Source organism: Mirounga angustirostris, unplaced genomic scaffold (assembly GCF_029215605.1).
Source record: "Mirounga angustirostris isolate CCGP_5_RB_7025 unplaced genomic scaffold, mMirAng1.0.hap1 SCAF_6, whole genome shotgun sequence".
In the NCBI taxonomy this organism is placed as follows: Eukaryota; Metazoa; Chordata; class Mammalia; order Carnivora; family Phocidae; genus Mirounga; species Mirounga angustirostris.
Window position 1 is genome coordinate 10,869,858 of NW_026991714.1, and position 72,089 is coordinate 10,941,946.

At 44.3% G+C, this 72,089-nt stretch overlaps 1 protein-coding gene across 1 annotated transcript; it reads left to right on the forward strand.

Annotated features, from left to right (window-relative positions):
* Positions 1-12,528: 12,528 nt before the first annotated feature.
* DUSP10 (dual specificity phosphatase 10) lies at positions 12,529-53,183 on the forward strand. Its single transcript, XM_045876853.3, has 4 exons — positions 12,529-13,446; positions 15,623-16,476; positions 47,973-48,344; positions 51,895-53,183. The coding sequence occupies exons 2-4, from the start codon at positions 15,666-15,668 to the stop codon at positions 52,158-52,160; spliced, it is 1,449 nt and encodes a 482-aa protein (XP_045732809.1). The 5' UTR covers positions 12,529-13,446; positions 15,623-15,665; the 3' UTR covers positions 52,161-53,183.
* Positions 53,184-72,089: the final 18,906 nt, after the last annotated feature.

Below are 72,089 nucleotides of genomic sequence, written 5' to 3' on the forward strand. Positions count from 1 at the left end.
TTCAGTTGAACCAAACAGCGTGCTTAGCAATGTTGTTTATTTGCATTTGGACACAAAGCTCTTTCTCTGAATTTAGACCAGCAACAAACAGTGTGTGGTCCGGCACTGGTCCACAGACCAGATTTCGAGAAGCCTGGGTCTGGTTTGTAAGTTCAGGAGAGTCTGGGCTGGAAGTCCAGGCAGAACACCAGCATATGATGCCCTCCTCACTCTCCCAGAGTGTCCTGCCTCCTTCTTCACTTCTTAAATGGTCCTTCTCTCCACTCAACATAGAACTGAATGTGTATCACATTCCTTACTCATCTCAGAAGCCAAGGTACCCCCTTACTTTCTAACGCTGCCGATTGCCCCTGTTCTGCCCACCCATTCACCCATCCTCCTTCTGCCTGGGCTTGGGGGTCATAGCTGCTCTCTTCCTCTCTTGTACTGTCTACACCTCATTTCAACCAGCAACTCAGCTCAGCCTCTACTGTGCTCGAGTCTCCTGCTCTAAAACAAACAGAAAGCCCCCTGGTGCTAGTGCTTCGTCCATGGAGCTCTTGGCTCCCTCCTTTTCTTAATCACCAAACCTCCTGAAAGAGGAGTCCTTGACATCGTGTCCACTTCCTCACCTCCATGGCCCCTTGGCCTCCACTGCCCTGCTTCTCCGCAACCTGGTCCCCATTGTCCTCTTTCTTCTCTCCGACTGCACTTCCACAAACTCTTCTCCATCCACAGGTGCCTAGCAGATATGATCAGTGTTTTCTTTTCCAGAGGGATTACTGAAAATGTGTTCCTGGGTAAGTTGCGTCAACTCTGGCTTCTAGCATCTTCTGCAAATGAGGAGGTTTGTGCTAGGACTCTTGCAAGGGGTCTGTTGCAGGTATAGTTTGATCCCAGAAATGTTTGTTGAATGCTTCTTATGTGCCAAGAATTGATTTAGGACATGTCAAGAAGTTTGAGTGGAGGCTGTTGCAATGTGACAACAGCCTAACCAGTTACTGCAAACGCTTTGGGGATGAGGCAGTGTGCTCTCCTGGGCTCTTCAGAGACACAGAACCAACAGGACATATTTAGATATATCAAAGAGGAGATTTATATAGGAATTGGCTCATAGGCTTATGGAGGCTGAGCAGTCCCACAAAGTGCAAGCTGGAGACCCAGGAAAGCTGGTGATAGAATATAATTCAGTTCAAGTTCCAAAGCCTGAGAACCCACCTTGTAGTGGGGTGGGGAGGTAGGGGAGTGGTCATGGGTGTAAGTCCTGGAGTCTGAGGCCAGAGAACGGGAAGCTCTAACGTCCACGAGCAGGGGAAGAGAGAAATTAGCTCTTTTTCACCTCTTGATTCCATTTGGATCCTCAATGGACTGGATGACACCCTCCCCTGAGGGCGAGGGCTATCTTCTTTCCTATTTGCTGATTCAAATGCTAATCTCTTCTGGAAACATCGGTCACAAACCACACCCTGAAATAATGTTATCAACTATTCGGGCGTCCCACGTCCCAGTGAAGTTGACACATAAACTTACCCATCACAGGGCAGCAAATAAATAAGCCAACAAATAAATAGGATCCGGGCTACTTGTTCTTATTTAGCCAGGCACCTACTCTGTGTTGGGCATAAGGCTACCTGCACCAATGTCATCACTCTTTCTAATCCTCACAGACCCCGGAAGCGGGTGCTTTTATTCCCGTTCCAAACACCAAACCGAGGCTCAGAAGGGATAAGGAAGCACATGAAAACAAGAGATGCTGGAATTGTATTTTGTGGTCTATTTATTCATGTGCTTTCTGGCTTAATGCCTGTTTTCTCTTCTAAACTTTAAGCTCTTTAGGGCAGAGAAGGTGTTACTTTTGTTCACCACCGAATCCCTAGCACCTAAAAGACTGGCCCAGAGTGGCTTATTCAATTAACTAATTAATCCCGTGATCAAATTAAACTCCAGCGTCTCTTGGTTCTAAAGCCCATGCTATTTTTGCTAAGGACTTTGTCCCTTACAAAGGCTCTACGTATGTCACAGACTTTGGGAGGAACACGAGAGCCCCATTAATGAATTTTTCAGAGGGTTTCTATGTCATTTTGGGCTAGGTCTTGCCAGAGAGCACACACCCTGACTGAAGGACCCAAGATGGCCAAGCAGTCAGATGACCAACCCATCTTTGAAAGGGGTGGGGCAAGGGATGCAGCGATACGCACCACAGCGTCAGTTCTGAGACCCACGGAGATGGATTAAGGGGTGGATTCGGGGGAGCCTGGGCTCAGTTTGTTGAATGTCCAACTCTTGATTTTGGCTCGGGTTGTGGACTTGGGGTCCTGAGATGGAGCCTCCTGTTGGACTCCCACGCTGAGGGTGGAGACTGCTTGGGATTCTCTCTCTCTCTTTCTTTCTGCACCCCCCACCCCCACTCACACACATTCTCTCTCTCAAAAAACAAAAAGAGATGAATTCAGTGCCTGGTGAAAAGGAACCATAAGGGTAGGGAATCCATTCCCTTACAGAAACGTCTAGGCTCTGTTGATCTGAGGCAGAACTCTCCAAAAGACACTTAACGTAAGCCACAAATGCAAACAATCTATGTTAACTGACAATATTCTAGTAACTCCATTTAAAAAAAGTCATTGCAAGTGAAGAAAGTGAAAGTAATTGTAATGTATTTTATTTCAGCCCATATATTTTTTTTTTAAGATTTTATTTATTTATTTGACAGAGAGAGACATAGTGAGAGCAGGAACACAAGCAGGGGGAGTAGGAGAGGGAGAAGCAGGCTTCCCGCAGAGCAGGGAGCCCAATATGGGACTCGATCCCAGGACCCTGGGATCACGACCTAAGCCGAAGGCAGACGCTTAACGACTGAGCCACCCAGGCACCCAATTTCACCCCATATTTTTTTTTTTAAGATTTTTATTTATTTATTTGAGAGAGAGAGAGAGCCAGAGCAAGAGAGAGCATGAGCTGGGGGAGAGGCAGAGGGAGAGGGAGAAGCAGGCTTCCCGCTGAGCAGGGAGCCCGAGGTGGGGCTTGCTCCCAGGACCCCGAGATCATGACCTGAACCGAAGGCAGACGCTTAACCAACTGAGCCACCCAGGCACCCCTAACCCCATATTTCTAAAATGTTATTTCAACATGTAATCAAGATTAAATTATTAATGAGATATTTTGTTCTTTTCTTCCTACTGAATCTTCAAAACCTGGTATGTATTTTACACTTAGAGTCAATGTTAATGCAGATTAGCCCCAATTCAAATGCTCAAAGAGAAACACGTGGCTGATGGCTACTGAATTGGATGGTCTGGGTCCAGATGTGTGATCTGTGGACCAGCTCCATCAAAATCACGGGGAAGTGCATTAGGAAATGTAGAATCTTGGGTCCCATCTCCACCCTACTGAATCAGAGCAGGGACTAAGGCATTTTTATAAGATACCCCGGTAATCTATGTGAACCTAGAGTTGGAGTTGCTCTGGTCTAGAGAACAGGCTTCTGGTATGCTAGAAACTGGGGAGGATGAAGCAGAGTTGTAGATTTGGAGTCAAGCTCCTCACACATTCCTGATAAAGAGCCAGGGAAACTGAAAACACTGTATAGAGGACGCTCTATACAGAAATAGAGGACGCTTTCATCTCTGATGTGCTTTTGTGACTGCAACCTCTTCATTTTGAGAAGTCCACTCTTTAGGCTCCTATGCTGAGATCTTATAATGATCCAATTGCATATCAATTACCTTGGAAAAGCAAAAGTAACAAGAATTAAGTAACTGCAACATTAGTTCTGTGATTTAAAATGGCTCTTGATACATGATAGAAAACTGAGAAAACAATCTGTACTTACTATGGAAACTCCTGAGAAGCTCCAATTTCAGGATGTTTAGATAAAGATTAAATATGCATTTGGGGGAAAGCAAACATATTCATATCTTTCTTCCTTCAGGCTAAAGGGACACAAATAAGGAGCTCAGAAACATAACTCCAGGGTTATTTTTATCTTTTCAATCTCTAGGTTGCTTTAGAATCCAAAGCCAAATGGGATTTTCTACATTTTCCCAATAAATTGTGAGGGGTGGGGCAGGGTAGGGTGGGAACTTTGTCTTCCTTCTGTATCAGTTATCCTATCTTAGATTAAGTTTTTTAAAAATATTTTTTTACAAAAAGATTTTATTTATTTGTCAGAGAAAGAGAGAGAGGGAAAGCACAAGCAGGGGGAGCAGCAAAGGCAGAGGGAGAAGTGGGCTCCCCGCTGAGCAAGGAGCCCGATGCGGGACTCGATCCCAGGACCCTGGGATCATGACCTGCGCCAAAGGCAAGTCGCTTAAACAACTGAGCCACCCAGGTGCCCCTAAAAAGATTTTCTATCTTATATTTAAGATATTCAGACATTTTGCCCATCAAGATCATCCAGCATATTCCACCGATGGTTGCTTCTAGCCCGTCTAGCATTTGGAACTACTTTCTAGAAGGTCAAACTTTTGCTTTCCCACTTTCTGCCCTCCAATCATCAAAATTGATGGGTTAACACATGACACAATGTGCATCTCCTAGGCTTTCCTCTGCTTTGTCCATAAAAGGAAGAAAGGTATATTGGTCAGGGTTGCCCAGAGAAATAGAACCAAAGGGCTTATGTATAATATATAGAGAGAGAGATTTATTTTAAGGAATTGGCTCATGTGATTAAGAAGGCTGGCAAGTCCAAAATCTGCAATATGGGCCGGCAGACTGGAGACCTAGGAAGAGCCCATGTTGCAGTTGAAGTGCAAAGGCCACCTGCTGGTAGAATTCTCTCTTGCCTGGGGGAGATCAATCTTTGGTGCCTTCAACTGATTAGATGAGGCCCACCCACATTATGGAGAATAATCTGCTTCACTCAAAGTCCATCAGTTTAAGTGTCAGTCTTATCCAAAAGACAACCCTCACAGAAACATCCAGAATAATGTTTGACCAGCTATCTTAGCACCATAGCCCAGCTAAGTTGACACATGAAATGAATCATCAGAGGTAAAAATCATGGTAGCTTAAACACACAGAGGGAAATGCTCTGCACCCTCATAGGAGAGAGGCACAATCTACTCCTCATACTGTGAGATCAGAGAAACTTGTCTTTGGGATTGTCCTGGGTTCGAATACAGTGGCTCTGGGCATGTACTGGAACATCCCGAAATGTCCCCTCATTCAGCTTTTCCAGAGGCAGGGACTAAATGCTTTCATCCTTGAGGCCCCATGGCTGGGCACAGGAGCAGACTGTTGCTGCCTGAGTCAGAGCCGCCCCTCGGAGAGATGCATCAAGACCAACAGCCCTACCGCTTCCTTCCCATCCCAGGTGAGGGGGTCCAGTGTCTGCTGGGGACCGCCAGATTCAGCATCAGGGCCACCATGTGTTTGGGCTGCAAAGCATTCAAAACTGCTTGCTGTGGCCAGATTCTGTTCCCGTCTGTCTTGCTTGTGAAAACACAAATGTCTGGAATTGGCAACATTTCCTCTACTTGTCCACTCTTTGCTCTCTCTCTGCCCAAGTATACACCTCCCAACCCTGCAGTCAAAAATACAAGCAAAAAAATTATAAACAGAACAAAAATTCCCAGCCATCCCTGTTTTCCTTTTGCCTTCTCTCCTTCCTTCTTTTGGTCCTTTCTTCTTCCTTCCACAACTAATTTTGATGATTGGAGGGCAGAAAGTGGGAAAGCAAAAGTTTGACTGTCTAGAAAGTAGTTCCAAATGCTAGACGGGCTAGAAGCAACCATCGGTGGAATATGCTGGATGATCTTGATGGGCAAAATGTCTGAATATCTAACTTCTTTATCCACATTCTCGAGAACTCACGTATTACATGAGGATTGGGATGATGCATGGAAAAGGGAATCAGAATCTGCTGGCATTTCTGTTCTGTGAAGAATATAGAGAAAACACTTCATTGGATTGGTTGTTGTTATTAATCCAGTTTAAAATTCAGAATAGCAATTTATCAAGTAGTATCCATTTTCCTGGTTCCTAGGAATAAGAATTGCAAAAGGCAGCATTGGGGGTGGCTAAGAATTCCCTGTGAATTACACATCTTAACGTGTCCCCTACGTACACCTGTCCCAAGCTCCATGCGTTGGCAGATGAATGACGCACAGCACCAGCTCTGTGGGTTCACCTTCTGATCCAATCTATTTATCTTCTTTAAATTCTAAACTTTTTTGTGAACTGGAAGTTTATGGCATCGATAACATTTTCTTCTTCTCTAAGATTCCTGCTTGAACTACAAATCTAGTCGACTTCAACAGGGATTTTACTCTTACTTGTGAATATCTTGCATTGACACGACCTGACCTGACCTGCATTTATTTGAACATCTATTACATGCCCAGGTGTTCCAGTGGGCTCAGTACTCAGCCCATGGCGGACACTTCAATTCACCCAGAAAGGGACTCTTCTGCCACTTGTGCATTCTTAGTGCTTGCAAGCTGAGAATGTAATTCTAAAGTGGTTACTTTATCCACCACATAAATCAGGGGCAACACTGAACACCCCCACCCCCAAGCTGGGTGCCTAGGGGAACATGGGCCACCTTCACAGAACACTAGAAACAGGACTTCTCAGGTCACTGCTCCCCGTCTTAAAAACAGCATGTTTTTAAGAGCACATCACCCACTCCCAGTAGGACGAAGAACTTGCAGGCTTCCAGGCATGGGTCTGCATTAAATGCCTCTTTCTGAAAAATCTATTCATCAGCATCCATCACATGCTGGAAAATAAACACTGGCCGAGCTGCCCGGCTGGGAGGGGAGCACATGAAAACGGATGCCTTTGAATGCCACAAAAGGGAAGATGTTGAAAGAGAAAAGGAACATGCCTTCCTTCTGCTAAAACTCAGCAAACACGAAAGGCGAAATTTTCCTGAGCATGGAAGATGATCACAGTGCACAGAGTGCTGACAGATGCAAAATTTGAGTATGATATGGATCATAATGAGATGGATGGTAATGAGAAAGATGTTGGTATTTCCGTAGAAGCCAGGAGAAAAAGAAATTGCAGTTAAACTATGAAGGGGGAAGAATATGGTAAGCAAACAAAGGGATGCACAAACAGTGGGGCTCCGTAGGGATAGACATTTGGTTAATATCTGCATAAGTAATTCAGAAGAGGGTTGGATTTAGGGACCTCAGAGGTGCCTTAACTTTTCCCCATGGCAGAAGGCCCAGATCAGTAGCTTCAAAGGCATCAGACGAGCCAGGGTGTTGATCTAGGGAAAAACAGTTCAAGGGTATGCGTAAGAAACATGCTCCGATCATTCAGCCGCGCGTTTCTTCATTCACCGGGAACTTCCCGAGCTCATGTTCCACTCCACACTAGCCCCAGTGCCTGGCTTGGGGATGGGACCGTGGACTAGTCCAGGTCTGGGTAACGGAGCTGTCTTAGGCTTTTCCTTGCTGCCTGCAGCAGCGACCAAAACACTGACCAAGTTTAAAGCGCTATTCTGGGAGGATTCTGGAAACAAAGTGGAGGTTTTGATCCCATCCCAAACTTGGAGGATCCAGCAGCGAGAGAGTCCATGTGAGGACATAAGGGACTCCAAAGAAGTTCAGGCTAAAGCAGAGGAAAAAACAGCGAATTCTCACAAAGAGGCAATTAAAACTACGCCGGCAGTCTGGAGATGGAGGCAAATACGATAGAAGTTTATAAAATCACAGAGAGAGTGAATTAAATCACACATAATGGTTAAAAGCAGATGTTCTGGCGCCGGATTGTCTGGGTTCAAATGTTGCCTCTGCTGTTTTGTAGCTGTGTTACCCGGGGCAGATTCTTCACCCGACTGTATTTCTGTGTCCTCATCTTTCAATTAAGGCTAATAAAAGTAGTACTTACTTATAGCCACGATGCGGATGTGAAACTTTGAGTGAGTTAATGCACGTAGATCACTTGCAGCAGTGCTGGGCACAGGACGAAACAAGACTCCGCACCCGTTATTCTTATTTTCCAAATGCCAGATCTTTAAAGCCGGTTCAGTCCCTGTTTAATTTGTAAAGATAAGTAAGGCACAGTGTGACACACTGGGCCATGTGAAGGAGCTCGTTCTATCCAGGACTAAAAGATGCTGCGGATGTTAGATTAATTCCTTCAAGTTAGACCTGACCCAGGTCAGAGGGGCTTGAGGAATGCTTAGAGGGCGTGTTTACCTCCGAGGCTTGGGCTTGTCCTCGCATCCCAGGAGGTCCCTTCACAGCTCTCAGGCACAGCCTGCTGGGGCTGAGCCACTGTGGGTCTGACAGCATTTTCTAATAAGAAGATGATTGCTCAGTCCAGCAAAGGGGAGAATGTTAAGTCTTTGATGTAGCAACACATAATAATAATAGACCCTCCATCCCAGAGCAACGCGTTCCTGGAAACCAACCACCAGTGAGTTTTCTGTTTGGTATTTTCATAAGAAAAGAAGTTTGTGTCAATGATCCACACACGTGGACCTAGCCAGAATCTGTTTTGACAAAGAGCAGGAGGTATTTCTGAGGTCACATATGGAGGGACGAGTGGAGGGGGAGGAAGAGCTTGGAAACGTTACCAGTCAGTCGCCTTAGTTGAGACAGGGAGTTTATTAGTCCCCAACGGGTCAGTCACTTCCTCTACTATAGAGGTCACACTGGACCTTGAGATGAAGTTGAGGTTGAGTCCTGAGGTCAAGCATGGCTTCGGCCAGGTCATTGCCATTCCCTAGGCCTCCAGGTGCCTTACAGGTAAAATGATGGGCCGGGATTAAAACAAAACAACAAAACAAAACAAAACAAAACAAAACAAAACAAAACAAAACAAAACAAAACACCAACCGGAGTTCTTTCTTCAGATGAAATCTTACTTTGGGAGTCTGAGGAACAGAAGAATACATCTCAAGTGGGGGGTGGGGGGTGAGGGCACGGTCTCAGAGCTCCTCCAGCTTACCACCGGGGCTCTGGCTTTACCCTTCCCCTGGCACTGGTGTCTCCATTCCCTGCGGCTCATCCTAACACAGTTTGAAAACCACCGGCCTAGATACGCTCTCAGTCCGCTTCGGGTCTAACATTCTGTGGTTCTGGTGCCTTTGGCACCAAAGTGACCTCAAATCAAAGGAGGGATTATAGGCCCTAGAACAGCACTGCCCACACTTTAAAAGACATTAAGTGCATAAGTCTTCCAATTTCCTAATAGCCATATTCTAAGAGGTAAAAAGAAACAGGTAAAATTAATTTCACTAACATTTTATTTAGGGGCGCCTGGGTGGCTCAGTCAGTTAAGTGTCTGCCTTTGGCTTAGGTCATGAGCTCAGGGTCCTGGGATTGAGCCCCACTCAATCACTCAGCAGGCAGTCTGCTTGTCCCTCTGCTCCTCCCCCTCCCCCTGCTCATGCTCTCTCTCGCTCTCGAATAAATAAATAAAATCTTAAAAAAATTTTTATTTAGCCTGACATATCCAAACAGTTCAACATGTAATGGACATAAAAATAATTGAGATAGTTTACATTTTTTACATGAAGTTTTCAAAATCCTGCGTGTATTTTAAACTTACATCACATTTAAATTCGTATTTGTCACATTGAAAGTGTTCAGCAGTCAAATGTGGCAAACGGCTACCGTCCTGGAAAACGCAGATACAGAACCTCACATGTCTCAGAGCCTTTTCCAGAGTCACAGGTTCAACCTACCCATGACTTTAATGAGAAAGATCTGCAGGCCTCCTGTGTCCAAACTCGTGGATAGTGAGAGAAGCAGATGGGCCGGCTTCTGTTTTCAACACCCCACAAACACAGCAGTGGCCACCTCTTTTAGGGGATCCTTCTCACCAGCCTTTCTCTGGCCTGGAAAGTGCTTCGGGATGATTCCCCAGGCCGGCCTCAATGACCTCAGCTCCTCGGACACCTCACCTTTCTATCCCTCAGCTCATTCCCCACTTCTTGGTAATTTACTATCACCTTTATCTTGTGATGTATTATTTCTAAGTTTTCTTTAAGCCTTTCTCTGCCTTAATTCTAGTACCTCCATGAATCCATCTCGACCTTGAAGATTATTTTGAAAAGCCAGCTCTCACGCCGGTCCCTAACTTCTGCCATCATCCCACACACTTAACCATTTGAGGACACATTAAGGACACCATTTAATTAATACATTTTTTCAACATTATCCATATTACATCTTATATGTTGGCCTAAGTTATCTTCATCTTTTGGCTTTAACACATAGTGCTTTCCACCAAAACAGTATTTTCCTCATGATGTTTGTTGGAACAAAGATATGGCTCAGCATAATCATGTTAGAACACTCAAATACACTGAAGATGCTTTGTTGTTTCTTTGGGACTAAAACTGAACATTAAGTCTTTGCTGGCTATTTCTATACAGATCAGGTTCATAGCCATTGGCTGGCTGGTATTACAAATTTAAATCTATGGGCAGTACTTCAGATAGTGTTTTCACATTTATGACTCAAAAAAAATGAAAGAAAAGAAACAAAATCACTTCTTTTTGTACAAAAGCAGCTCGGAAGTGTAACGACTGAAAAAAATAGCCATCTGTAATCTGTTTTCTACACTCTATAATTTGAACATAAGCTATACCTTTATAGATGCTTAATTAAAAAAATAATTACATGTTTGTATATGTTAATGATCTGGTAATTCTTCCATGTTTCAAGTTTGATAAATGATGAGGAATTTTGCCATTTTTCCTAATTTTTCAGCTTGGATGGCTTTGACTCTTAGTCAACTAAATTATAATAATCCACTAGTTTGAAACCATAATAAAATAATCATCTCATTAAGTGAGTTAAATTTGTTTTTGAAGTGACATTCCCCTTCTGGGTCTGTGGGAAAAGCTGTTATAAACTCTTCTGCAATTGTATAAATCCCTACTTTGTTTGGGTTTAGATTGTGAGGCATTAGCAATGAATTCATAATCTAGAGATCACAAATGCTTTTAAACAGAGGCACCTAGTTTCTGGAAGCAAGGACAATGCTTTTTTACTGAATGTCTTTTATTAGCGGAGTCATCATGGTGTCCCCTCCTGCCACCCCTTGCCCCCAGCACTCGCACCAGGACTTTTCCCTTTTCCTTCTGGGCTGGGGTGTTACCATTTTACAGATAAATAAATAAACACAGTGACTCTGGATGAACAGACACTACAGATGAGAGAATCAGGACTTAAAACCAGAACTTTCTGACCCTGAATTAGCAAACATTTTTCAATAATTGTCTATGGTTAGGTAAAGGCAAGCTATTAAAGCTCCAAATAGATCCAGGGTAGACCCTCTGGGAACTTCTTTTCTGATTTCTATGAAATTACCCAGAACCAGTTCCTTGGCCAGGACCTGCTGATCCCCAAGGTGTAAGGACCAAAGAAAGGGTGTGCCCTAAGTACTCATTAGTTATCATTAAGGGCATGGATGTGTATGTGTGTTGGTGTGTGAATGCAGAAGGGGCTACCCAAAACCCTTTCCTTTTTAAGATGATTGTTTGCATTTACTGCACGTGGAAACATGGGTGTGAAAGCTGGACTGTATGTGTATGCACATATGTAAAAATTATACATATATTCCCCCCACCCCCACCCCAGAGGAACCAAGGGGGATTTCTCTTAGTAGCTCTTTGAGCGTGTAGCTGGCCAACTCTTGGCATCTTCTGATTTTAGATCTGCACTGAAAGCAATTATATGAATATGTCGCTGCCACTTAGCTTACTTAATAGGCCTGGAGCCTTAAGTAGGTCTCCAAACACCTTCAATCTAGTAAGAGAGAAAACTCATAGCCAAATATTCTATAGTGCTCCTAATATAATGTACTCCATTGTCATTATTAAACTCCTTCGCTTCTGGCTCTCTGAGACAGGAGAGGGAAAAGGAAAAGCTCTATTTCTTGAGGGTTCTTTGATGCAGGCTCTCCCTAGTTCATCTTGTCATCTCCACTCCTCTGCGTACCCCAAGACAACTTTCCCGCAGTTTCCCTGATATTTTCGTGCCCAGGCGCAAGCCGGCCTGCCTCGCCCCCCACGCTTTTCCTCGGGACGCATGCCTGGGCCTGCGACCCAGCGGACGGCAAAAAAAAAAGAAAAGAAAAAAAAGGTCTGGAAAACCCAGAGGGGCGACGCCGCCTCCTCGACGCTCCGCTGGCTACACTCGATCTCGTTATTTACACTCAGCTCCAGCTCCTTTCCTCCAGCGGTGGTGTTCCAGAAGCGCCGGGCTAGCTGTCCTCGGCTCGCCTGGGGCCTTGCGGGGTGGCGGGGCGCCGGCTGAGGGCGAGGGGACGGCGGGCGGCAGGCCAGGAGATGGGACCCTGCGCGCCCGGCCGGAGACGCGGCCGCGGGGGTGTGGCGAGCGCACGGCGAGCCCCGCGACGCCCGGCCTAGTGGGCGCGCTCCCTGCCGCTTCTGGCCTGGACCCAGGCCGCCGCCTCTGAGCAGCCCTCCGCAGCGCCGCCTTCGTGCTCCCGGCCGAGCCCCGGGAAGCGGGCGGGGGACGGCGGGGGCGTGACCGGGGCGCAAATGCAAGCGAGTCAGAGGGCGCCGCGCCACTGCCGCGCGGGGTAGCACTAGGGCAGCCAGAGGGGCAGCGACATCTGCGGGCGGGCGGCCGACGCTTCCCGGCGGCGCGGAGCCGAGCGGGGCGGCTCGAAGACGCGGGGCGCAGCTTGGCTGGGTGAGCCTCGCTTTCCGGGGACTGCCGGCCGGCTCGCCAGCTGCGCCCGTGCCCCGGCCCCGAGCGCGTGGCCGGTGCTCGCGGGCCGGTGCGGAAGCGACGCCCCTGGCTGCTCGCTCACGTCGGTCCCACCGCAGGCGGCTCGGCGACGTCTGGGGTTTGTCAAAGCACCTCGAGCGACTAGGAGAACCCGGTTTCTCCACCGGGGGACGGCGATTGTAGTTTCTTGCCTTTAGAAAGTTACTCCGACACTTTTGATCTTCTGTCCTGAGTAGGGAGGAAAAAGAAAGCGCGATCTGCCCCCGGGCTTGGGGCCGCAAGGGGATCCGGGCAAAGGAACAGAGCCAATTTTAAGCCCGAGCTGCGAGTCCGGCCCATTGACACTTCAGCCCCGGAAAGGGTTAACTGCATCCAGCCGGTTCGGTTTACATGTAAATAGAGAGCAGCTGCTCCGCGCGGGCCCCGGCTGGCCCTTTTAAGTTTTTGATTGGTTGCCAATGACATCACCGCCCGTGTTATAACGCTGAGGACCCGGAGCGGCGTCGGATAAACCCTCCTTAAAGAGACGAGGCCACGCCCCCGGCTCCTCCCCCCTCGGCTGTCCATTGGCCGCGGGCCTCTGTGAGGTAGCGGTCAGCTTTCTCCGGATTCCTATTGGCCCAACGTGCCGTCGGTCGGCAGCCGGCCCGCCCCCTCAGAACCTTACATTTACAGTGTAGCAAAAGAGAAAGTAACTATGTTGCTGCTGGAGATCAATGAAGCCGAGTGAATGGGGGCTGAATGGGCGAATCCTTAGCTGAAGCGGAGCGCCAGATGGTGGAGGGCTACACTTATTTCTGAAGTAAGTGGAAGTCACCGCGGCTACTCCTGAGAGCGTGGGAGTGTAAGGCGGTGTGTGTGTGTGTGTGTGTGTGTGTGTGTGATGCGATGCTCACGGGGAACCACAGCAGGTGAGGTTAAAGGGTTCCGGCTGTTGGCTCACGCTGTCCTGTGCGTTTACTCTCTCTGCAGTCTACTTGGATTTGGGGAGAAGAAGAAAATGAGGTTTGTTGGGATGCTTTGCGGCAGTTTTAAATGCCAGGGGCTCGTTAGTGTGCTATGTTGCGAAGGGGGATAAGCACCCAAGAGTGGGGAAGTAACATTTTCTAACGACTTAATTTTCTTTCCAGCCACTGCCTAGAGGTGGAAGGACGACTAGCAAGGGAGCGGGGATAGCTTAGTGTTTCTCTGGAGGTTTTCTGGGCCAGTCTGGATGCTTTCACGGGCAATATATACGTCCGACCCTCTGCTGCAGGGATGCAGATCTCTTTATACACTCCGGGCGTGTGTGTGTGTGTGTATGTGTGTATGTGTGAGCCGCGCACTCCGTGTGGAGATGGGGGTCCCAGCCTGTGTCTCCGCGAGCACGCTTATGCGTCCCTCGCAAAGGAAATGGGCTGTTGATCCTGGGACATACCCTACCTGGTAACACAATAGCAAAGACTTTCACCGCTTGGTCCAGCTGGGAAACAGTTAGAGCTTCTGGAATAGTACTTGCTCTTCAAAAAAATACTACGCAAGGGAGGGAGGGAAGGGGTGAGAGGGAGGGAAGGGGTGGGAGGGAGGGAAGGGGTTGAATCCTTCTCTCCCATCCAAAGGTGGGTAAGAGAAACCTGAGTCCGTGGGGATCTGTGGACGTGTCGGGTGCGTGTCTCTGTGTGTATGTGCGTGTGTGGATTCTGCCTTTGACACTTTGGCTCTGTGTCGGGGAATGGTGACGGTCCTGTGTAGACTGATGATAGATGACATTTTCCCAGACATCTCTTAAAGTTCGTTTAGGTGAGTGACTCTTGCATGGGGTTTGGTTTCTCTGAGCATGTCTAATAGAAGAGAAGCCAGCAGGGTCGGATTGTAGAGTGCCCCTGTGCCTACGGGAAGGAAGGAACTGTTCCTTTGCAGGCGTCCCCTCAGGAGACAGGAGATGGACCCACTGGGCAACACTTCACTGCCCCCTTTAACAGGGACCGGCTAATTGGGAAGTCCTTTCTATGGAATTCATCCTCTTCAAGGGGCGGGGGTCTATCTGTGGGGGATTGGAATATTATACACAGTGGCTGCCTCCCATTGAGAGAAGCTCTTGGATGCACAGTCTGTGCCAACAGGGAACTGAAGGAGGGAGCAGAGTTGAAGTGGTCCTTTCCTTAAAGGCAGGAGTGTGGGGGGGTAGGGGAGAAGGGGGGAGATGAGGTGGGCAGCAAAGGAGCAAAGGGTGATGGATCTGCCAGGGTTGGGGGTTACCAGATCTGGCTCCTTGGCCTGAGGCTTTGTTTCAGGACATTTCATTTGTAACAAAAGGGAAAATGCAGATTAATTTATAAGAGACTAACAGGAAACATGGGAGGTTTTAATGTGACTATGTTGTGCTTTTCAAAGGAATGCAAAGCAAGAATAGCTCCTAGTTAAAGAGATTCACTTAGGGGGATACTTCCATTCTGATTTGCAGAAAGTTGCCATCCGCCCCTGATGTATATTTAGCTGCTGTATATTTCAGTGAGCCATGCCAGCGCTCATGGTCATTCTGTTGCCTTTGCAGTGGGTGAAGGAATTAAATGGAAAGAATGCAAGGGTGGACAAGTGGGTCTTTCTCAGATGGTTGCACTGTGCTTCTGCCCAGGAGATGAGGCCTAGAATAGATGCCTCTGAAGAGCCTTCCTTTCTGTCTTCAGCTTTTCTGATTCTTTGTGCTTGTACTTTCTCCGAGGCTGAACTTCCATGTAGGTCAATGAGAGGTTGTTCATCAACATTTGTGTAGACCATACACGGAACCTTAGACTTAGTCACCAAGTAGGTGGGTGCCGTCAGGTCGACATCCTCTTCGAATCTATAAAAATGAGCTTCGGGCTTTGAGAGTGGCACGATAAAGGGCCCTTAGGACAGCTTCACTCAGAGGGATGCAAAGGCCTTTCCTAGGGTTTGGATCAGACTGCCTTTTGTGTCACGTGACTTTATTCTTTCTTTCCCCCTCCCCTTCTTTACAGACTGTCTTGAGTTCTTCTTCAGTTGCCAGTTCTCAGCCTCCTCATGCCTCCATCTCCTTTAGACGACAGGGTAGTAGTGGCTGTGTCTAGGCCCGTCCGACCTCAGGATCTCAACCTTTGTTTAGACTCTAGCTACCTTGGCTCTGCTGCCCCAGGCAGTAACAGCCACCCTCCTGTCATTGCCACCACCGTCGTATCCCTCAAGGCTGCGAATCTGACGTATATGCCCTCATCCAGCGGCTCTGCCCGCTCCCTGAATTGTGGATGCAGCAGCACTAGTTGCTGCACTGTGGCAACCTACGACAAGGACAATCAGGCCCAAACCCAAGCCATCGCCGCCGGCGCCGCCACCACCGCCATCGGAACCTCTACCGCCTGCCCTGCCAACCAGATGGTCAACAACAATGAGAATGCAGGCCCTTTAAGTCCATCAGGTGGGGTGGGCAGCCCTGTGTCGGGGAACCCCAAGCAGCTAGCCAGCATCAAAATAATCTACCCCAATGACTTGGCGAAGAAGATGACCAAATGCAGCAAGAGTCACCTGCCGAGCCAGGGCCCTGTCATCATCGACTGCAGGCCCTTCATGGAGTACAACAAGAGTCACATCCAAGGAGCTGTCCATATTAACTGTGCCGATAAGATCAGCCGGCGGAGACTGCAGCAGGGCAAGATCACTGTCTTAGACTTGATTTCCTGTAGGGAAGGCAAGGACTCTTTCAAGAGGATCTTTTCCAAAGAAATTATAGTTTATGATGAGAATACCAATGAGCCGAGCCGAGTGATGCCCTCCCAGCCACTTCACATAGTCCTCGAGTCCCTGAAGAGAGAAGGCAAAGAACCTCTGGTGTTGAAAGGTAATGCCCCTGTTCCCCTCCCAAGCACAGTCCCAGTTAGCCTGGGTTCACTTTGGGTTTTGTCCTAGAAGTCCCAGCATTCTCCTTACCCTGGCTACACGAGACCAAAATAGACCTTCTTCTTCTTGTCTTCCCTTCTTTGCCCTTAACTATTTTGCTGTAGTGAGAAAAACCAGTCACACTGAACCAGAAGCCAGAAGACCCGGGTTCTAGTCTCCATGCAGCTTCTCATTCGCACTGTGTGAGCATTTCACCTCTCTGAGACTATTCTCTCATCTTTTAGACGGGCTGTCTACCACCAGATGGTATCTCAAGTCCTAGCTGGTCTGGTGGCTCTATTCCAGTCAATAACCAGTTGGAAAGTTGTTGTCTCTCAGATTTAACCAAAGTGGATGGAGCGGAGGAAGCAGCAACTATGGTGAACCACAAGTAAGCCTTCAGGTTCCAGTGCTTTTTTATGGGAAATCTTCTTTCTCACCTCTGACTAGCTTGGCTTTTATATGGTTTATAAAGTGACCTTCAAGAAGGGCAGAGATCCTTACTGTAAGGCCCCCCTCAAAAGCGTAAGTGTTGTACCAACAACATCCATTCTTCTGCCAAAGCTCCAAGGGGACAGAGACATTTTTATGAACTACTCCTCAGCCCGTTGTTCTTTCTGGCCTCATCTGACAACCACTGGCATCATGGCTCCTCCCAAGATGGGGTGGTAGGTCACTTGGCCCCTTACACTGAATACAGAATAACTCTGATTTTAGTGTTGCTGAGCCCTGGCAGGAAGAATTAATTACCCACTGTTTTCTGAGCTCCTTCCACACAGTGTTGCCTAACACAGCAAGCGAGCCTTCATCTCATATCTATCTGACTCGCTCCTCTTTGCCCTCAGATATTGTCCTTTGGGGCACTACACACCACTCTTTCTCGTTGGTGTCTTCTGTCCTTTGACGGCAGTGAGAGATGGTCATCTTCTCTCTTTTCTTCTCTTGTTTTGAGCTAAGGTACACAGTTTGTGGGCCACATCACCACCAAGTCTCCTGAAGTGTGTTGACCGGAGGTATTGCTGTGTTCCTTCGAACACCTTGCATATTTAAACTGCAACAGGCCATTGAGATGAGCAAGTTAGTTGTTTTGTCTTTGTGTGACAGCTCTGCCATTCTCCTTCTTGTCTTCCCAGTGATGCATTCTGCCTTTTGTTAAGTAGCATTCTTGGAAATATGGTTCTGAATTACTTTGATAAGTTCCTCCCTCCCCCTCCCCCTCCCCCCATCCCATCCCCTCCTGATCTCCTTAGGCTCAACTGCCACAAAGGCACAACTTTTCTTAGGGCTGGTAGGCTCTGGTGGGAAGGAGAACATGATGGAGGTCATATCCAGAGAGTTTCAGCAGGGCCTGGGTATTTTTGTTGTGGTTGATGATTTTTCTTAGGGTTACAGATACATTCAGATTTCCTCTGTGTAGCTCTGTATTTTATTGTTTTCTATCCTTGTTTGGTTGACTTTGAGTGATTCCCAGTAGGCTTACCCAGCTAGTGTTCTCTCACCATGATCTTGACTTGTTTTGTCTTTTTCGGATGAGAAAATACAATCCACAAATTTCTCATTTGTAATGGTTTGTCTTGGGGAGCAAAGAGGGAGGTTGCCCGTGGTCTGGCGGGTCACCTCTTTCCTCATGTAGAGTTGATGTTAGGAAAAACCAGACCTTTTGTGTCTATATGATTTGAGGACAGGCATCAAACAATACAGATTAAGATGACCCTGGACTTGAACATGAGGGTGATTAGGCGGAATTGGAGATCTAACCCTCTCATTTGCAGCGGACATTGTTGTGTTTGGGGGTGGCCTGTCAATCGCTGGGAAATGAATCTCCTGGGTGCTACCGATGAAAGTGGGGTTCCTCCCCTGTGGATGCAGCTGAGAAGTCCGGGCAGCCTGGGCTTGTTCCTCAGTGTCAGTGAAGTAAGATTGCCTCAGTGGGGCGGGGCCGGACATGCTGCTGACCTCACCACTGGGCACCCCGGGCGGCTGCGGTGAGGGCTCGTCATTTTCAGGTTGGTGAGACACAGCGGCGGTTGACCTGGAAGACGCGCTGGTGGTAGAGGTTGGATTCTTTGTAGCTTTGGGGGCTTTTTCTTCAAATATCTGGGAATTTGATTGAAAATAGACAATTTAGGGGCAAAAGGGTTGGTAATTTATTTATTATTGTCGTCATTATTATTTTGGTCTCTTTTGGGGGAATGGCTTGAAATGGGGACCAAGATGGGGAAAAAAAGGAGAGCGATCATAATTAGGATGTCCCTAGCTATGCTTCATCTGGGTATACCAAAGGTTAATACCATAGGACCATGGAGGTGAAGAATGGGGTGGGCATCTCTCAGAAGGCATGGCCAGCGACTTCTCCCAAGTTCTTGAGTGGATCAAGCAGACCATTCTGGTCTGGCTTCTCTGCTGAGGTTTATTATACTAATCCCCTCCCTGGGTGATGCAAGATTTTATTTTAGCAGAGTGGTAGTGGTACCATTTTGGAATGAGTGATTTTTTTTTTTTTTTTTTTTTTTGCAGGGAAGCTATGGTGGTGAAGATAGTTAGAATCTAAGGTAGAAACTTTGAAGGCCTCATTAATTTATTTTCAGAGATTTCAGTACAATGTCGGGTAATTTATGGCTGGCCCAACTGATTCTCTGGTTTATGTTTGTAAACACCGGTTGCTACCCTCCCCTGTCCAAGTTTTATGTCCCCCCTGTTTCAGTGCCACGTTCTCCATTTTTGGTACTGCCTGTCAAGTAGAGCGGCTGCTCAGTTACCATTTTAGTAATGCTGTGTCAGGTTGGGAAGAAACTGATCAGAGGCACAGAAGCCCCTGGGATTAAGTTACTGTTCTAATTTACAGTCCCCTCCCTGTTGTGACCTATGTCTAAATCCATGTTTTATTCTCCTCTTCCGAAGAATAAATGGCATCAGACCAGTGCTTCTACTCCTCCTGGTGAAAATGATCCAAGTGCATAAATATTTAGGGATTTGCAAAGACTTTGAGAGAATTACAGTCTGTTTTACCCCAAGTTGATTTTCAGTATGATTTCTAACCAAACTGAATAAGAAGGCTCTACAGTTCTGGGCCTCCCATAATGAGAGCTACCATCTTTGTTTTGATGTTTATAAGGTACCCTTTCTTTTCAGGAAAGCTGGATTCAGGAAAATAATTTATCATTTACCTCTGTTGGAAAGGATAGTCACGGCCACCTGCCTCCTCCTTAAAGACCTCTATGCCTTTAAAACTTTTATTATAAGAATTTTCAAATATATAGAAAAGTAGAAAAGAGTATAAAGAGCACCCATATACCTACCACCCAGATTAAACAGTTGTTTATATTTGCCCGATTGGCTTTCTCTTCCTTTTTTGGTTGTTGAAATATTTTATAGTATAGACAACATTTTAATGTATTCAAATATGTTTCAGCTTTCAAGTTACTGTTTTAGAATTAATAAGGCTGTGGACATTTTATAGGATAGTACAGACACATTTTCACCCTAAACACTTCAGTATCGTGTGCCCCCTCTTGAGAGTTTTTCAAACTTCGATTTCCACTGTGACTAGCTGGCTCTCAGGTCTGTGGAGAAGCAGCTCTCCCTTGGAGTGGGAGGGTTCCGGGCACCTCCTCGGGGGGCTGTAGCCCCCCCTTCCAGGTGGCTATGTCAGGGCCCGGACCTGTACTTGCTCCATGCACTGGGGGAGCACAGACTGCTGACCCATTCAGTCCCCCCCACGGACCTGCTGCTGCACGGGCGGTGTTCAGTGGGGAGCAGGAGAGGAGAGACCATCACTTCAGGAGGCTGATCCGTACGGAAGATATGATAACACAGGGAGTTCGATTTTTAGACTATAAAACCTTCCATCCTAATTCCTGAGGAGTAAACCACACAGAGTGCACATTCTTCCATAATCACAAAGGATTCTGAAGTAACACTTAGAGGCAATATTGAGTTTGATGACAAAGGGAAAGGCTATGCTCAATAATCGGAGACCCCGCGAAAATAGTCTATTTCTGCTTTGTTTCTCGTGGGGGAACAACAGCTTTCCTCTGGTCTTGCAGGATGTTATGAGGAACTTTTTTAAAGATATGTGAAATAAAGACATACCTCCTATAATCACAAACTTAGTGTTGTTATTCTGAGCCTCTGCTTAACATCCAAACATGCCGAACATTCGCCTTGTAGCAAATGGTGGGGAAATTCATGCAGGATTTTGGATCCAGTCTGTCTGATTCTAGTCTTGGTCCCCTCATACTAGCCATGTGCCCCGGGGCAAATTGCTTCATCCCTTACTTCCTTAATTTCCTCATTTATAAAAGAGGATGTAACAACAGTTATGTCACAGTGTTAGTCTAGGAATCGAATGATGTCATGGGCACAAAGTGCCTCGACCAGTTTTCATATGTGGTGAGCGCTCACTAAATGTAGCTTCATATTATTATTACCACTGGTTGAGCAGAAATGATGGCACCAATAAAAAGGCAATCTGGGCTCCTCTTCCAAAGGAGTATAAGTAGCAAGCTAGGTATAGCAGTGTGTGTGTGTGTGTGTGTTTGTGTGTGTGTGTTGCCATGGCCTAAAAATAACTTGGTGACTGTTCCCTAATTTAAGTAGCATACGGTTGGAGTGCCAAGTAATTATAAAAACATGTTGGGTCAAGAGGCCAGAGTTATTTGGGCATATCCTAGAATTATTTATTTGTGGGGGAATTTGTAAAAATGTGATGGTAAGTCTGTCCAACTAGTGTCCCATAACTCAATAATGAAAGTAGAAAACTATTAAGCTTCGCTTTTTCTGGCCTCTCATCAGGCTGATTTATTTTTGGAATAAGGATTGTAGTCTGACTATAAAAGGGCAGGTAGAAGGAGGGGGGAGTGTGCTTCATTTTCACAAGTTCTCGAAGCTTTGAGTTGTGATGAGATGGCGTGTGAAGGAAAAAGGAGGGAACCGTGGGAAGGGCTGCTCATTTCTGTAAGTGAGACCCGATCCTTTTCTCTGAACTGGTTCACAGTGGCCTGTACTCTGAGCTTTTGGATATACTATCCTGCTTCCTAATTAAAATGTAAGTGGAAAGAAGTAAGTGAGCTCTCTCCCCCATCCCTGTCCTTGTTTTATCTGTTCCTCATTCACTGTGTGCTCAGCAAAGTGGAGTTTAGCCCACTTACACTTGAATTCAAATCTAGGCTTTTCTATTGACCAACTGTAGGTGTCTTTGGGGAGCTCAGGTCACCTCCCAGAGCCCCACTTGTTACTCCACTGTAAAAGAGGGATAATTCAAACATCACAGGATGGACTGAGACAACGGAAATCAGGCGCCTGGTACATAGACAGCTCTCAATAAAGCAGCCACTGGGCCCTGTTCCCCTACCCCTGTGCCCTTTCAGATCCTCTTAGGTTGGACATTGGTCAGCGGGGAGGATGGCAAGTTGTTCTAAGCACAGTACTATGGGAGCACGTTAATATCAACCACTTGTCTTTGCCAATTCAAATCAGTTAAGTTAACCATCTGGCTTGTCAAGGACAAGTTCAAGAAACTCCTTTCCTGGCAGCAGTAGATAATGATTTTAGATTAGAAAAAGGAGAATAAGGGCAGGGAGGTTTGACAAAATCACGGGAGCAGAGAAACTCTGCAAAGCCTGTGGCATACACCCTCAGAAGCTAGGAGTGAGCCTTTGACCGGAAGCCAAGGCAACGCTGCTTCCTTAGACTCAGTGTTGGCAGCACTCAGGCTCCCTGCCCCAGCCTGGGGGAGCAGTTTGGGCATAAAAATGCGTCAGTTTGCAGGGCCTAGGCAATTGACTTCAAGTAGGTGGACAAGGATACACTCCACATTAGGGATAGAAATTCTGATCCCATGGGAGGTCTTCTCACGTTCTTTGAACTCAAGCATCCCAGTTTTTAGTATAGGAAGGAACTTTAGAGGCCCCCTCATCCCCAAAGTTGTCCCTGCAAAGTTGTCACTGGAATCCGCTGGGGCGATTTAAAACCTACGATGATCAATTCCCACCTCTGGAAATTCTGATTAAATTGGTCTGGGGGTACAGCCTGTGCATCAAGAGTTTTAAAAGCTTCCCCGGTGATTCTGACATGCAACAAAGTTTGAGAACCATTGATCTAATCCAGTTTTCTCATTATGCAGTTCCTGAAATGGGCCTGGAGAGATTTAACTTGCCCAAGGTCACATGCATGATTAATTTTAGAGTCTCGGTCCTTAGTGCTAAAATAGGTCTTGCCAGGTTGATAGAGTGTGTGTGTGTGTGTGTGTGTGTGTTATTATCTAATGATAACAGTTATCTACTGTATAGCATACAAATATGAAATAATATATTTAATTAATCATTTTTAGTATTGATACCCTTTTTGTTGAATTTTGAGATTTCAGTCTAGAACTATAGGGACCTAAGTCTAAGCTCTTTTGAAACCAGCAGCTCATGGTCCTGATATTTGCCTGGGTCCCAGAAATTTAGGACAATTATTAACATCAATTTAAACTCATCTTCTGGGGAACTTAATGGTTTAAGAATGAGCTGGAAAACACGCATCAAAATGCACCCTTGTACCAAAGTATCTCAGGTTCCTAGGGACTCTTTGGTATGTTGGTCTCCATGGAGGTACAGCCTGTGGGTAGAGGAGATTCATTCATTTGTTCAACAAATACTACTGAATGCCTTCTGCATGCTGGTCCCTAGTTTTCAGGCTGGGGACTCTGCCCCCAGGACCCTTATAATCTAAATGCTAGAATGAGAGTAGATACAGACCAGGCCAGTATTCCAGATCTTTCTACCTTGGAGATCATGTACCTATATTTTTCATCCTCTTGTCCTACACAACGTTGTTCAGGGAGCCGTTCATCTTCAGGGGTGTCATTCTCCTGGGAAGTACATGTTTGTGAGGCATTTGGCCTTCCTTTCTTTTTCCCTTGCAAGATAAAGTCTGGCTTTTTCTAATAAGAACATCTTCATGGGCCAACAGAATTTCTTTCCAAAGACTTGATCCAAAGAGAAATGATTTTTTTTTTAAATTGTTGGTTTTTAATGGAAAAGGGAATATACATTCTCTCTCTGCCTTAGAAGCTCAAGGCTGGCAGGCCCTCTCTGTGCATTAGAGTGGAACTTTGTAATTTGGACCTCACTAACTTTGGACATGTTGCTGATAGGAACACGGCTGGTGTTTATTTTTTCTTGCATGCTATTTATGAAAAGAGGGCATGCTAAGCAAACAAGCATTGTCCATGATATTTCAAAGACAAGGTTTTTGCCTGCTCAAGAAAAAGAAAAAAAAAAGTTTGCAAGTACAATTAAAAACCACTCCAGGAGACAGGGCCGGGATAAAAACACAAGTCTGTCGTCTCAAAGCCTGTGTTATTTCCCCTGAACCATGTGGGTCCCTCTTGGGCAAAGTTCCATTGGCTACATTTGCATATACTACCTATTCTGCTATACTCATATTGTATAACCTTACTAATTCAGAAAAATTGGAGGGAAGAGAAAGTGATGAGTATGAATCACAGCCTGAATTTTACCGTACATTTAGAAATACACCTTTTATTTGACGTTGATGTGTATTTTCTAATTATGAAGTCTTTGACTCTGAGATGTTTTCATCCATAAGCCAAGAGGAAGATTGAGTAATATCCTTTTTTTTTTTTTTAGTTTATGCCTGTTTCATCTATTATTACTTAAAAGGTGTGGGGACATATATATATACACATATACATACATATATACATTCCACTCCTCTACCCCAGCAAGACCCCTATTTTATGTGTAACTGAAAGGAAAAGGAACCTTGAGTCTCTGCTCTTGGATCAGGAAATGAGTGGTGCAGCCCGTACTTTCATGGAAGATAAAGGCTGTTACCCCTAGCCCTGCCTCTGGCAAAGTGGAAGATCACCAACAGGAAGCAAAGGGTTTGTAGATTCATCAAACTATCTGTATTGCCTTTAAGGTTTTACTTTCAGTGAAGGCCTCCTCATCTTATTTTCACCTTCTAAGACTCGAATTTCATGGAAAACAAAACAAGGCCAAACTTCCTTGGGGCTCCACCAAAGGGTTTCATTTTCTTTGTCTCGCCACCCAGATGGGACCCCCGTTGGGCATCTGTTGCCCAGTTTCTCAACCAGGTAAATAGATAAAACTACCTGATCCAGGGGTCGTGCCCCGCTGGTGCCCCCTTTGAGGCGTGTAAACCTCTTGGGTTATGAGTGAGCTCAGCCGATCTTAGCTGGTGTCTGCAGGTGACGAGGCAGTCAGCACTTTCTGGCAGAGCGTCGCTCTCCAGTTTCCTTTACAGTTATTCTATGGAGGGAATCACCCCACATAGTTTGAATCATGGCCCCAAGGTCCACAACCACTGGGCTAAACATTACCAGCTGTTGCTACTGGCAAGTGAAAAGAAAATCAAGAGGGGGGAGTGGCGGGAGGGGCAGTAGAATAGAAGGAGCAGAACAGGGTGAGGGGGGAGGATCCCCTGGGGGGTACAGTGACAGGACCTTCCTGGTCCTGGACTTGAGTCCTGGGTTCTAATGTTCAAGACAGTACATTATTGTCATTAGCTACTGGAATGTCTGCTTCCTTCTTAAAATAATAAGTCTAGACACAGACTTCTAAGTAGGGAGGGGGGGCTTCCTTGGAGGGATAGGGGGCATTTTCTTGGGTCTTGTATTTCTAGTCTTATTAAAATAGCATATTATTATGATAAGACTTTATAAGAAGGGTTTTATGGTTCTCATGAAGTGATAATTTAATCTGACAGCAGAACACTATTTAATCACATATAACTGCTCTGGGTCTGGCCAACCTATCATTCCTGAAATTAAAAAAATTATTTCCCAGATAGTTTGGGAAGTTGGGCATCTGGCAGTCATATCTGTGTCTTATTTTGTTCCCAGCGCAGCTTCGTGAGAGATGTTGTAGATCCCTAGTTTTACAGATGCAGAGTTTGAGGAACAGATTCAGCATTTTCTCCCATGTTATTAACTAGTGAGTTGGTAAACAAGAATGGAACCCCAGTTCTTAGGATGTTGAGGCCTAGGTTCCTTCTAAGCTGGCTGCATGCTTATTGATGAGTGAGCTATAGATCTCATTCCTTATGGTTGCTCTAACTGTGCTTTATCTCTGAGGTGCCCTAAGTTATATTACTCTCCCCTCCGCTCTGTTTTCTTGTATACCCTCAATTTAATGGCACCACTAAGAAAATTGGCCCACTCTGTGTTCTCAGAGAAGAGCTGTCTTCCCTGTGACCTTGCTCTGAATTATATGTCAGCTTTTCGCAACTTCAAACTTTGGTGATGGCAGAGGCTTTTAAGGAGTAACAGATTGAATAAAGAAACTTTGAAAACTGCAATAATTATCTCTAACATTTATGAAATGTTTATTATATACCAGACTCAGTGCTCAAAGCTTTATATCTCATGATAACACTCTAGCTTATACGGGAGTGACTGAGACTCAGAGAGGTCCAGGTCCTTGTCCAAGGTCATTCAGCTGTTAGAGCCTGGGTCCAGCACTGTTATGCTTCTGCTGGGTGCATATTCAATGTAGAGAACCTTCAGATGCATTCTTCTAGTAGCCTATGGATATGGGGGTGATGTTCCTTCTGTTCATATTAATATATTCACTTTCTAGAGGGGGAATTAGATGAGCCAGAAGAAAGATAGGTACAAAGTTAGATATAGTGAATAAGAAGAATGTATGATGGAATATGTGATATGATGTATGGTATGAGATGATATATGACGACATCCCCAAGACTCTAATACTCAAAGGTATTTGATTGCTTTATATTCATTATCCATTCTATTAGTGTGGATAATAACATTAACTGTAGATTCCTCCCCCCCACCCCCGAATTGTATGAGGAAGGAATTTCTAGTAGGGTTATCATTATCCTTTGAGAAAGTTAATTCTCTGGGATGAGTGAACAGAGATCTTATTGAACTATTTGCTTTTTATTATTTTTCTCTTCTGCTTCCTTCTCCTTTCTTATCTTTCTTCTTCCCTTCTACAGCCTAAGCCTACAAGTACAGCTCAGATCATCAGGGAGTATGGCAGGGATGAACCCTAGAAAAAGCCTAGCTGATACCCTTGAAGGCTGGCAGAACAGACCCCCGGGAACCTGGGCCAGAAGCAGCATTCATTCAGGCAGAATTATTGAGCATTTGTTCCAACTGTCCCATTTTACAGATGTGAACACTGATGACTTACCCAAGAGCATCTAAGTAGCTGGTAGCAGAATTAGCATAGGATCCATGTTTCCTCACTTTCGGTTCGGTAATTTGTTTTAACCCCAGTGGGAGCGTAATCCTTTGGTTTGTATCCGAGTTGTTATTAAGAGAATCTTGGGGGTCCGTGTGTTTGGCCAGATTACTCCATGTTTTCGTTCCCTTTCCCTTTGTAGTGAGCTTAGTATGTGATTTCTCAATGAATCGGTCTGCTGATTTGTGTTTGTCGTCACTCTTCTTCAGAATTTAAATCTCTCCTAGCACACCAAGTATAATAGGGAGGTTAACCACACAGATTCCAGAGCCAGACTGCTGAGTTTGAATTCTGACTTTGCTGCTTAGTAGAAGCATGAACTTGAGCGCATTAAATTTGGTGTGCCTTGGTTTTCTTATCCATGAAATGGGGAGGGTAAGGATACTTTCCTGGTGGAATTAATTGAGGATTAAATTAGATAACACGTGTACAAGTGCTTTGGACACTGCCAGACACATAACGACTAGCATTTATTAAAAATGTCCCATAATTATAATATGAAATAGCTGCAAGAATAATTCATCATTGTCTATTTATGTCCAGGGGTTATATGGGTGATGTAATTCAGAAAAATGAATCAACATTGCCCCTGGTACAATATAAATAGAAAGAACTCCTTAATGCTTGGTAGATTTTGGTTTAAAGGTTTGGAAAAACCCAATGGGGTGGATAGATAAGTACATCGTGATTTTTTCTGAATCAGTGCCATACTGGAAAATTATAGACTCTTTCTCTGTAAGGAAATCTCAAAAAGTAAGACTCAGCAAAGACTCAATTATATACCCATTGTTGGAATATCAAGAAAATTTTAGAAAGGAGAAAACAGATGATATACTCATCCCCCTGCCTGGCCTAGTTTCATTTTTACATATTCTCTTCATTCTTTACCCATATATGTGCATATTTTGCAGAGTTTCTCATATGGAAACTGAAATTCATTTTCACTTTATATTGCACGTAGTTTTGCTTCCCTCATCACCAGCAGATTTTCTTTTAATGTTAAAACATGTCTTATTTTATGGATTCCTCACATTTTACTTAACTAATCTGCCTATCGACATTAAGATTATTTCCAAGTTTTTTGGTCTTATAAGAGAAACCTCTTGAGGGACTCCCTTGTCTGGAATCTTCTTCACCTCCGCCACCCCCCAACCTTGAAGAACGGAGGCTAGGGCCAGTTACCTTGGCTTTATATTGTGCATTCCTGCTTTTCTCTCCAGAATATGAGAACCAACTACCCAGCAAAGTTACCGATTTTTAGGGAAGTTTTTGTCCTCGATCGTAGGTCTGCACACGCATCTCAACTGTGTGTGTAGCACACGTCCCCGAATAAGCCGCGTGTTGTAAATCTTGGGCTTCTGCTTTGGTGGACAGAGCGAGGCAGTGTGGAGGCGCCAGTCAGCACTTTAAGAAACGGAAGCCATTGTGGAAGTGGACGATCTGGCAGGGCCAACACCACCTCGTTTCATAAATATGAGTCACCCCCAGTTTCATGCTGCTGATAAGACACTCTAAAAGGGACATCATTACAGTAACAGCACAAAGAGTTAGACTTTGTGAGATGCTGAGTAATATGTGTTTCTGCGCTCCTCCCTCTTCCCCCCTTCTCAGACCCTGGGATTTTAGGGCAGTGTTGAAGTCGTCCGAGTGTTTAAGCAAATGCAGTCGAAAGAACACATCAGAATGGAGAGAAATTCCCATTAGTTCTTTTTGCCAAATTGAGGTAAAATGCCCTTTAAATAGGAGCTAATTCTCTGACAGATAATTAGCTTGTCTTCCTTGATAAGGTATGTGAATTGGATTGCATTTATTTTAATTAATCTTGCATATTATGTAAAAATGCATTTGTCTGCCCTTATTAGGTGGATCTCTTTATTCCTACCTTGAGGATGGCTGGTACCTCCCACCCCAACTCCAGTGAGATTTGAATGAATTGGATGAACGCGGGGTGTTGGGCAGCTCTCCCTTACAAAAGTTGGGACCCACAGCTGAATGTGGGGTGCCGCCATTAAAAGAGACAGAGCTTTCATATTAATATCTGCATTGTTTAAAACAAAAACAAAAACAAAACAAAACAAAACAAAACAAAAGCCCTTGAGGATGTTTTGGGACCTGAGAATCAGATGCTACAAAGCTGCTTAAATAATTGCCTTGAAATCCGTCCCCTACTAGTGACATTCTTCTGGATTTACAGTGCAGAACTTTTTCCAGGGAGTGAAGGGTGGGGTGACTGGTTTGGTATACTTAGCTGGTGGCAGGGCAGTGACTCTGGGAGGTGGCCCATGGTGAGGAGGAGCTCCTCAGTGACTCAAGGAGCCTAAACGCCTCTGTATGGTTTTTTTTTTTTTCCACCCCCCCCCCCCCCCCCAGCCATTCACAGCTCCTTGCACATCCTCATCTGGCTGCACCGCGCTTTGGGGAATCTTTTCCCATTGAAAGCTACTGCCCACACTCACTTGATTTTGCCCATTTGAAACGTGTGTCGGGGAGATGCGGGAGCATAGGAATAAAAAAGCACACTATGGATTATCTATGCAAGAGCCTCTCTACTCCAAGTTCAAGTGCTTCTTTTCCTGAGAAGAGAGGGGCTATTTCGTGTTCTGTGGAGCTGACTGACATAGTGCGGCTTAGAGCATCTTGGGTTTTGGTCATTTGCCATTTGCCTCTACCCATGTGTGAGCCTGTGCACATACATATATCAGTTTGCATTTTTAAATAGGGATGGTATGGCACTGAGCTGTTACTCATTTACTGGAAATAACAACAGCTATGATCTCTATCTGTGCTATCCAATATGGTAGCCAGGAGTCACATGTGGCTCCTGAGCCTTTGAAGTGGGGCTAGTCCGAATGGAGATGTGTCGCATGTGTAAAAAAGACCGCTAGGTTCAGCCTGGAGATGGGCAAGTCTCTGAGACTACAACAGATTTCAAAGACTTTGTGTAAAAGAAGAATGTAAAATATGTTGTTAATAATTGTTTTAACATTGGGGCACCTGGGTGGCTCAGTTGATTAAGTGTCTGACTCTTGATTTGGGCTCAGGGTCATGAATGATCTCAGGATTGTGAGATCGAGCCCTGTGTTGGGGTCCATGCTGGGCATGTGGAGCCTGCTTAAGGTTCTCTCTCTCCCTCTCCCTCTGTCCCACCCCTACCTCTCTCTCTCTCTGTCTCTCTAAAAAAATGTTTTAACATTGATTGCATGTTGAAATGATACTTTTTGGGGCACGTTGAGGTAAGTAAAATATATTATTAATGTTAATTTTATCAGTTGCGTTTTACTTTTATAAATGCAGCTACTAGGAAAATATTTTGTTACACAGTAGCTAGCATTATATTTCTGTTGAATGGTGCTGATCTCTATATAGTAATAACAGTATTATTAGCCAGAGCTACTTTTTAGATGAGGACACTGAAGCTGAGAGAGGTTCAGTAAATTGCCCAGAGTCACATAGCAGAAAGCCAAACTCAGAGCCATCTGAATCTGGAGCCCACACTCTTCCCCACCGCTGAACTATATGATAGAGAATTTGTCTGGCTTTTGTCCTTGGTTCCTGGTCATAACCTCTAATCACCCCTGAGCTTATGCTAATGAGATGGCTTATGCTAATGAGATAGCTTATGCTAATGAGATTATTCAGAATAAGGGTGGGCCATCAGGAAGACAAACAATGTGATTAGAGGATGGGAGCTTTGTTATTAGCCAGACCTCCTCCTGGTAAGAAAGAAGGGCTGGAAATTGAGTTCAGTCACATGACCAAATGGTTCAATCAATTATGCCAATGTGATGAAACCCCAGTAAAAACTCTGAGCACAAGAGCTCAGCTCAGCTTCCTGATTAATGAACATGTTGATGTGCTGGGAGGGTGATGGGGTCCTTGGGGCATGGAAGCTCCATGTTATGACCCTCCCAGACCTTGCTCGCTGTGTCTCCTCATTTGGCTGGTTCTGATTTGTATCCTTTATAAGAAAACTGTAAAAGTAAGTACAGCATTTTCCTGAGTTTTATAAGTCACTGTAGTGAATGATCCAACCTGAGGGGTGTGGGAATCCCAGACTTTTAGCCCACTGGTCAGAAGTGTGGATGGCCTGGGACTCCTGAACTTGGGGCTGGCATCTGAAGTGAGGACCGTTTTGTTGGGGACTGTGGCCTTAACTTGCGGAGTCTGTGCTGACTCTGTGTTGTTAGGGTCAGGATTGTACTGCAGCCTTACAGGAGGACACCCCTTTCATCTGAATATATATTTTAGGGGCACGGTCATTGGGAAAGTGAAGGACTGTAGCTTCGCTTGCTTGTTTCCCTGACCCCATATCATGGGTGACAGTGGCTAGTTCCATTCTAGACATGTAAAATGACTCAGCCTTTGAATCATTAACCACTAGTCAAAGCTTTTGATCACTAGGTTCAGCCTGGAGATGGGGAAGTCTCTGACACGACCATAGGCAGTATCCTCTAGCCTGCAACTCTTAGGGTCGCCTCTGTGTCTTTGTTCCCCAGACAGCACCACATGATGGTGGTGACGTACATGTATGACATACCAGCACCTCCTTGATACCAGAGATTCTTAAATATTGATTTGGGATAGAGTTCTTTATAGGAAACTGATATAGGGTGATGCTATGAGTAAGGAGTATTTTTGTAGGTTATTTTTTTAATAGTTTTCATTGTCTAGAACCATACTTTTTTTTTTTAAAGATTTTATTTATTTATTTGAGATCAAGAGAGAGAGAGAGAGAGAGCATGAGCAGGGTGAGGGGCAGAGGGAGAAGCAGACTCCCTGCTGAGCAGGGAGCCCGATGCGGGACTCGATCCAGGGACTCCAGGATCATGACCTGAGCCGAAGGCAGACTCTTAATCGACTGAGCCACCCAGGAGCCTCTAGAATCATACTTTTGTGGTTCCATTACATCTCATAAACACTGTGTTCAAATCAACTGTCTTTTCTTTGGAGGCTTTCGTTTGGATTTTTAAGCCATGATCCTGTGTGCTTTATTTATTTTCGTTTGGTTTCTCCTTCCCTGCTGAAAATAGACATGGTCTCTTGCCTGTGGTCCTACTAACCATTACCCTTTTGTTCCTACTCAGGCCTGGCTGGCCCTTGGTCCTTCAAGGCCTCTTAGGTCACCAGCTCCTAGAAAGTGGAGTCCTGCAAGGGCATCTCGGGGTGGCCCTCAAAGGCACATTTCTAAGAAAAGACAAAGCTAAACTCTGTAGTGATTGTGAGAGAAGATTCCTTTACCAGTGAAAGCTAGGAGTAAAACAAAAAGGGTTCTAGAGGTATAAAAGAGGTCTTTTGAAGTGCCCAAGATGACTTGATTTCTCTCTAACTTGGGCCAGCCCTGGGTACTCTTCATCCTGTCCCTATGCCAGACTTGCTCTTCAGAGCTGGTCATTTTCAAGGTAGAGAACAGTTAACCCTTGGGCAGCTCTCCCTGCCACTCTCCGTGATTGAGGAGTGTCAGTTAGTCCTAGTTTCTAAGAGGGAAGTTGGATCATCAGAAACAACTAAAGAGGTACAGAAAGCTAGGCATTCCATTCTTACTTCTGGCCCCTGAGCCTCTACCCTTCCGGAGGACCAGAGGTCCTGAGGCCCCTTGTCTGCCTTTCAAGAACACCCATAAAAAAAAAGAAAAAAGGGCGCCTGGGTGGCTCAGTTGGTTAAGCGACTGCCTTCAGCTCAGGTCATGATCCCAGGGTCCTGGGATCGAGTCCCACATCGGGCTCCCGGCTCAGTGGGGAGCCTGCTTCTCCCTCTGACCCTCCCCCCTCTCATGCTGTTTCTCTCCTGCTCACTCTCTAATAAATAAATAAATAAATAATCTTAAAAAAAAAAAAAAAAGAACACCCATAATGTTACTCCCGTGAGAGAGCAAGGGTTGTGACAGCCCTTTTTTTAGGGAAGAGGAAGCTCCTGTATTTGAAGAAAAAGCTCTGATGATATGATCATGCTTTAAAGTGATCTTAAGATTAAGTAACTTGCCCAAAGGGGCATGGTTAATGAGAGGGGTAAGAGGAACCCAGAATTCTTGATTTTTAGATCCAGTGTTGTGTCCTTTCAACCAGAGGTAGAAGAAACAGCCCCTGGGATGGTGAAGATGCTCTTCCTGAGTCATCTATCTGTTCCTGCTCGCCATGCCCAGGTGGGAGGGCCGGTGTGCTCAGAGAAAGCTGAACAGAGCTTGTTGAGATTTGTACGCTCAGTCCTGAGCCCCCAGCCCATATTCAGTGCTTAGTAAATGTGTGTGGAACTGAACTGGGGGGTTCCTCACACTGTCCCTGATATCCCTCAGGGCTGGCGTCCCTCCTGAGCCTTTGTTTCTCCCTTATGGCTGCTTTCCATTCATCTCCCCTTCTCATCACTCATCTAGAATGTCCAAGGGGGGAGGTCTGGGGAGGGGATAAAGTGTCGGAAGCCACCAGGTGTACATTGTCTCTGGCTCCAGCCCTCCCAAGTCATAGCTACTTATCACATGCAAGGCCCCGTCCTCCCGTAGGCTGCCGCTTCTCTGGGAGCCTTGCTGGCCCTCCTTCCCAGCCAGAGTGCTGGGATCTCTGTGTCCTCATGCTGACCTCACCTGTCGGGCCCTGAACCTGCCTTCCACGAGTCACAGCTGGATGGTGGCGTGTCAGATTGCTCTTCAGTAGGTTCTTTTTTTTTTTTTAAATTAAAAAAATCTATTTTAAAAATTTTTAAAGATTTTTTTATTTATTAGAGAGAGAGAGAGAGAGCACGCGCAGGGGGAAGGGCAGAGGGAGAGGAAGAAGCAGAATCCCCGCTGAGCAGGGAGCCTGACGTGGGGCTCGATCCCAGGACCTAAGATCATGACCTGAGCAGAAGGCAGATGCTTCACTGACTGAGCCACCTAGGTGCCCCCTCAGTAGATTCTTAAAAGATTTCTGCCAGTCCTTTTGTTAAGTTTCCTCTAATGTTCCTTCATCCTTCCTTCTCTGTCTCAGATTTATTTTCAGATAATATATATACATATATATAATTAAATATATAATTATATATATGTATATATATATATAATTATATATTAATATATAATAAATTTTTTGTTCTCTCAAATCCATAACATTATGCTGAACCACACATAATAGGTGCTTGTCAACTAACTGGCCTTTCCCCATCTCATTCCAAAGGTCACATAATCTAGAAATATTTCATGAACTCCTATACAAATTGGGTATTGCTCTGGGTGCCAGACACATAATCTAGAAATATTTCATGAACTCCTATACAAATTGGGTATTTCTCTGGGTGCCAGACACATAATCTAGAACTATTTCATGAACTCCTATACAAATTGGGTATTGCTCCGGGTGCCAGACAGTAAATACCTTTATAATTTCCGTTAATAACTACCAGCATTAGCTCACTCAATTCTTGCAAAACTCTGTTGTTGCTTGTTGGCATTATTATTCATCCCATTTTACAAATGAGGAAACTAGGGTACAAGAGGGTTAAGCAGCCTGGCCAAGATCCCACAGCTAGAAAGTCGTGGAGCCCACTCAGGCCCCCGCACAGTGAGCTGTTAGGCTCCATTTCCTCAAAGACAAACAGCATATCGACATTCTTGGGTGGGGGTGGGTCGTGAGGCTCACCATTTTAATAATCACAATACACAAGGGAAGAAATAACAAGTAATTTCAGATTGTGGTAAGTGCCCTGAAGACAATAGAACTTTGAGACTTGATGATATAAAACAAAAGAGCGACCAGAGAGGTTCGCTGTAAACTGGGCATTGGGAAGACCCTCATGAGGAGACCACATCTGATCCGAGGTCTGAACCACCTATGTGAGGAACGAGGGGAAGACGGTTCCAGGAAGAGAGAGAAGCAAGTGCTGGGGCCCCTGAAGTGGGAGGCAGAGCACCCAGGCCTCGCCACCGTAAGACAGCTTCTTTCTCGTTCTTGCCACCGTCCATCCGTAGCTGGTTTATCGAAGCTGTGTTGAAGTTACCGAGTGCTAACATTTGAGGTGTAGACTCTCCAAACTCCCGATTTCATAGAAGTGGCAGCAGAGGTCCCGGGATCCCTTGAGTGTGGAAAGAAGGACTGTGTTTGGAGTGCTGGCCCATTGAGACTTCTGTCACCCTGAGCAATGTGGAGCATTGGCATGGCCTTCGAGGGGACGTGGCTGGGCGGTGTGACGGTGCCAGATGTGGGGTGCATCTCAGGCCAGCTCTTCACCACACATGTCCCAGGTTGAACTGACCATGACTTGGCTGGCCTTCCACTTAGCCTCAAGTCCATCTCCATGGTATATCATCCCAGCCCCCCTCCTCAGAGATGCACTGGTCTCTTGGTGATTTTCCCCTTGATTTCAGAAGGTGGTCCACAATGTGGGGACCTGCTAGCTTTTGACCTGGTGTGACCTCATGTCTCTCTCTGTGCTCTGAGGCCTCCCCTGGCTTCCGGCCCACCCTTCCAAGCTCAGCCTTCACTCCGCGGTCTGACTGTGGGGCACGGGCGGGCTGGGTGGAGTCCGTTGTAAGTGGAGCTCACGCCTGCTCTTTCTGGCTGTTGATCGTTAAATGCTCAGGCTTGCTTCATTATTCTTGCCAAATATAGAATTCAGCTCGGTGACTTGAGGAACTTGTTGCTATGCTTTTCGTGAACTGAAAACATGGGTTCTGTAAAACAATTCAAATTTCGATGTTGACACTTGATCTTTTCCCCTACCACTTCCTGAATTCCCTAAGCTGCAGCCTTTGACCTCCAGAGCCTATTAAAACACATCATCATAAAAGCTGTTTGTTTGGACACGGGGCTTTCATTCAAAGCAAGCTGAGCTGCACCCAGGATTGTTGGCCTGGTGCTGCCATCCACGATGGTCATGAAACCACCCAGGCTTTGTGTGTGTCACTTTGCCTTGCTTCCTGCCTTTCCTCCCCTCCTCTTGCCATGGATGTTTCTAGATGACCTTTTGTGAATGTAATTTCCAATGAGAATGTTTCACAGTAGAAATATGCTCTCCCTTGAGGCTTGCTCTTGATATTTCTAGAGATTTATTTAATTGGACTCTACTTAAATCCCATTGGAAAACATACTTTTGCTGTGAAGTTGTGATGTGTTTAATTTGGGGTCTAAGACAAATGTCGGTCCTCGGGGGAGCCGGGCTGTTAGCAGCCAGGCTCCTTTTCGTTCAGTGGGGTTGTTTAATAAATAGCTTCACTGGGCTTTCCTCGGTTTGTTTGTTTAGCAATGCTTCATTATTTAAACTTCTGCACTGAAAAGCAAAGAATGTTTTCCCTCTTTTCAGAGAATTAAACAATAATGGAGAGTATCTGGTTGAGCTCTTGGGAAAAATATGGCTTTGTGTTTTATAGCACTCTCCTCCTGTTTAACATTCTTCCCTCTGCAGCTTTCCAGTATGATCTCATGGATTTTTTTCCCCTCCCTTAATCCGCCTTGATGGATTAACCGGGATTGAGCTTTTTAGCGAACAGAGAAGGTGGAGCCCTAAAGTGGTAGAGAGTAGCCTCCCAGATACACAGAAATTGTCCAACAAAAATGTTCCTCAGCCCAGAGAGGTGCTGTGGGGAGGGCATGGGTCAGTGCTGACCCACAAGAGTGTATAACGAATGATGTAGGTGTCTTTGGGAAGGGAGTGGGCTTCTCCGTTTGCAGCTGGCTCAAGGAACTAAGGTTCTGGAAGTTTCCATGGACTTGCTTGTAATGGCCATGCTGGCCCTGTAGGCAGCATCCTCATCCTGACCTTGGAATGTCTCTGGCTTGATTTTAAGATATGGTACCAACTTGGTTTGTCTCCCAGGGGCCAGGTTCTCAGGCAATCCATAGGCTTGGGTGTGGTTCTTTGAAAGTAGGAATTATAATTTGTATTTTTAACAAGTAAGCTATATTGGTGATGAAAAGTGGTGCTGTTTTAGTCTGCAAAATACCATGGACTGGGTCACTTAAACAACAGAGGTTTATTTTCTCCCAGTTCTAGAGGCTGGAAGTCTGAAATCTGGGGGCCAGGATGGTCAGGTTCTGGTGAGAGTCCTCTTCCTGGTTTGCACACACTCACCTTCTCACTGTGTCCTCGATGGTGGACAGTTGCCAAGCTCTCTGGGCACTAATCTCGTCATGAGGACTCCCTCCACCCCCATGACCTCATCTAAACCTGATGATCTCTCAAAGGCCCCCATCTCCAAATACCACCACATTTTGGAGTGGGGGAGGGTGTCGGGCTTCAACATGTGAATTTGGGGGCATGGGGTGGGGGACATAGTTCAGTCTGTAGCAGGTACAAAAGATGTATTTTGGGAAAGAAACGGAGTGATTTTTGCCCAGGTTTTGGAGTAGGGGTAAATCGCACCATCTGGTAAATTAATTTTTTTCCCCTTTCTCTCTTGAGCCCCTTTTTTCTTTTCAAACACATAGTAATCCCCTATTATGGACTTCTGAACATTCAAGAGCTTCCCACTGGACTTAAAATAAAATCCCCACTGCTTCATGTCCCTAAGAGGCCCTCTGCAGGGTTCTTTGACCTCTGCTGGTCACTCCCTCTCCCTGCCTGATCATTAGGCTTCAAACGTGGGGCGGGTATCCTGCCCTTGCCAACAGTGTGGTTCCCTCTGCCCTCTACCCCTTTCCCAAACCAGCCAGTCCCTTCTCATCCCCAGGGAGGCTCTCCCTGAACCACATCTAATTAGTTCCCTCTCGCAGCACCCAGGAACTGGAGGACACCTCATGGCCCTTATCGTAATTAATCATTACCTTTTTCTCTGTGTGTTTATATGTTTATCATCCATCTCCTCCCACTGGACCCTGACCTGTGGGGAGGGAGAGAGAGAAGGGGCATCTTCAGCACGTCACTCAAATCCCAAGAAGCTTGGGTGGGCTTGTTCTTAGAGAAAAGCGATTATAAAGGGGAAACATACGCTGATACTCTGGTGTGTTTGTTAAGAGAGCCCAGAGGCTTGAGCTGAGTGTTTCTGGTGTGCCTTTCTCCCTGGGAGCTGGTGGGTCTGCGCGGAGACTTTGGGACGGTTTAGACATGGAGGGTTAGAGGAACGAGAGGGAAATCCGAACTTGCAGGTTTCCAGGGACATGAGGCTGGAACTCCCTCCGGTCCCGCGTTCTTTTCCCTCTACACACCCAGCCTGTATTTTGAGAGGCACCCTTCTTCTTCGTGGGAAGCCATTCACACGATTGAATCCCAAAGCCCCGTCATGAAAAGAAAATAATTACATTCTCTTGCTTTTACTGGCATTTTTGGTAGTGGGAGGGAAGCTCATTCCAGAGGCAGGTGGACTCCCTGCGAAAATGAGATTCCACAGGCAGGGCTTCGGACAGAGAGGGAGGCTGAAGGGGGCAACCAGACCCAGCAGGGACAGCGGCTCTGGCTCTGCCCAGCCCAGCCAGGCTCAAGGGCGAGGGGGGAGGCTTGTCCAGCCTCTCAGGCAGAGGGGCTGACTCCCAGGAGTCAATGATGCTCACCGCTGCCTTCCAGGTGGTTTTTCTGGAAACCTTCCTGACAGAATGGGGAGAGTGGGTGTCAAGATGGGGTTCTCTGCATTAACGGGACCTCACTATGTAGGGGGCAGGCTGGAGAAGGGGCCTGATCTCTTTTCCCACCCCTACCCTGGATTCTTTAAAAATAGGTTTCGGGCGCCTGGGTGGCTCAGTTGGTTAAGCGACTGCCTTCGGCTCAGGTCATGATCCTGGAGTCCCTGGATCGAGTCCCGCATCGGGCTCCCTGCTCGGCGGGGAGCCTGCTTCTCCCTCTGACCCTCTTCCCTCTCGTGCTCTCTGTCTCTCATTCTCTCTCTCTCAAATAAATAAATAAAATCTTTTAAAAAAAAAAAGTAGGTTTCAAAAGTAATCTGTGGATTCATTGGTAGGTCAAGCATCACACCTGTTTCAGGTAGAATCTCCCCTCTCTTTCTTGTTTCCTTTCCTTATTCTCCTGTAGGGTTTCTGAGGGAGGCAGGGGGAGGCAGGGAGAGGGAGCAAAGGGGAGCTGGCTGTGGAGAAGAGGGGCCAAAGGGTGCCCTTCCTTCAAGTCCCATTGACTCCTGCAAAAACCTGAGGGGGCCCCTGGGGCTGTGGGAACTCTGAAATCTTACAGTTCGAATCCACTCACAGAAAAGTCATCTGCTCATTAAAATAACACATAGCTGTTTGATTGTTGTCTTTGTGGAAAATTACATGACTGTCATCAGCTGTTGCTTCTGGCCCTGCTTTCTGTTCTAATGTAAATACATGAGGTCACAGATTTAAAGAAACAGGCTGTATTTACATCCTTGTAAAGAATCCTCGCCAACCATCCAGCTGTGTTCTTCCAACACGCCCAAATTAAACTTGGGGTATCCTAAACCCTGGTTACCCATGAAAGCCTTAATGTTGGGGTGACAGGAGGAGGGGCATTACAAGTGCACCTCCCTTCATGGGACAAAGTGCTTTTTTAGTTCAGTGGAGCTCCAGCAGTAGGCTGAGAGGTAATGGCCGGGGTGGGGGCTGCACTGACCTATTCTGCAATGAGGGCTCTTGGATGTCCGGGGAGGCAACTTCTGAGCTGGGAGGTGTGTGGGGTGGTGGGGACAGAGGGAGAATCTTTGCAATTTGGACAGAAATGTGCCAGGATCAGCGTTTATGGGAAGGTGTGTGACCAGAGCTTCGTTTTCCACTTTTTAAAATCACGGTTCCTCAGTTGTTGGATCTTTCTGATTTGGTTTACTTTTTTCAGGTAACTATTTAGGCAGGGATTTGTAAAAAAAATTCTTTCCATTGAGGACACTGCCAAGACTTTTATCAATCAAAGAAGGAAGCAGTATATTTTAAAACATAAGAAAGAAGGGCACCCAAAAAGTTAATGATTGAAAATAGCTGTAGAAATATATAGAGACAAAAATGAAGCTGAGAGCTCATTGCAAATTGTACAAAGACTGGGAAAGAGCATGAGTTGATTTTAGTTCTCAGTATACATTATGGTCAGGTATTAGCTTATTTCCAGAATGCTGGATTTTATTAATCTACCACATTGTGGTGGGAGCAATGGGTTGTAATCTGAAGGATACACAAATAAGTAAGTTACTTGAGTTACAATGACTAGACAAGCAATGTTTATTTGGGGTAAGCGTCAGAGGTCCAAATTATGATTTCTGTCCAGCAGAAAATCCAATGAAAGGACTTTAATATTAACTCAAAATTTGAGAAAATTCTAGTATAAACTTTTCAGAAATTTTCTTTGAAACATAACTAAATATCACTTGGTTAGATTAAGTAATATCAAGGATAAGAAAAAGAGTGACCTATAGTCTGTTATAGGAAGACAGTTTTGTGAGGGCATTTTTTTTTTTTAAGATTTTATTTATTTATTTGAGAGAGAGAGAAGCGTGCACAAAAGAGAGCACAAGAAGGGGGAGGGTCAGAGGGAGAAGCAGACTCCCTGCTGAGCAGGGACCCCCCCCCACCCCCCCGATGTGGGGCTTGAACCCGAGACTTCAGGATCATGACCTGAGCTGAAGGCAGGTGCTTAACCAACTGAGCCACCCAGCACCCCTGTGAGGGGCATTCCTGAAATACTTTCTACCTATGATTTGTCGCTAGGTAAAGTAGCCACCAGAGAGATCCTTTTACTTTATCTTTTAATGTTCGTAAATTATTTCCAAAAAGGGATTGATCATCTATGTCAATATCTCTTCCCTGCAGTTGTTGGTCTCCAACATATCAACAAACCACCTGTCTTCCTGTGACATTTGGCAAAGCCCTGTGTACTGAGGGATTTAAATAAGACTATTCCTTCTCTCCAAGAACCAAAGTTCTATTAAAGCTATTAATTTAGATATACATAGGAAGAAAAATAAAAAAAAAATGAGTAAATATTGAAAGTGCAGTTTTAGCTGTGAAGCGATGTTGCATGTGTACATATTACAGATGCTTAAACTAAGATTTTATACAGTGACCCGAGCAAAATTTTGAACATCTCAACTAATTGGATTTATAGGTATAGAAAAGTTACACACACACACACACAATTTTCCTATATTTCTATTTCTAAAATTTCTAGAAATATATGTGTGTGTATGTGTGTGTGTGTGTGTGTGTTGTGTATTTACGTATCTCCAGAAAATTTGCCAGGAATGCATTTATGTGTAGTTGATCACCCTATGTATCTTCCCTCTTTTGAAATCTTAGAACATGAATAACTAAATATAAGGGAGTTTCCAGGGGAGACCACCAACCACCAGACCTAGCCCCCATTCTGTGTGCCATTTCCTCTTGCATTAGGGGGCCCAACAGCACTGAATATGACCTTTACAAGAGCAAAGGTCATATTCAAATGACATATGACATATTCATACGTAGGCAGCGTGCCCTGTGGCCTCTGCTTTGGCTCTCTTTCCCTTGCTCGGGACTGGTGCTAGCAGATGTTCTTTTCTTCATGTCTCTGAACCAACTGTACCTTCCTTCAAGCTCAGCCCCCAACTCTGACTGCTCCAGAGCACAGTCATCCTCCTGCACCTGACCACCCAGGGTGCTCCTTATCTTTGTGGCCCCACGGACAATTCTTATCCAAATAGCTACGGGGTTTGAATACCTTCTTAAAGATACCAGGATGGATATTTTACCAGTAGTTTCACTGAATCATTACAAGAGACTTGAGTAGTCGTATTCCCATTTTATACTTAAGGAAAAGTAGTCCGGAAACACCCAGTAACTTTCAGAAGGCCACACTGCTGGCTTGTGGCTGAGCCACTATTCTGAACCAAGGCCAAGCTTTCCCCCTGCTGCCTTGTATATCATAGACTACCTTCTAGAGTTGGCTTTAATATATCTGTAGATAACTTGTATCTCCTATCAAAGAGACCAGAGAATTTAAAAACAACAACAACAACAACAACAACAAACCCCACGAGGCAACATAGATATATTTTCCTGGAACATTAACACTATTTGCCCAAATCATCAATACGTGCTTGGTTGGATTCAAGATCCTGATGTTGTTAAGATTAAGCTTAACAATATCTCTTTGCTTATGTCTTTTCACACATTGGACATTTCACATGTAAACGATGAAATGACATGACTGTAGGGATCACAGGGAGACTCATCGCTGACTCATGATCCCACTGACCGAACTGCTGGACCCAGTCTCTCAAATCTCTCTCTTCCTTGGGTAATAAAAGTGTTTCTTAATCCCTTTGTTTCTTCCTATACCTACTGATGCAGCGCTCTCACTTGACTCATCCTCTCTCTTTAATATAGCCGCCCCACACGTTGCCTGGGGACAGGATCATAAGACAGTTTAGGGGATACCACCTGGCACTGAACTTGAAATCATTCCTACTATAAAATATATTCTGTGGACTATAAAGACAATTCCATGTAAAGCAAGCAGGAACAGTATCCTGTATGGATTTAGCTACTATCCCAAATATTTCTCCTGTGAAGGTGGGTGATTTTCTGCCTTGAAAAGTATGACGTCACCATGACCCCGTCTTTGAGCATTTCAGCGCAGGAGTCAGGGCGTCCCCTCCAGTTTATTCAGGCTTTGTTTCTTCCACAAGAATCCTTATGTATATAGAATCTTGAGAGTCTGCTTTGATGCACTGCAGTTTCCATGGAGGACCCACAAAATAGAATCCTCTAGGGCCCATTTTACACCAGTATCTCTCCCCTTGGTAGTAATAACATCTAACTCATGTAGCATTTTATCCATGTTAAGAGGCCTAGGAGTTAGGTACCGGGGTTAACTACATAATGTGGGTGGAAACAGAGGGGCAGGGATATTAAATAATTTGCCCAAGGTAGCACATCTAGTTAGCGATGGCAGCCAGGATTTTAAAACTAAGCCGTCTGTGACTCCAGAGTCTGTGTTCTTAGCCACTATCATCAAAGTACTGTTTTGCTTTATTTTTTTATTATCATTTTAAAAATTTTTTAAAAAGATTTTATTTATTTGACAGTGAGAGACACAGCAAGAGAGGGAACACAAGCAGGGGGAGTGGGAGAGGGAGAAGCAGACTCCCCGCTGAGCAGGGAGCCTGATGCAGGGCTCGATCCCAGGAATCTGGGATCATGACCTGAGCTGGAGGCAGATGCTTAACAACCGAGCCACCCAGGCGCCCCAGTATTGTTTTACTTTATTTTTTTTTAAAGATTTTATTTGTTTATTTGAGAGAGAGAGAATGAGAGACAGAGAGCATGAGAGGGAGGAGGGTCAGAGGGAGAAGCAGACTCCCTGCCAAGCAGGGAGCCCGATGCGGGACTCGATCCTGGGACTCCAGGATCATGACCTGAGCCAAAGGCAGTCGCTTAACCAACTGAGCCACCCAGGCGCCCCTTGTTTTACTTTAAAAGACTGTTCACCCAAGCTCAGTTGGTTGAGCGTCTAACTCTTGATTTCAGCTGAGGTCATGATCCCAGGGTTGTGAGAGTGAGCCCCACATAGGGCTCCGCGCTCAGCACGGAGTCTGCTGGAGATTCTCTCTCTCTTTCTCTCTCTGCCCCTCCCCTTGCTTGCACTCTCTCTTTCTCTAAAATAAATAATCTTTTTTAAAAAATTAAAATAAAAGTCTAGTCACCCACTAAGAGAAAGTAGACAACAAAAAGGGGTGATCAGTATGCTCGCAGCAAGTTGGTAGAGAGAGTTGCATTTTCATCCCCTCTACCTCTCTTTGGGGGTTCATTCCATTTGCTGGCCTTCAGTGAGAGTTTTCCTGACATTTCTGGAGAGTGCTCACTTTCCAGCTTCGCATGAAACCGAAAAACGTGTGTGCGACCATGCTGCCCATCTCCAGAATATGGAAATCTCTTGCTTACAGATTCCGTATTTGGACATGGTTCTTTCCTTTGCCACCCAGAGCGCTGCTTCTGAATCACATTACTTAAGGCTCTGCTGTTTCTGGGACTGCAAAACTGCCACAAAGGCAGCAGGAGCTGAAACCGATCTACAAAGAGTTTCCCACTAAAACTAGACTCCATTGCTTCAGTGGGTCTGTTGCCGTGCTGTTGGAAGAAAATGGGACTTATATTTCTACATATTTTTCTTTAGGGGTGGAATCTTCTTTGTTGTTCCCATTCAGAATCAAAGTGCTGACCATGCTCATTTTGGCAGAGAACCTAGTTTTGAGATAAGGTTGGAAATGTTTGCCCCCAGCAATGTTGCTCATGCCTTGAAAATATTTGCACTGTGACTGCAGGCAGTTGTGTGCGTAAGAAGATGGCTCAGCCTGGTGGGGACGAGGACATGGGAGGAGGGATGGGCCAAGAGCCATTTTATTTAAAACATACTCCTCTTCTGGAAAAAACAAACAAACAAAAAAATCCCCCCAAAACCAAAACAACAACAACAACAAAAAACAACCACACAGGAATTCAAAAAATATGCAGTTTTTATTGGGGAAGTGAGGGCAAACAAATGAAATCAGATCTATTTGTTTAGGGAAGGATAGGGAGCTGTGGCTTTCTTTATGATAAATATTATTTAAATGTTAAAACTGCTCAGGTACATTGGTCCCTGGCTCTTTTTAAATAAAATGTTAAAAGTAAAATGAATGTATGGTGATTAACATAACATAATAAAATAAAATAAAATAAAAAGTAAAAACTCTGGAATATTAGCTTACTGATCATTTAGGGTCTTTATATTAAGCAAAAGAAATTTTTTTTTTAGATCTTTAAAATAGCAGTTTTCTGAAGTAATGAAAACAAGAAAGTACTTACCATGGACAGATATTGTTTCAAAATACTTTGTTTTTACTAACCAGTCTAATCCTCAAAACGGGAGTGTGAGGTAGGTACGATTATTGTCCCTGTTTTATATCTGGGGAAACTGAGGAACCAGGAGGTAAGAAATTTTACTCAGGGTCTGGTAGCTGGTGTCGCCAGGGCTGGGACTCAGATCCAAGCCGTCTGGCCTGAGAACCACTGCATAGCACTTAGGGTTCTCACGGACTGCAGTGTGGACGGATCAAAGGGAGATGAGGACAAGGACGGTGCTGATAGCGGAGTAAGAAGACATTGTTTATCAAATGCCTGGTTATATATCAACACGTTTACATAGGCTGCCCACACCACAACTCTATGGGTAGGTGACATTATGCCCACTTTACAGATCAGTAAACCGAAACTTAGTGAAGGACGATGATTTGCACCAGGAGTCACAGCTCTTATGGGGCAGAATCAACATTGCAGCCTGGGTCTGTCTGCCTCTAACATGGGTTCTTAATCACCAGCTACTTTGTCTCTACCTCACTTGTTAGTTGTCCTGTTAGAATGTTCTTATGTAGTAATAAGGAACAGGACATAATCAAAGCTCCTCATTAAGTGATCAGACAGTTTAGCCTCTAGTGGGTTAGGGTGGGGGGAAGGTGGTTGGAAGAGAAAAGCATATTAGCCTTAGTGTGCCCACCCCTCCTTCCCCAGCTTCTAATTCCAATCCCCCAAGAGAAGAAAACCATCTTCCCTGCAGACATCTCTCTAAAAAACCACCATTGTGAGATTCAACCGGTTGATTTTGCTTGAAGTTCCATCCTGGGAGAGTTGTGTGGCTGCTGTGTGTGGATTGGCCCGACCCTTAGTGAGAACTGATGCCTACGCTGGTCAGCAGACCGGCAAGTGAACAGGAGACTGTTTCTTCATGCCCCTCAAGGAGAATTTCCTTGTCCAACTCATGTATTTGAGCTGTAATATTTCCTTTTCTATCCTCTCCATCTCCAAATATTCTGTGAGCAGAGTTCCTACATGGCCTAAACATACAATGTACATGTAGTTTTGCACATGAGCACCCCCTGGGATTCAGAGCATTCTGTGTCTGTCTGTCTCAAGTTCCCGTCTCCCCTCCCCCATGGTTTTTTTTCCCCCCATTAGGCAAATGGAAGGCCCATGCCACCTGTTAGCATTACATCATTGGTTCCCCAGAACACAGTTGCACCAAAGGCCTTAAACAAAGTAGTTCTTCTTGTATTGTTTGTACTCAAAGAGCTGATATCATGCCAACTGATGTCATTGTATGTCTTTGTGTAACTGCTATGGCAACTGGGCAGGTGGGGAGCCTCCAGCTGATGTCATGGGGAAAGGAGGTGTAGAGACAGAATTTTAAAAAGCTGTATGCTGCCTTTTTCTGTGTGTGGGTTTTTTTTGGCATGCATTTTTTTTTAAACTAGCTGCTTTTAAGACAAATTACAGCTTGAGTACCCTAAATAAGAACAGACAAAAGTCCCCCCCCCAACCCCTTAGAGACTTCTTTTGAATTTATTTTGTTGTTCTTTCCTCTCATCTTATATGAAAAAGTGTAACCACTGCCTTTTTCTTAAGGAAAAAAAAAAGTGAATTAGGGTCCCATCACAAAATCAGTGTGAATTGTTTACTTGGATTTTATGGAGGCAAAGCTGAGCGGATTTAAAAATAACTCTTTAAAGTCTCTTTCGTGGAGTTTGTAATGGTGATGGTGGGTAATTTCAATTTTTTTTAGAAAGTAGTCACTACTGAAGTCTTTCTCGTTTTCCATTTCTTCTGTCTACTTTAAAAATAATCTCTTAGGGCCCATACAAACGTTTTAATCATGATTTCATAGCAGAGTGAACTAGTAATATGTAAAGGCAGAGTTTAATTCTAGAATCCATTAAAATGAATTTATAGTTCCTGTTTTTCTTTTCAAAAAGCAAAGGTACGTTTTGACACTTACTGATGAATGCAGTGAGTGACCATAATATTACCCTCTTTGAATGATCTTTGTGTCACCACTGGACCTTAATGAAAATATGACTTGCCCAGTTGTCATGCCTAGCTGGCTGTGTACTGGGGGAGCACAGCCCTGAGACTTGGTCTAGGTTATAGTCTGGAGCTTTCTGCTGTAGATGCCAAAGATGAGACTTGAAATGGGGAAAGGCATATGTTACGTTCAGAAACTAGTGGACAGATAGACTTCCTGTCTTTATTTCAACACAATCGTATCCTGTCCACGCTTTGTGTTTTCCGGCCTTACCTCCTAAGACTATCAGGACAGATGTAGGACGTCTATCAGAGGGCATAAATGTGTTCTGGAGGCTTTCAGCTTAAAAGAAGTCTCTAACTTCCCCCTCCTTTCAAAAGGAAGGCCAGGGTAATATGAGAAATAGAGCCCACTTGGTGGGAATAGTATCAACTCAGATTTCCTGGCCCTTATATGTACATTGTGTCATTTGACACTCCTGATAATCCTTTGGGCTTATGCATGTGTGTGATACATCTAATAAATATTAAAGGAAAAATTTAAACAATAAACTGTGATCCATAAATCTCCTACCTTAAACAAGTGCTCTTTTTTGCATGGTCCTTTACTTTTTGATCACATGTATGGTGAATGTTTCTGAGTTGGCTTTGTTTCATTTAACATTAAATATAGAAATATTTTCTTTGTTTCCATATTGCTTTCACAACTTTTAATGGCTTCCTAATATTCCATTGGATGAATATAATAACTTTTCCTTTTTTAAAATTTGTTTTTGTCCTTGGCCTTTTCTGTAAAATAGATAATGCTGTAGTAAACCTCTTTGTACATCTAGCTGGATATCTTTGGTTAGGTCACTTTCTTAAGCTATATTCCCCAAAATGATGCTGCCCTTGTTGGTGGGGAGGTTTGCACACCTTGCCTGTATTCATTCAGTCCAGACTCCCAACCACACTAAAAGGTAGATGCTATTACCCTCATTTTACAGATGGGTAACCAAAAGCACAGAGAGAGAAATTAACTTGCTTAAGTCACAGAGCCAAGAAGTTGTGTTATTGGGACTATAGCCAAGGTAATCTGGGTCTTCCAAGGTCCCTGTCCATAGCCGCTCTTGTGTATTGGGAGCAAACTTGTCTTTCTGGGTGAGGTCAGCTTATGGAAGAGTGCAAGACATGGCTACAGTGCCCGAGGAGGTCGACCATGCTTTCCTTGGCTCCCAAAGTACGAGGTTCTATGTAGGCCACTGAGCATATGGCTCTTTGAGGCAGATCAAATCTGCTGCTGGTAAATTGCCTGGCGCTGCAAATGAACTCTTTCCAGGGGAACATGCCACGGTTTGCGTAAAGAGCCACATTGCCAAAGTACCGCATGCAGTGAGATCCTCTGAAACTTGTCCTGGATCTCCAAATGGCCTTGCATTTTTGTTCTGATATTATTTTTAAATACATGCACCTGCAGGAATGCACACTCATGTCTCTGGGGACAGTGGCCTTTTCTGCCAGCTCTGAAGTTCTAGGGATGGTCATTGTCACTTTCTGTGTGTTTGCTCCAGGTGGACTCAGCAGTTTTAAGCAGAACCATGAAAACCTCTGTGACAACTCCCTCCAGCTCCAAGAATGCCGAGAGGTGGGGAGCGGTGCATCTGCAGCCTCGAGCATGCTACCTCAGTCCATCCCCACCACCCCTGACATCGAGAATGCAGAGCTGACGCCCATCTTGCCCTTCCTGTTCCTTGGCAATGAGCAGGATGCTCAGGACCTGGACACGATGCAGCGGCTGAACATCGGCTACGTCATCAATGTCACCACTCACCTGCCCCTCTACCACTATGAGAAAGGCCTGTTCAACTACAAGAGGCTGCCGGCTACTGACAGTAACAAGCAGAACCTGCGGCAATACTTTGAAGAGGCATTTGAGTTCATCGGTAACTATCTCCCAAGGGGATTTCTGGTCTTCCACCTTCCTTTCCTCTCTGGCTTTTGCTTTGATATCAAGCCCAAGGTTTATGCCTGCATTGCAGAAAAGCTGCTCTGAGGTGTTTTCAGGCTCTGCCACCTGGTGCTGCCAAAGTGTTCTTCTAAGTCACAGCCCGTTGAACAAATGCATGGGAGCCACTGGGATGGGTGTAAAGAAACAGTGATGCCGTGTGGTGGGGAAATCCACATCCTTCTAGTTCTCGATGAAAAGGTGTTAGGGAAGAGCATGGATATGTTTTGTCCCAGAATTTCAAAAGAAATAACCAAGAAGAGGGCAATGGAGGCCAGGGCGGCTGCTGCTGTGGCTATCTGGTCTACCATGTCTGTCGGACCTTGTGAGAGATAAAATACAGGGAAGATGACACCATCTCCAAACTCACCCATGCCTCCCTTACGTTGGGCTAAATTAATCTGCAGGTTTAACTGTCTCTTACTTCCAATCAGTATAGCTACTTTACACGAGGTTGAGGCAAAGGTGGCATTTGCTGAAAGGCTGCTTCTGAAGAATGTTTTTCAGTAAAACAGTGCTGTCGTGAACACCTTTACATGTCAGTCACATCAGTGAAGAGGAGACAGGAGTAGAGGGCTGAGTTGTTTTTCCCTTCTACTTGCTTTGTCTCAGTTCTTAAACACTGGGTAGCAGAAGGGTGTGAATATGAGCGTTAGCGAGATGGTACTAGATTTCATAGGACTTGCTCCAAACTCGCTAAAGTAGGAGAGATCAGGTTGTGTAGCCTGAGTAGTTCCCAGGGAAGGGAAATCTAACAACAGCAGACTTTAATCTCCAGAAGGAAGTAACTGCCAGCCTAACCCTAATCCTAACTTTAACTTTTGCTGCTTCTATAGCCTCGAACTGTTTTAAGGCTCAAATTATTATTTGGGGGGAACACCAGGCACCTAGTAGACACAAAACAATTTTTTTTTTTCAAGTGACAACAACCTTCATTACCACAAAAAGGTGATCCAGTACTTTTCCTAGATATTGTAGCAGGTTGTTACTGGCCAAGGTCCCAGGAAGAATGCATTCATGTTTGGTGCTCCTTTATCAGAAAAAAAGAGCTTGGGTCTGGTAGATTTGCTGTAGAGTTGGCAGTTCTGCTCACGTCACCCAGCTGTTTTCCTTGCTAATTGTGCCTTCAGTGCAGGACCATGGACTACTCAGTCTGGAAGGAAAGTCTGGATGGTCACTGAACTCAGAAAAATAAAGTGACTTCTCCAAGATTGTAAGAATTTTAGTGTCAGAAGGGAGCAGAATGCAAGGCTCTTGACTCCAAGATAGGGGCCTTTCTACAATATGCTGGGGCAATGTTCCCAATGCTCTGTTAGTTCTGGAATGGCAACATTTGTGGATGCAAAGACACCTTAGATTCTTTATTAATAATATTTGAATTAAACCTTGAGCCCCGAGGAAGAAACTTTTGTCACCAAGTAGATGAGGAACTTTCTGGTTGATATATGATGTTATGACTGCAATTTTATCTGACTTAATCCCAGCTGGGGGAAGTTAAGAGATTGTTTTCCATTTAATGAGTAGCATCAGGCATGCTTGTCCCAACAGGATTTCAAGTAAGGCACCTGCATTCCTTATAGGTTATTCAGGCTTATCTGATTTTTTAAGAAGGAAAACAAAACAAGTAACAAATAGCATTTAACCTGAAGAACAATTCGGCGTCATAGCCTGCATAGGCACAATGTTATTTTCGTTGTTATATCATTAGATAAACTGAAATAGTATGGTCTAGCTTTAGGGGAAGCAGCAGTTTTTGTAACCATAATGCCATTTACAGAGAGTCTAATATAAACTAAGCAGAGTGTATGTTTAGGGTTTAACTATGCCAGTTTATTTATTCCTGAATTGGATGATATTATTCCCATATTCCCTGAGCCTTGTTAGTGAGTATCACTCCCATTATGTAGACAGGGCGGTGAAGCTCTGGGGAGTTAGGGGACTCAGACCTGGTTACTCATCTAGCATGTAGTGGAACCAGTGGTCAAGCCTAGCACTTTGCAGCTCATCTTCCTATCACCATGCCTCTCAGTCTTGATGTGGAGGTCAGTAAATAGTGTGTGCTGAAGAGAAGAAATTGCAAAAGGGAAATACTTTCTTCAGATACTTTTATCTATGAGAAATAAGCTTAATTCATAGATTTTTAAGATGGAATTTTGCATGATGTTTCTTTTCTCGATCCACTGGTGGGTAGCCAATAGAACTAGTTTAAGTTAGGGGCACCTGGCTGGCTCGGTTGGAAGAGCATGCAACGCTTAATCTCTGGGTCGTGAGTTCGAGCCCTACTTTGGGTGTAGAGATTACTTAAATAAATAAATAAACTAAAAAGAAAAAAAAAGTGGTTTAAGTTAGATCACTCCTCCTTACTCCCCTGCCGTACTCTTCATCTACTTGATATTCCTTCAGGGATTCTTTCTTGGGACGCCTTTTAGTCTAGAAGTGTCATTAAGAATCCATTTAGGCAGTGCCCATAAGCCACTCCCCTGAGCTTCTAATGTATCCGAAAACTTACAGAGTATTGCTTCTTTCAGTTGCCCTGATTTCTGGGCCATCACTAGAATTCCTCCGTCTTTGTCATCACCGCCATGTTGGAACAGCATACACAGATGTGGGGGGGTTGGACAGTTCAGATGTAGGTGACGCCTTGTGCCTGATAACTGCAAGTCTTTAGCTACATTTGCACTAATAGGCTATTCTGGTATGAAGCTGAACATAGCAACTTTCTCGATGGGTTTTGTTTCTTTAACCTCAGAGTTTAGTAAGACTGAAATCCTTAATCCATTTAATACCAGTTCCTGTACAGAGCAATTCTATAATGTAAAGAAAGAAATGGTTCTTTCTCTATCACAGCTGGGAGAGACATTGTTCACAACACTAGTTGTGATAAGCCACACAACCTAGTGATTGGAATTAACATCCTTTATCAAAAGGGTCTACTTAATCAGTGGCTTGCTTAACAGGCCAGTTAACTGTGTTGGCTGCAATAAGTTGAAGTGAACTGTTACTATGAATGATTCCTTCCCCTAGTCCCCTCTTTAAATGGAGAAATGTAAATTCTTATTCATGCTAATACTGCTTTTAGCCAGTTCTGGAGGTTGCAACCATAGGTCTACACAATTAACTAGTAAATTATACTTAGCTTTTTTTTTTTTTTAGAAAACTCTTTTCTTTTCTTTTTTTTTTTAAAGATTTTATTTATTTATTCATGAGAGACAGAGACAGAGAGAGAGAGAAGCAGGCTCCCAAGGAGCAGGGAGCCCAATGCGGGACTCGATCCCAGGACCCTAGGATCATGACCTGAGCCGAAGGCAGATGCTTAACCATCTGAGCCACCCAGGCGCCCAAATTATACTTAGCTTTAAAGCCATTTGAATTTATTTTTTTTTCTCTCTCTGCAAAATATAGCATTGTCAAGTCTGGATAAAAGCTAATCTCTCTTTTTCCATCTCTTTCTTCCTTCCTGCACCTCTTGGCTTTCTCCCTTTTCCCAGAGGAAGCTCACCAGTGTGGGAAAGGGCTTCTCATCCATTGCCAGGCGGGGGTGTCCCGTTCTGCCACCATCGTCATTGCGTACTTGATGAAGCACACTCGGATGACCATGACTGATGCTTATAAATTTGTCAAAGGCAAACGACCAATTATTTCCCCAAATCTTAACTTCATGGGGCAATTACTGGAGTTTGAGGAAGACCTGAACAACGGTGTGACACCACGAATCCTTACACCAAAGCTGATGGGCGTGGAAACGGTCGTCTGACAAAAGTCTGGATGGAAAGGATTACTCGTCTCCATTAAGAGACGAAGAGAAAGAAGGATGGATTCTTTCTTTTTTTCCTTTTTCTTTCTTTCTTCTTCTTCTTCTTTTTTTTAGATGGGGGTAAAGTTTGTGAATGGAAACAAAACTTGTTTAAAAACTTCTTATTTTTCACAAGTGTGAGAAGAATTTATCTTTTGATGCCGTTGAGATTTCCTTCCCACGAACTGATAAAGCAGGGAGGCTAAAGGAGTAATTTTTTTAAGCCAACAATAAAAATATAATAAAACTTGTTTCTTCCCCTTTTCCTTTTAAGCTATTTGTAGAGTTTATGATTAAATAGTCTGTGCAGGTTCATAGACCGAAGATACTACAACTTACACAAGTTAAAAAGAACCAAAAGTAAGAGACAGAAAAGACATTGAATCACGAAGGCCCAAGAGCTGCCTGGGCCGTCCACACAGGAAACAAAAACCCAACCAAACCAAGCCCTGTTGTACTCACTGGTGCAAAGAGAAAATCAGGGCAGCTTAAGTGGTCTAAGAACCCTTCACATTCTTTAAAGAGACAAAAGATACTGTTGATTTTGTGTGTTTCATACTCGGGATTATTTTCCCCCCTCTCTGGGTTTAAGAGATTTTTTTTTGAAATAGCAAGGAACTGACCATTATACCATATGCCTTCACTGGCTTCTTGTGCAATAATACGGTGTTTTGAGTGTGCAAACAAGTTAGAGCTGGCAGCCGAATAATAGGCAAATAGTGCAAATTTGCCAGCTTGGAGATCGAAAGGAATTCAATAAAAATCAATTACTTTCCTTCCCACCTTTTTCCTTTAATTTTTTTTTTTTTTGATTTGATTCTGGTTACAGTGCCATAAACCTTGTTACATATGTATATCAGACTGTAAAAAAAAAAAAAAAGACAAAAATTTATTTAAAAATATTTTTCGCAGAAAAAAAAAACCAACTTGATGTGTTTCTGTTGATTGTGTAAAAATTTATTTTCATTATATAAATGAAACTCATTTTGGGATGTGTCTTTTTTCCTCCTCTTTTCCTCAAGTCAGGTTCAAGCGTCTCTTACCTCTGGTAACTTGTACATGTAACATACGTGGAAATACACACGTATTTTTATGGGGGAAAGAGAGATGAGGAAGGGAAAATATTCTCTGTTCTCAGCGCGATTCAGAGAGAATGAGCAAGGAAACCAAAGAGCTCCGGTTATCAATCTGCCCAGTCATCATCTCCTCTGTTCTCATAGCACTCTACCCTCTTCTGCAAATGCAATTTCCTGCAGAGGGTAAACCTCAGGTGAAGTCACCTTAGAAGGATGAGGGGGTTTCTGCCCCAGCCTTTGAGCTCTGATCACAGGTCACTGCCAGATTGATTGGCTAGAATTCTGTGACCTTTCCAGTGGCTGTCTGATAAATATTTGTGACCATCTGCCATTTAGGGTTCTTGACGGTTCCTCCCCTGCCCCCTTGCCACTCCCCTTGCCACTTTCTCACTTGACATCTTTTGGTAACATTAACCACGGAGAGTGCAAAGCAGCAAATTGAACTCAGCATCATGAGTACAGCTTTCTTACCACACTTGGTTAATACATAGCTGGTGTTCCATGGGTTCCCAATGCATGGAAAAGAGGGCATGGGGGTAGGGGAAGAACATGATCTCAATGTTTTCTATGTTTTATTAAAATACATGTCTAGAGGGACTTGACCAAGGGGAAGATTCACAGCAAACTGAAATTTGCCTGGAGTGAGTAACAGAATTGAAGAGTTCGGGCATGTCCGGTTCTAGATGACTACGTTTGACCTATTTTTGTGAACATTGCTTAGAACTGCTATAACATAGTATTTTTTTGACATTTATTTTTTTTAAATAGCTTTTCTACTAGAAGTGAAAAAGAAAAGTGAAAACCAAACTTAACAGGAATTAACTGAGAGCTGTTTGAATTATTTTTACGACAAAGGTTAATCAGGTGAAAAGTAAATTTCTCTTACGGTGTTTTCTATTCTTCAGATTAACAATTTCCTTGGTGCTAGAGCATGTTTAAGAAGTCAAGTTGTTATATGATTAGTGATTTAAAATACATGGTGATTTCCTAGGCATTTCTTTTTGTTTATTCTAAATCCAAATGTTAAATTTCTGATAGAGTGTAATGTAAGCCTTTTTTTTTTTCTTTCGTTTCGTTTTGTTTCCTTTCTTAAATTTTTTTTTTTAAACAAAACAAGGAGGGGAATCAGTACAGTTTCTGTTCTTTACATGGAAATGATTTATGCTTTTTGAACTTGAATTTGAGAGAGACTGTCCTAGGGCAGACAGGAATCCTGCCAACCCACATACCAAGAATTCTGAGAGAGACTCCGGTCTTTTTTGCTAATCTGTTTTGAGTCACTTAGCCTCTGTTTCTTCATGAGGAATGTGAACCACTTCATGAAAATAAAATGGATTAACCAAGCTATTGCTCCCAAAACCAGACTCCCCAGGTTTCTGGGCCTCGCTAGGTGCCTCGACTAACTGGGAAATCATTTTGAGTGTCGTCTTCCTGAGGAAGCAGTCTCTGACCAACCGATGCATACATCATTCTCAGCATCCAGCAATGGTGGTTTCGTGCTGAGTGAATTTAATGATTCAATAGAGTAAGTCTGTTATATACAGATTCAGCAGAGACAGATGGCACTGTTACCTTAAGTTGAACAGAACAACAGCTCCAACTCCTGTCTATACATTTATTTCAACAGTTAATACTTTTCCAATCAGTGCATGTTAACCAGGATATGGTGCTCACGTTTCATCGAAGAGCTTGTGCTAGCTGCTTTTGGATCAGGACAAGCGGGCGGGAGGTGGGGCAGGAAAGCTGACAAGTGGAGAAATGTACAAGGGAAAATAGGAAAGAAGAAATATACATAACCCAGCAATGACACGTTGACAATAAATGAGGAAAGATGACCTTCTGAAAAGGTAATACAGTATGAGAAAGAGAGAATTGGAGGCTACAGTAAAACAAAGATGAAAAGCTATATTAGAATAAAGAACCAGGACCTGAGTCACACTTCAGAAGTTGATTAAGATAGAGCACTGATAAATTGCTCTAACTAGATCTTCTGGATGGTGAAATGTCTGGCGAGCCACACTGAATAGAGATAAGCAATATGGCTTTCACCTTGCTTGTGAGCAGGCTTTTGTAGATAAACCAAGGCATATTATCTTTATGTTTTAGTCCCCAAACATATAATGTCCAATCTCAGGAAATATGGGTTGACTTTTGGCTTCAAGCTCTAATCAGAGGCAGTCATTATATGTGGATGTGAGCAGAAAATGTGAGCACTGGCCCCCAGAAGAATGGACAGGAATAAAGTATTTAGATAAAAGAAGACTTCCTGTCCCTATGGAGGTGGTAGACTGAACGCCAGTGCTTTCCATGGTTCCTGATTTCCTTTCTGTGACAACCTTTTGTCAATGTCTGGTGGAAGACACGTGTATCAAGATGTGTGTTGCATGGAAAGTGGAATCTGGAGGAAGATCTAGAACCCACATTTGCCTTTTACCAATCTCAATGATGTGAGTGACTTTGGAGAAGGGTCTGGTGTGGAACACATACCTGGTACAGGACTTGTGAAACTGAAGGAGGAGTAATGCAGCAATCACAGCTGCTGCCCTAAGCCCAGGTGAGTCCCCAGATCCGTGAAACTGTGGCTGGCTGCAGTATTGCCTGGTGCCCTTTTCAGAGCCTAGGGGCCGCTGCTTCACTTCCGCCTCCCAAATCTCATGCAAGTTTCTCTTAAGGCTAACCTTAACCCAGTGTGAAACACGAAAGGGAAATGCAGTTTCTGATTTAGCTAAATTGATACTGTATGAAACCACCATACCCCATCCTTGCCACCTTGGCATCCACCTACACTTCTTTTAACCATACATAACTTCCAGGCAAAGACATTAGAAAATGATGTTTCTCTCTAATAAGAGGCAACTGTCACTTCTACACTTGAACACACGCTAACCCTGTCTCCAAAAGAGGATACATAACCCCATGTGTTGTGACTTAATCCATCTCTGGGTGAAGTTCATTCCTCTTCTGGTTGAGATCCACTCTGTCTTGATATCCTATAATTTAAATACTGAGATATAAGGATATCATAGATTGAATTATGTTTGCCCAAAACATGTGCTTTTGAAATTTTAAACCCCAGGCCCTTTGTAAATGTGATCTTATATGGAAATAGGGTCTTTGCAGATGTAATCAAATTCTTAAAGAGGTCATATTGGATTAGGCTAATCCAATTACTGCTGTCCTCATAAAAAGAGGGAAATTTGGATACACACAAAGGAACGAATGCCACATGATGAGGGTGGTAGAGATTGGAGAGATACATCTCAAACGAAGGAACACCAAAGGTTGCTGGGTTGCACCAGAAACTAAGAGACAGGCTTGGAACAGACTGTCCCTCAGAGCTTCCAAATGGAGCTAACTCTACTGATAACCTTGATTTTGGACTTCTAGGCTCCAGACTCTGAGAGAATAAATTTCTGTTATTTTAAGCCACCCAGTTTGTGGGACTTTGTTATGGCAGCCCCATGAAACTAAAAGAAAAGATAACTACCTTTACCACATTTTATTTTAGTTGGTAGCTAGAGGAGAAAAAAAGAATTAGTTAATATATAATCAAATATATTTTTATAAAAGCAAGAAATATTTATAGTATTATATTTATAACTCTTACCACCCTACTTTCTACAACCGATCATATGGTCATAGCTGATGTTTATAACTGCCTTCTTTCACTACCCATTCCACCCACCCTTTGTCCTCAGCAAGTACCTGGGCATGGTTCCTTGCCTGCTGGGGTGACCTATATCTTCACCTTTGAAGGATCTGAGTTTTGGCAGTCCTGCCTCATTGGGTTGGTTTCCATTTACTTTTGTTGCTGGACATGAGAGCATAAAAGGTGTCCTTCATCCAGATACACTTCTTACTCCTATAGTCTAGTAGTAATCCAATTTCTCCCCAATGGCCATAATTACCCCAGCCAGCTCAGTAACCCCATGTCTGTTTGTTGGTTCTTTAGCATGAGAAGCCCGAGGTGGCCAGCATGCAGTATCAACTTTCAGTTTAATGGAACTATTGCTGGATCTTCTAGCAGAAACATCTGTCCCTTGGGAACTGAGCCTTCTAGACCAGCAGAACCCAAAGTTGCAGGGCAGGCAGAACAAATTTTGCAAGTGGATCATGAGGGGTAATGGTGAGAGGAGCTTTTCCCATTTCTATCCCTTGATTTGGGGACCCACAATCCTGGGTAAGGGAGAAACAGCAACATATATTGGTTGACGATTTAGAGAATTTGCTGCACCTTGCAGGGACATTGCCTCTATTCCAAAGAGTGTCTTTACTCACATAGCACAGTAACTGAATTGTCAAAAGGACTATTCCACTGCTTCAGAGTGATGGATAACATGGTAAGACTAGTGAATTCCATGAGCATGAGCTTGTTGCCACACTTCATTTGCTGTAAAATAAGTTCCTTGGCCAGAAGTGAAGCATTATGAAATACCATGATGGTGAATAAAGACATAAGAATTCTGTAAGTACACAGACACTGATTTTGGCAAAAGCATTGCAGGCCAGGAAGGCAAATCTGTATGAAGAGTAAATTTCTATGGAGTGAGAACAAAAGAGTTCCCCTTCCATGACAGAAGTGGTCCAATGTCCATCAGAGGCTGGCTGATTCCATAGAAATGGTGCTATTTCAGGGGCTCAGCATGGGTTCTGCTTTCAGAGGGGTTGGTTACTCAGCAGTGGCCATAGCCAGATCAGCCATGGTGAGTAGAGATTCATGTTGCTGAGCCCACACATACTCTCCATCTCTGCCAGCCTGTTATGTTCATTATCCCGTTGGTCAAAGATAGTGACTAAAGAAAGGGACCTGACAGAGGTCCACAGAATGTGTCACCTTGACAATTATCAAGATCCTTCTATGCTGAGCTTGAGCTTTGCTGAGTATTTACATGGGACATTCTGTGTCCACTGAGAGAGTTCCATCCATTTACTTCTTCCCCAGACTTTCTTATCACCAATGTTCCAGTCATGTTTCTTCCAAGTCCCTGATCATCCATCTAAACCATTAGCCACTGCCCATGAAGCAATGTAGATTCATACCTCTGGCGATTTTTCCTTTCAGATGCAATGATCAACCAGGGGCACTGCTAGAAGTTCTGCCCACTGGGGAAATTCTCCTTCATCACTATCTTCCAGGGCCACCCCAGAGTGTGATTGTAGTGATATAGCCATTTACTTCGGGATGAAACCATGATATCATGCAAAACTTTCCATAAACAAAGTCAAATCTTTTCCTTTGAGTCCACTGGTCACAGAGAACATCCCATGAGGCCATGAGTGTGAGTTCCAGCATTAGAGAACTTAGGGACCTGGATCACTGGCTCATTCAACTTCTTCTACCCGATCTCATAGATTCCACATCTACTTGATAGTAAAATGTTGTTATTCATGCCCAACTTAGAGGTTTGGTGGGTTGACAACAGTTTTTCATGGTTAGTTCGGGTTGCATTATAACTTGATGGTCCATGATCAAGCTTCCAGTTTCAAACTGCTATTCCAAAGAAGAAGAGTTTTTCTGAAGAAACTGTCACAGTTTGGCTCTAAGATCCTAAATGTGTGCTCTATGATTTACGTAACAGGTGAGTAGCTCTATACAGGATCCCTGTCTAACACACACATCTCCAGCACGGTGGAATATACTGGATCTAGATAGAAGAGCGGCTTACATGACAGCCTTGAACTACTGCAGAGACTTTTCTTGTTCTCTACCCCACTCACAATTAATGATCTTTTATGGCACTTGTAAATGGATTGGACTAGCATGCCCAATGAGGTATATGTTTCCTCCAAAATCCAAAAAAGACCATTAGACATTGTGCCTTTTTCTTAGTGCTAGAAGGAGTCAGGTGCAGCAACTTCTCCTTCATATTGAAGCAATACCTTGGCACACTCCAAAACACTAGACCTCTAGAAATTTCACTGGGTGTATGCCTCTGAATTTTGTGGGATTTCTTGCCCTCTGGTATATAAGTATCTTAACAACATATCTAGAATAGTTACTTCATCCTCATCACCAGGTATAGTCACCATGATATCATTAACATAATGTACCTGCATGATGTCTTGTGGAATGGATAGTCATTTACGGCCCCTGTGGACTAGATTATGGCATATTACAGTTACAGTTACTGCAGAATTACACTAGCTCTGAGCTGGGACCGTGAGAACATATTACTGACCATGCCAGCTGAAAGCAAATTGCTTCTGATGGTCTTTACCAGGGGTTAACAAACATTTTTATTTCATTTAAAATAGATATTTTAGGCTTTTCAGGGCATATCATTTCTGCCATAACTATTCAACTCTTATTGTAGCCCAAAAGGGCCAGAGACAATGCATACATAAATGAATATAGCTGTGTTCTAATAAAATCTTATTTACAAAAAACACTGTAGCCCGGATTTTACCCATGGGCTGTAATTTGCCAACTCCTGATCTTTATTAACAAGTATAGGGAAATAAACATCTGTCAGATCAATATCACTTACCTTGTGCCAGGAGCTATGTTGATTCCTTCCATCAATAAAACCACGTGTGGAATAGTGGCTTTAATTGGAGCCAACACCTGATTGAGATCTTAAAAACCCACTACCATTCTTTAAAATTCATCTGTTTCTGCATAAGGCAAATATGAGAAATAAATGGGGACATAGCAAAAATCACCATCCTTCCATCTTTTTTTAGTCCTTGTTGGCGGCTCTAATCTCCACAATCTCTTTGGGAATGCAATATTGCTTTTTGTTTACTACTTTGGCATATAGCTTATTGCTGTATAACAAAGAACTCCAAAACTCAGTGACTTAAAACAATAACAATATATTTTTTTTATTCATTAATGTGAAATTCAGTTAGGTTCAACAGAGACCGTTCATCTCTGATAAACTCATCAGGATAAGAAATGTCATCTGGGACTGGAGAATCTGCTTCCAAGATGTCTTGCTCAAGTACTTTTTATATTTGGCTTGGATCTCAACCATGGTTGTCCACTGGATATCTTGGCTCCTCTTCACAATGGCCTCTCCATGGGGATGCTTGGGCTTCCTGAAAACATGGCAGCTCTTTTTCAAGAAGCCTTGAGGAAAGCTGCAAAACTTCTAAATCACCTAGACTCAGAAGTCTCGTTATCAACTGAATCACTAATAGAAGCTCAGGTTCAAGGAGAGGGATATTATACTCCACCTCTCAATGACAAAAATGGCAAAGAATTTGTAGCCATCTGTAATCCATCACTAGTGTTGTAGTTCAAGAATAACATGTGAACTCTACTCTTGACCCAAAGATTATCTTTTTCCATCCTCGAAACACAAGCCCCGAGGAATGGAGATAAAGGACACCAGAGGAGTTATATCTATTTTATGTTGCTTATGCATCTTGTTCCAATAGGAGTGGTCCGTTTCCTAAGAACCAAATCACCCATCTTCTTATTTTATCCAGATCAGACTTCTACAACATAACAGATTTTTGAAGTGACTGGTTTGAGAGGCATTTTATACTCCATAACTCATGGCTAATTCTCGGAACTGCCTTTTCCTCCCCTTGGCTTGATATATTACGAAGACAAACCTGAACGTTCCTCAAGGGAAAAAAATCAACAGATCTGTTGTATCTCTATGTGCTATTAGACAATGTCTAAAGGATTAGTGACCAAACTACTGGCCTTGTATCAGAACTTGGAATGATCCCTCACCACTGGGAGAATGGATGCCCCAGTTGGGTGCACACAGCGTGAGTTTTTAGCCTTTGTGCCTTGGTGCTTGGATTCTTATTCACCAACTGTGGGACCTGGGAAATAGTCTCTGTTTTATCTTCGGTTTACTCAGAAGTAGACCCTGAGGATGAATTCCAGAACAAGTAGTTGAGCAGGTGATCTCTGCTAAGGCCAGTAAGGGAGAGGGGAATTGACACGGGATAGGGAAAGAAGACAATGAAGAGTAAGTTATCAGCAGTTACCAATGTGAACAACTGGAGCTTAATTCCAGTGTAGAACATGAAACTCAGAATTATTCTCCCAAGGGGTGAAAGAGCTGGGGAATTTAGATGAAGGCTAATTAGGTAAGGGAGGAAGCATCAGTTCCCTGGCACTTCTAGTCTTAGGGGGCAGGCAGAGTGACCAGGGAAAGTCCTCAGGCAGAGAGTCACAGTTCTTAACACTTAACTGACTGAGCCATCCAGACATCCATGATTGGACAATTCTATACATTACTCAAGGCTCACCACAATAAGTGTAGTCAGCATACAATGTTAGAATATTATTGACTATATTCTCTATGCTGTACTTTTCATCACCATGACTTATTTATTTTGTAACTAAAAGTTTGCACCTCTTAATCTCCTTTATCTATTTCCCTCATCTCCCCACTCACCCCTCCCCTCTGGCAACCACCAGACTCTTCTCTGTATTGAAGAGTCTATTTGTTTTTTGTTTGTGTGTTCATTTGTTTTGTTTTTTAGATTCCATATATAGTGAAATCATGTGGTATAGAGAGTCCAGAAATAAACCCACACCTATATGGCCAATGAATCTATGACGAAGGAGGTGAAATATACATTGAGCAATATTTTACATGACTTACATTGTAACCAATTAAGAGAAGCTAGACAGGCAGAGGCAAAGGCCAAAAGAAGAGAAGAAAACACAACTATTGATCTCGGTTCCCAAAGGGTCATCACAGAGACTTTTCCTCTCTCCTAATCTGGACACAAGCGGCCGGAATTCTCATGAAATTGATCTTCCCAAGCTAGGAAGCACTGGGCCTTAACACTTATCCATGTATTTGTTCATTCAACAGATAGTTGCTTCATGTATATCTTGTAGTGGCCCAAGGTATGACAAGGGCTCATCAAGGTTATACCGTTGGGGAGACCCGAAGCCCCTCCGGTAGCCCGTTCAGACTATGTGTTTGTGTGAGGCAAAGAGGCATTTGGCTTGCCCAATAGCATCCCGTTCTATGTCTTCCTTAGAGTAAGAACTCAGGAAGAAATCAGAACATTTTTATCCCATTGGTTTTTGTCATCTAAAACAGTTGTCAGGTAACAAAACTCCAGAATATTCAAAAATCGGCTTTCATGAGCTGGTGTGAGCCGGTCAGTGTATTTATGTGAGATAATATTCAAAAGCTATCCTCTACCTCATAAAGCTGTCATGGCAGGCAGCACCCAAAGCTCTATTTTTCTGTCTTTAGCTGACTTAAAGCTGTCTTTCCTTGTTTGGGATGGCAGGGAGAAAATTGCTGGGTATAAGTGGTAGAAGGGACAATGTCAGAATCATGATGGAATAGCAGCAACATAATTGTTATTATAATTGTAATGTGTTGCTGCATATAAATGGCACTTTCTTTCCAAAGGTCTCACAACGCTTTTCTTTTTCTTTTTCTTTTTTTTTTTAATTTATTCATTTGAGACACAGAGATACAGAGAGAGAGAGTGCATGAACAGGGGGAGAGGCAGAGGGAGAGGGAGAAGCAGGCTTCCTGCTGAGCCAGGAGCCGGATGTGGGGCTCGATCCCAGGACCCTGGGATCAGGACCTGAGCCGAAGGCAGACGCTTAACCGACTGAGCCACCCAGGCGCCCCTCACAACGCTTTTCTAAATATCTCTTTTAAATTCAAAAGTACTTACTGAAGAAGGCAGAGCAAAATATAGTTATATTAGAATTTTACTCTGAACTACAATTCAATTCATATAAAGTGGACTTCTTGGAAGCTGAATTATTGACATACACATATGGACATTTTTATGGCATATTTTTGACAAAGGAAGTCCCAGGCTATGCGTCTTTGAGGAGAGCGTTAAACAGAGGTGCTAACACATTGCCACCTAATGGGGAGACAATTGCCAGGAAGCAGATGGAGTTGAAAAACAAGAACCAGCATCTCTCTACCCCCAGCCCCACATTCTTGCTAGAGGTATTTTAAATGACATGGTTCCAGGACTCCAATAAAAGATGAAATCTTTTGTTCCTGGAATAGCAGAAGAGGCTGGAAGTATTTTTTGTCAGATGGCAGGTGTATAAGAAGAATTCAATCCAGGGCGCCTGGGTGGCTCAGTTGGTTAAGCGACTGCCTTCAGCTCAGGTCATGATCCTGGAGTCCTGGGATCGAGTCCCGCATCGGGCTCCCTGCTCAGCGGCGAGTCTGCCTCTCTCTCTGACCCTCACCCCTCTCATGCTCTCTCTCTCATTCTCTCTCTCAAATAAATAAATAAAATCTTTAAAAAAAAAGAAGAAGAATTCAATCCAAATAAGTACCTAATACAAAAAACAGGCAACAGGTGAGCAAGGCGGGAAGGCAGAGCTTACAGGGCTCTTCTCCTTCCGTATTTGGACCACTCCAGAGATTATAAATAGACTTCAGGTGACTGTGAACCCTCAGAACCCCATGTAAACTGTGTATGTGTACGAGCACATTCATTACAATGAGGGTGTCTATACTTTATCAGAGCTTTCTGTGGTCTCTTAATCACATGAGTGAAGAACTCCCTAGAGCCTAGAGAGATGTCTTGAGAACATAGATTTGACATTGCTCCTAGAAGTGACCTCCAAACGTCACCGGCTTCAGGATAACTTGGACCTTGCCTATCCCTCTAGGCTCTTACCAGCCATAGGACTCGCATAATCACGTAGGGTGAAAAGATGACACCTATCTAGCACCCAGGTCTGGAGAAATGCAGCCTCTCTTATTGTAACTGTCCTTGGCAATCTGGAGCGCGTTGGAGCTCTCAGAGATGCCTCTATGTGTGTGCCTCTTTGCCGCCCACACCAGTGGCTTCAGATGGGTCTATGTGTCACAGCAACTTGCTGTGACAAAGTGCTCCAGGGGGTGCTGTGTCTGCCACCCCTTGGTACTCTGCAGCTAAGAGAGGGCATCACATGGGTGGTTAGGATTGCCTGAAGCTCATCAGGTGAGAAAACCTACAAAAAAGACACCCCGTAATGCTTATCAAAGTGGAGAAGCTACCAGCTGAGCTGCAGTGACCTTAGAGCCCGCTGTCTGGGTCTTAGCGTCTTTAAGTCCTAAGAGTGACTGTCCTGACCCACAAGCACCCGGAAGCACCAGGACAGTCAGCAATTTCCTCGCCTGTCGGAGGCAGTTGACCTCTGCTGAGGCCAGCTTCCACCAAAAATTGACTCCTGTGGGTCTGCCTAGGGTAGGGTATTTCCTGCTACCCTGCCAGGGCTCCACGAGGCCAGGCCCACTTGGCAGGGAGGGAAAGTGGGGTCAGCGGAGACAAGGAATGCTGCTGTGGTAACACACCAAGCTGCTTCTCTGTCTTGAAGATGCCTGTCCCTGAGCTATAGATTAGTGGAGGATGAGCCCCTATAATATCCAGTAACCGCAAACACCATTGAATACCCTAAATCAATTAGGAGAATGGCCCTCCCAATCCAGAACGAACGATTGAAGCCTTTTTAGGCTTGATGGATGAACAGGACTTGGCCCAGAAACTCCCATGGGACCCTCAAATGTACATATCTCAGGGCCATGCCCAGAGGTCAAGTTGCAGACAATCAAGAACTTCCAGACTGGATATTAGATGAGCTGAGCTTACACAGATACCATCCTGGGAGGCTGAGAAGTTGTAAAATTTCCTGATTGTCAGGCATTAGGAAACCCAAACAAACAAACAAACAAACAATCAAACAAACAAACAAAGGAACAAATAAACAAATGCTTAGGCAGTTAGGCATCGCAACAAATGACCTCATAGCCTCCCCAGACTGGCTGAACTTATCTGGAAGGCCTCATTCATCCACCCCCCCCCCCACCCCCGCTCCCAGATACAAGGCGGTGAGCTTTCTGGGGAATTGCTCAAGCTTTGATATTCATACAGATGTGCTGAATACCTTGTTCAAAAGCAGGTTCCAGTTCGCTAGATGAGAGATGAGGCCTGAAATGCTACATTTTTACCTCACTTCCCAGGGTTCCAGACCTGCCGATCCAGGGACCATGCTCTGGGCAGCAGGCCTCGAAGGACACATTTTACAAAGAGGCCATCACCATGGAGACAAGTGGGCGCAGGGACTCGGGATGGCTCTCTTTGGGACCTACTTTGGGCTCTGCCAACAGGTGTGATTTCACTCTCCATACTCCAGTTTCTAGAAAATAGAGATGATAAGAAAATCTGTGAAATGGAGCTAATGATACTTGCTCTTGCTCAGCCCCTCATCAATATCATGGGAACAGAACTTGATGGGTGCTAAAGAGTTTCAAGTCCAGAGTACTATCAGCTCCTACTTAAGAGTACCTTTCACAAGGATGGGAAACTGCCTTATAATGAATGACCCCGTGTCCACAAAACTGTTTGGAGTTGGAGGGTGTCATTGTAATTGCATGCCATGGCATCCTTCCTCACCCCCTGTTAGTTATTTGTTTGTTTGTTTATTTGTTTTGTTAAGTGGTTCTTGTGCAAATACAAGATTGACAGACAAGCTGCCCTCCCTCCATGCCCTCGGTCCTTAGCGGAGTTGTCCTTTTTTTTTTTTTTTTTTTAAAGATTTTATTTATTTATTTGAGAGAGAGAGAATGAGAGACAGAGAGCATGGGAGGGAGGAGGGTCAGAGGGAGAAGCAGACTCCCTGCTGAGCAGGGAGCCCGATGCGGGACTCGATCCCGGGACTCCAGGATCATGACCTGAGCCGAAGGCAGTCGCTTAACCGAGCCACCCAGGCGCCCCTGGAGTTGTCCTTTTTAATGGGCTGGTGGCGAACCTGTGGCTTGGCTAATCAGGGCTCATAAATGTCAGGATGCTTTCCTGGGGCTGATGTGGTTTTTCACTCCTGCATTGTATCTGACAGCCCGTGTTTGGCTACAAGTCCAGGGCATTTTTGACCGGTTAGGCAACGCCCAAATCCTCCAGGTTGAAGTTGAATCCCCTTTTACTGCTCTCGGAGTGCTAGCTGAGGGCACAGTGTATCCTCAGCGCCAGAGACACCAGCACAGATGGGGACAGCTCTGGGCTGATTCTCCTATATTTAACACGGCCCTAATTACCCACAGGTCTCTGAGTGAGGAGGGCTGATGAGCAGTTCAAGTTCTCCGCATAGAAATAGCCCCAGAATAGTTCCAGTGTTGTTTCTAATTGCAATGGATGAGCAGACTGGCTCATTAATCCTCCCCTATCAGCATGCAAACTGGATGCCCCAGAATAGCCCTGATCTCAGCCAGCCCACAGCCAGCTTAGGGGCTGGTGGTTTTGTATCTATTTGGAGCAGGAAGGATCTCCTCCCCAGGGACGGGTGTGTACTGGGGGGTAAGAAGCAGTCTATGGATTCTGGAATGTTAGGTTAATGTAGGAACAGATGTGGAAAAGTGAAGAATACCACACTGGGTCTGGGCAGGATGGGTTCAGAGCTGCTGTGAAAGAGCTGAAAGATGTCCTTCACACGTGCCCAGCTTGCTCTGGTAGGCTTATCCCTCTGTTCAGTTCTCCTTGCTCTGCCCTTTTGGTCTCTGCCCAGTGTAAAATCTGTTATCAGTCATGTACACCTTAGTATGAATGTTTCCTTAATAGGCTCCTGCATGTTTATGGCTTTACAATCTATGAAGGTGATTTTCTTTTACACACCCATTCTATCAGACCTGCATGGCAGTCTTGTGAGGCTGCCGACGTCAGGCATTACTTGACAATTCTCATTATACAAAAGAGGAAATTGAGGCTTGGCAAAGAACAGTCCATGAGTACCTCAAATCACACAGTTAGCAAATGACAGGTCTTGGACAAGAAATCAGATCTTTTCTCTGATCGTTCTGGGAGATACTTGTTTCCTTGTGAGAGAAATAGAATGTCTTAGTCATAGTTGGGATGATATATGGAAAGAGAAGCCTCTGGAATCAGCCAGACTGGGATTTCAATCTCTGTGACTTTTGGCATGTTGTGAGGATTAAATAAGACAATGCACATAAAGAACCCCTAGGCAGCAAAGTGCAAGTAAGAATCCCTTAATTCCACAATACTAAGCTATCTTATACTTTCTCTTGAGGAGAAGGAGATAAAGCTTGCAGAGCATGTGGACCAGTCTTCCTTCCTTTCTTTTTCTTCCTCTCTCTCTCCCCTTCCACCTCCACTCCCTCTCTTCCTTCCCTAACCATTCATAAAGCCCCATGTATGTGCTAGGCTTTGTGGGAGACAACAGTAATTTGGAAGTCAAGTTGCCCTCAAGTTCCAGACCATTAAACCTAATCAACTGTCTTTTATATCCAACTGCCTCTGTGGTGTAAAGGCAAAGGAAAAAGAGCTAAATAGAAAAGAGGAGGATTATAAGTGAAATTTTGAGCATCTATTAGCCTCCAGGTACTGTTAGGTATTTCTGCGTTTATACACACACACACACACACACACACAGAACCTTTGAGGTATTCTTTACATTATAGAGGAAAATCAAAATTCAGAAAGGATAAATAACTTTAGTAAAAATGTTAGGTTATTGTCTCAACTTATCAACCAATATCAGGAAAGAAAAAATACAGATGAAAACCAAAAATAACAGATTTACCCAAGAACACATAAGTTGATGCAAATGAATGTGGACAAGCCACTTACAACCACAGACCTGCAGGGACACTTGCAATTATGTTCTCTTCCACAGGACCCAGTCCTTCATGCCTTCGAGACCCATCTTCAAAGTCACTACCCCTTTGGAGCCTTCCCAGAGCCTCCTCTTCCTCTCCCCTGATCATTGCCCAAGTATATTCATCTTTTCCATTTTTGTGTATACACTGCCATCCTGCACTGCATTACTGGATTGTAATTTAGCAGTTCAGGTGTCTGCTGTCTACCTCTTGTGAACTCCAGAGGAATGACACCTGCAATGCCTGATAAATCAACTAAGAAACAAATGGAAAGAGTCTAGTTCTAGATGACAGGAGGCACTCTATGGTGATAGTTGGAAGTTACTAAGAACTCCATCTGCCTAAACACTGTGTCCGGTCCTTTACATACACTGTCTCATTCAGCCCTCATCACCTCCCTGAAGGTAGGCAGCATTGTCCCTATGTTTTTGATAAATGGAGGCTCTGCACAGTCTAGAACCTCACTAGGTCAGGGTTGCGGAGAGTGACGGGGGATAGCACTGGAAGCTCCATCTGCATTTCCCAAAGCCTTGCTCTTTAAACTCAGTGCTTAGCCTTCTCCCATGTCAAAATATGTTGGCTTCCTCCAATACTTGGATAACTGGATGAGTGAGTCAAAGGAGAAACCAAGGGATGGGGGATCAGTGAATAACGTGAAAAGGGAGGAACATACCGGTTACTCCAACTCTTCTATTGTCTCAGTTTAAAATCTTGAATTCCACTGATGGTGGTTGGTACTGATCTTCTGAGGCTTTGAACAAGGTGGGCCCTCTGGAGTACTGGTGAGGTCCATTTCAGTACTGCCTGCCCTTGACTCTCTCAGAACATCACCCTCCATGACCAGAGCACTGTGGCCTTGTAGGATGCCTAAGGTTTTATTGTCAGGACTTATTAAAGTGCAGATTCCCATGGGAAGAGCTGTATATCCATTTTTGGCCATTAATCTCAATATTCCTCCTCCACAAATGTTTAAGAAATATTGCTTTCCTATGGCTGCTAGAACCAATTAGTAACATTGTGGTGGCTGAAAGCAACAGAAATTTATTTTCTCACAGTTCTGGAGGCCAGAAATCCAAAATCGAGGTGTCGATAGGACTACACAATCTCGGAAGTCCCTCAGGGAAAAATCCATCCCTTGCTTTTTCCAGCCTCTGGTGGCCTTTGGTGGCTGCCGGCATTCCTTGGCTTGTGGCTATATCACTCCCCAGTGTCCTCATCAGCTTTTCCTCCATGTGAGTCTAATTTCCCTCTGCCTCTCTCTTACAGAAACACTTGCGAAGGCATGTAGGTCCACCTGGACAATCCAGAATAATCTTCTCATCGCAAGAGCCTTAATTTAATTGCATCTACAAACACATTACCCTATGACACAACATTCACAGTTTCCAGAGGTTAGGGTCTGCTATCTGTGTGGGGAGGTACCATTCAGGTCCCTGTAGGATGCAGCTTCTGGGAGGAGACAAGCTCACAGTTCCCCCCAGGAGTTCAGGCCCAGGATGACTTATGAGGATGAACAGTCCTGTGCTTTGGGGACCACAGTCTAGATTTCCAAGGCCTCAGGAAGAATGAAAAAGAGCAAACACCAATGGAGGTAAAGGGATCTTTGGGCAGATTTCAAGCCCCAATTTTCCCTGAAGAGAGGAGCTGAGGATGAGAAGCCTTCAGGGAGTGGCACTGAGTGGAGGATGGGATACTCCCCTTTTTACTTTATTGTGAAATATTTTCATATTTACAGAAAAGTTGCAAGTACTTTCATATGTTCTTTCCCAGATTCACCATTGATTAAAATTTTGCCTGTATATATAGTATATTATTGTATATATAATTTTATATACTATATATAACTTTATATAAAAAGTGAAAAATAAAGAGGTCTCATGTAAGGAAGAAATCTGCACTTATCCCAACAGCTCCAAGTGGCGCTTGGGGGTTGGGGAGGGTGGCGCGCTGTCATGGCGATTCTCCTGGTCTCCACCCCTGGGCACACCCCAGATGACAGCCTTCACCTGGGCCTCCTCCTTTTTAGCTCAAGAAACATGCTCATTCTAGGCCTGAAGCTCCATTTTAAGTCCGAGCTGAGAAGCCATACCTCCATTCTACTCCCCAGAGGTTTAGCTAGAATCTAAAATTGAATGAATGGTATGTTCAAGAAAAGAGAACATTTAGAAAAATAGTGTTATTTCATTGCATCTATACAGTGCTGATTGCCTTTAAGATGGAGAATGTTCCTGGGAAGGGCTGGGGGCCAAGCCTGCAAACTTAACTGGGTGTGCAGGTGCACATACCTGACTCTAGGTCAGAGTTTGAGAAGTTTCCAAAAGGGTGGTCATTGCTGGGAACCCTGATGCCAATATTCATGATCCAGGGTCTGATTTTCCCTCTTTCTTTCTGGCTTCATCTCTTGTCCTCACCTTCCCACCCTTACCTTCTCCTCTCCCATCCATACTCATCAGAGCCCACCCCTTACTGGCATGGAGTTCCTTATCTCTACCCAAACTTTTCCCTCCTGTTGGAACCCTCTTCTCCATTTTCTCCTTGTCTGTCAGGTTTCAATTCAGGTGTCTCTTCCTCCAGGAAGCCCTCCCCGGTCTTCTGAAATCTATATCGTATGCCTCTCTAATATCCTCACATTGTACTTACAGCCTTATCACTCTGCTTTCTAATAGCCACTTTGCTTGTCTATATCCCCTAGTCGACTGTATGATCTGTGAGGCTTGTTCACAGATTATCCCCAGCGCCTGGCACATTTCCTTGCATATGGTACATTACCCATAAATATGTGCTGAATAAATTCAATGACTAACTAGATTACTATAGCCATGAAGACAAAGATAAGTTGTTGTCTGTGAATTCTCCTTAGCATGACCCATCACAATTAATAGAAATCTGAGTACATATCTTTAAGGGATTTGGGGTTAATTCATCCAAAAGAGGCATTTACAGAATCCTAGAAAATCCAAGACTGAGTTGGGGAATGGGAAGGAGAGGGCAGGCCAATCAGAGCCCAGAATTCTGCCTGGTGACCTGGGGAGCTGAACATTTCCTCATCTTGCCTTGTAGGAGCTGCCCCACCCAGGAGACGAAAAGACAGCAGGGACCAAGTACAAGGACTCTTCCTATTGTGGAGACGGAAGGGGCAGTGCTTTAGCATTTTTCTCTACACTGGTATTTCATAGTCAGCAAGCCATTCAGGTGAATGCACACTGAAAGAGTGTTGAATTCCAAAGAAGAGCTTCCCACCTTTTCTCCATCTCTTTAGAATAATATTTAGACATTAAGGAATTTCCCCCCCTTTTTTGGAATGTAAGATTTCTACATCAGAGCTCCTTTTTCTCTCTATTTCTGTCCATTGGATGTTACACAAGGCTAAACCCACCTCCCTGATTATTGATTGCTTGGGCATCTCATGCATTCATTCAGTAAGCACTCAGTGGCCACTATGCGCCAGGCACTGCTTTAGGACTATAAAGTGACTGGGATACATTATAATGACACTTAATATGATTTATTTAAACCATTCCATTTAATTTCTTGCTTTCAACATCTTGTTTTTTCTCTCTCTCTGTCTCCATGTTCCCATACAAAGAAAATGTGAAAAGCACATACAGCATGCACATACAGCATGCGCATGATTTGATCGGGATGCATTTGAGGGCAATAGCCTCATTTGAGAGAAGAGTTTAATTCAACACGGAGCTGCTCTGTGGAATCTATGCAGGGGATGACTTAGAAAAAGCAGCCTGAGCCATGTTTACTGGAGCAATTAGAGCCCACTGTCCTCAAATGGATTCTTACATTTATAGGCAAAAACTGGGGTCAATAAAGCCATCACAAAGAAACGTACAAAGTTGCCTGGGTCTCCGGAGAGGTATTTGGTTGGGTCATTGGTGGCATCAAATAAGAGCCGGGGTTTGTTTTACATTCCTTAGGTGTTGTTACTTTGAAAAGGAAGGAGAAGGCAAATGTCACTGTCACCACTGTCCTTCAGTCTCTCATCAACCCCCCACCTCTGACCAAGTGCGCATCAGCCCTAAGATAACAATGAACACTTCTTACCAAGTAAGTGAAAGGAGGGTTGTGAAATATTGTATCATTTGGGGGTCCATACTCACCTTTGTAACAACCCTCTTAATAATATAGGATAATGGAAACAAAGTATCTTTTCCTTGCAAATAAACCCAGGTTTTTCTATGCCTGTGACAATGGGCAGGCTTCATGGTAACCAGCCTTGAAATACTAGTGATCTT

Coding starts and splice junctions, on each gene's coding strand:
- DUSP10 (XM_045876853.3), top strand. CDS start 15,666: ATGCCTCCATCTCCTTTAGACGACAGGGTAGTAGTGGCTGTGTCTAGG. Junction 16,477..47,972: donor AGAACCTCTGGTGTTGAAAG/GTAATGCCCCTG, acceptor TGTTTGCTCCAG/GTGGACTCAGCAGTTTTAAG. Junction 48,345..51,894: donor AGAGGCATTTGAGTTCATCG/GTAACTATCTCC, acceptor CCCTTTTCCCAG/AGGAAGCTCACCAGTGTGGG.